The 72089-nt window shown below is 30.8% G+C and overlaps 3 protein-coding genes and 3 pseudogenes across 3 annotated transcripts; 4 read left to right on the top strand and 2 right to left on the bottom strand.

Moving 5' to 3' along the window:
* Positions 1-12486: 12486 nt before the first annotated feature.
* Positions 12487-13023, bottom strand: LOC149892832 (uncharacterized). Its single transcript, XM_090080211.1, has one exon. The coding sequence runs from the start codon at positions 12964-12966 to the stop codon at positions 12487-12489; it is 480 nt and encodes a 159-aa protein (XP_089936337.1). The 5' UTR covers positions 12967-13023.
* A 6943-nt stretch (positions 13024-19966) lies between these two features.
* On the top strand, positions 19967-22602 carry LOC145186636 (uncharacterized). The gene is made up of 6 exons (XM_090079993.1): positions 19967-20208; positions 20324-20658; positions 21267-21386; positions 21484-21728; positions 21810-21977; positions 22315-22602. The coding sequence occupies exons 1-6, from the start codon at positions 19967-19969 to the stop codon at positions 22600-22602; spliced, it is 1398 nt and encodes a 465-aa protein (XP_089936119.1).
* Positions 22603-30212: 7610 nt separating this feature from the next.
* On the top strand, positions 30213-32292 carry LOC145181987 (uncharacterized; annotated as a pseudogene).
* Positions 32293-34825: 2533 nt separating this feature from the next.
* LOC149892831 (uncharacterized) lies at positions 34826-37262 on the top strand. The gene is made up of 4 exons (XM_090079904.1): positions 34826-34982; positions 35184-35609; positions 35833-36701; positions 36858-37262. The coding sequence occupies exons 1-4, from the start codon at positions 34826-34828 to the stop codon at positions 37260-37262; spliced, it is 1857 nt and encodes a 618-aa protein (XP_089936030.1).
* Positions 37263-43251: 5989 nt separating this feature from the next.
* On the bottom strand, positions 43252-44451 carry LOC149892830 (uncharacterized; annotated as a pseudogene).
* Positions 44452-67943: 23492 nt separating this feature from the next.
* Positions 67944-68880, top strand: LOC149892829 (uncharacterized; annotated as a pseudogene).
* Positions 68881-72089: the final 3209 nt, after the last annotated feature.

Here is a 72089-nt window from a genome sequence, read left to right as displayed (position 1 = left end):
TAGGTGTGATGGCTTTTTCTTTTAATTTCCAAATTTCCTTTGAAAGTTCTGTATCATTCTTATACCTGACCGTATTAAAAGATTTTACATGGTTAGCATATCTTAGCTTAAATGGTGTCTCGCTAATGCCAAAATAAACCTTTTCTTTGAGTTCAAGATTTTCGGAACTCACGATAGCTTTATAAACGATGTTGCTTAATAAACATTGATTGTTTAAAGGGCAAGTAGTTTTGTTAGTACAGTTGCAAGTGGATTCCAACCATCCACCAAGTGTTATCAAAAGACTACCTCGCACTGTTGAACTAAGATTATCTTCAACTTCATCAAACGAACTTATTTTTAAAAATGCTACTCCACCTTACGAAGAGGCTTTAAATAAAGCAGGCTATAAATGTAAACTTAGTTATCAACATCATGTTGCCACCACTAAAAATACAAAACGCAAGCGAAACATTATATGGTTTAACCCTCCATTCAGTCAAAACGTGGAAACAAAAATAGGAAACCGTTTACTTGCATTGGTTGACCTTCACTTCCCGGTAAATCATAGATTGCACAAAATTTTTAATAGAAATTCGATCAAGGTAAGTTATAGCTGTATGCGAAACGTAAAATCCATCATTAATTCGCATAACCACAAAATTTTACAAGACCAAAAAAGCATACCAAAAAACACTTGCAACTGTACTAACAAAACTACTTGCCCATTAAACAATCAATGTTTATTAAGCAACATCGTTTATAAAGCTATCGTGAGTTCCGAAAATCTTGAACTCAAAGAAAAAGTTTATTTTGGCATTAGCGAGACACCATTTAAGCTAAGATATGCTAACCATGTAAAATCTTTTAATACGGTCAGGTATAAGAATGATACAGAACTTTCAAAGGAAATTTGGAAATTAAAAGAAAAAGCCATCACACCTATAATAAAGTGGAGAATTGTAAAGCGATGCAAACCTTCCAACCCTGAAACCAAGACCTGTAACCTTTGCCTTCACGAGAAGTTTGAAATTTTATCGCATAAAGAAAACAACCTACTCAACAAAAGAAGCGAAATATTATCTAACTGTCGACATGCTAACAAGTTCCTTTTATCCTCTTTTGATACTGAAGACTAAATGATTGCGTCTTTTTGCTCATTATGTCAGAATTCGTTCTACCGTAAATTTGATTCGTTTTTAAACGGTTTTTTACGTTTTTAATTTTTAATTTGTAATTAATAGCTGATGATTGCCGTAAGGCACGAAACTTTAAGTACTATTAAAATGTTGTTTTTCTCCATTTAAATAACAGATATATATATATTGCTCTATTATTATAATATTGAGCACTCTTTTACGCACAAGAGCTTTGTATTATTTTGATATAATACATAACCAATCAATATATATATATATATATATATATATATATATATATATATATATATATATATATATATATATATATATATATACACTACCGTGCAAAAGTCTCCGCTCATGTGTAATATTTGCAAGGAACAGTAAATGCAATACATTTTAGGATGATTTTAAATATATAAAAAGAATAAAATGTTAATATAAAAAGTTGATGAGGCTAAATCATAATTTTGCATACTTTTTCCTTTTCTTTTTGTTTCAAATAATTTTCTTTACCTTTGTTTTGTTGAGTTCTGCTGCTAAAAACATGGCAGAAATTTTTCTATATGAATAACCTTTTTCACGTAAAATACATATAAAGTTCTTCAGTATTCTTTATTAAATTTAAAACTGCACAAAAGTTTTAACCAAAATATTTTTTGTAAGCTTAGGTTTGACAGTAGCATGATACTTTCCGGCATGGTAAGGATGTTTTCAGTAATTTTAATTGGTTGCTTTTAATAGACTTATGTTTATATTTATACTTGAAAATGGCATTAGTGTGCGCATTTAATGTCTTGAATTTAATAAAAAATTTGAGAAATGGTGAAAGTAAAGAAAGAATATTGTGAAGAACTTCGTGGCAAAATATGTATTTTACGTGAAGAAGGTTATTCATATAGAAAAATTGCTTCCAGGTTAAAAATATCCGAATCAGGTGTGAGATATGCTCTACAACGATTGCATGATATTGGTTCCAACAGTGACAGATCACGTTCTGGAAGACCAAGAGTTACATCACGGCAAGAAGATACGTTTATTGTTGTGTCCAGCAAAAGAAATAGAAAAATTCCAGCCACAATTTTAACAGCAGAACTCAACAAAACAAGGGTAGAGCCAGTATCAACTGATACTGTAAAAAGAAGACTAAGATCAGTCAACTTAATTGGACGCATTGCTGCACGTAAACCTTTGTTGAGGGCAGTAAATAAGAAGAAAAGATTGGAATGGGCAAAAATGCATAAAAATTGGGGATTAGAAGATTGGAAGAAAGTTCTATGGACAGACGAGAGTAGGTTTGAACTTTTTGGTACCCGACGTCGCGTGCATGTTAGGCGTTTACCTAATGAAAGAGTGCTTCCTCAATGTATACAAAGTACTGTAAAACATGGAGGTGGTAATATTATGCTTTGGGGTTGTTTTGGCAATGGGTTAACTGGAGATTTAGTTAAAATCACATCTACCATGGATAAACACATGTACCATAATATTTTGGTTAAGCACGCGATTCCATCTGGTATTTGTATAATTGGGAAAGGATTCATCATGCAGCAGGACAACGATCCAAAACATGCATCTGGATTATGCAAAAATTATTTGAAACTAAAAAAAATGGGAAAAGTTTGCAAAATTATGACTTGGCCTCCTCAATCACCAGATCTATCACCCATCGAAAAGTTGTGGGATGAACTGGATCGGAAGATCAGAGAAGCAGGTGAAACATCTTTTATTAATCAGCAAATGTTATGGGAACGTTTGCAAAAAACATGGAATCAGATAACAGCGGAAACCATGAATAAATTATTAGCCCGAATGCCAAGATTATGCGCTGCTGTTATACGCTCCAAGGGGTCTCATATTGATGAAAATAAAAATTAACATTTACAACTTAGTATATTAACATTTTCTTGATTTTATATATTTAAAATCATCCTAAAATGTATTGTATTTACTGTCTAATTCATTGTTTAATAAACAATTAAAAATAAACGCAATTTTCTTGCAAACTTTTGTTACTTTATTGAAATATTACAAATGAGCGGAGACTTTTGCACGGTAGTGTATATATATATATATATATATATATATATATATATATATATATATATATATATATATATATATATATTAGGGTGGTAGTCAAAAATTAAATGTTCAGATTTTGTCTGGGACAACCTCTAGTCCTGTTCCTATTGATCTCATGAACTCATGTGCAAAATTTCATAAAAATATTCTTTCATTAAAGGGTGCCACATGCCAACTGATAAAACCACATGTACGCGATAGAAAAGATAGCCGTGTAAATTAATGTGTTGTTGAATATTATTGAAATCTTAAAATAAATTTTTTTATCTGTAAATCCATTTTGAACACAACCAGATGTCTTTTCAATGAGGTGTACTCTTTATGTTTTTTTTGAGAATCTGACCAGTTGTTAAATTTATCAACTAATTAATGTTCTGTATATGAAAAATATTTATAAATTTCCAAATACAGATAAAAAAAAACAGAAATTTTACTCCATAGCATTTTTAGAAATTTGTTACATTCAAATAGTTAAATTTTTATAGTGCTTAAATATTAATTACTTAGCTGCAGCCCACTTACTTATTTTTTCTATCCCAGAATTCCTTGTAATTTGCCACCCAATCGCCATTTTGTATGTTTATCACTATCAGACTACCAAATTAATTATTTTAACTAAAATTTTTCATTTTTAACATTTTTGCAGTGGAATGTCTCAATTGTGAAAAGTCAGTCGTGACAGATATGAAGACGGTATATCAGATCCTGAAACAGCTTTAGTTTTTAACAGCAACAGAGAAATTATGAAAGAAGCTATTGATTTCATTCAAAACTGCTTGCTGACAGAGAACCAGCCTCGTGATGATTATAGGGAACTTTTAGAACTGTCTTTGATCTACCTGGGTCATATTCCTCCTCGCGGGGTTCATTTTATGGCTCCTGGGGCTATGCATCGGGCCAGATGGATGGCCATGGCTATTTATTCAATCAAAACTTTTCTCTTCAGATCCCAGTTTCGCATGGCAAAGCGTGAAATAAATTTATCACGTTTCTTGAATATTTTTGTCTGCTTTGTCTATCTCAACTCATGGTTTACTGCTTCGCTGTCCATTCAAGCTCCACTGAATGATCTCATGTGCCTTAAACGACTTACACAATTCAGGACAATAAATTTAAATGTTGCAAATGTAGCGATAAAGGCATTGTCTCGTCATATGTGGTACCTCAGTGAGGAACTGATTGCCTTTAGTTTTTTTGATGATCGTGTTGATGCAGCTACAAAATACGAGATGGTAAATGCAATGAAAACAAAAACTGGAAATGGAATTCCTGCAAAACGTGTTCAACTACGTGAAAACAACATTTCATCATCAGAGCTTGCTGATTTCATTAACTCGAACACCATGAGGTTTTTTGTTATACTGGGCATCTCAACTTCTTGGCTCGAATTGGATTCATCTTTGTGGAACGAGGACCAAGTTTTTATTGCAGCTAAGCATTTTGTAGCCGGTTTGAGCGTTGTGAATGACAGAGCAGAGAGAGGAGTTGCTCTTATCCAAGACTTTAACCAAACTCTAACAAAAGATGAAGGACAAAAGCAAGCACTTCTCCATGTTATGTCTGAGCATCGAAAACAGTTTCCAGATGCCAAGAAATCCACTGTTGTTAAACAGGACTAAATAGTCATTTTTCCATTCAAAACAAAATGAAAAGCTAAAATGATATTGAAATTATAGTTATTTTTTCATGGTTTTCAATGTTCATTACTTTGTTATTTAAAAACTTTTGAATTAAAATAGTTTATGTAGAAAAAATTTTTTAAAGTGCTTGCAGCCATTAGCGTCAACCTTAGTGAAACTTTCAACCCCGTGTGGCACCCCTTAATGATGAAATATCCTTCTCAAATTTTGCACATAAGTTTGTTATGCTAAAAGGAACAAAAATAGAGGTTGTCCCATCAATTTACTTTGAAAAAGTTTTTTGAGCACCACCCTAATATATATATATATATATATATATATATATATATATATATATATATATATATATATATATATATATATATATATATATATATATATATATATATACATATATAGATATATATTAATATATATATATATATTAATATATATATATATATATATACACACACACATACATACATATAAATACATATATACATATATAAATAACGGTTAAACGGTTTTAACTGAGTTACGTGTTTTTGCTTGCGATAAGGAGGCGACTAGTTAGGGAGAAAGGGAGAAAGAAAAACATTTTTGCTTTGTTCCAACTAATAGTGCAGTGGTTAAGGTAACCTTCTCGTCATGGTCTTTGTCATGATGTCTCGTCATGATTTTGTCACCATGGTGTTTCGAAGAGACTATGGCGCCTAGTCCCATGACCTACTATTTGGGTCCACTACTACGCTAAATTGAGCCTATGCTCAAATTTGTAAAGCACTAATATTTTTTAAGTAAACCATGTTCGGGTTATTTCAAGAGGGAAGACTAGCTGGCTATTTGGTACTACTATTGTTGTCTACAAACATAAAGGTAATAGAAAGTGAATGTTCTTACCATTCCAAGGCTCTAGATTCGGATCAGGATCAGTAGTAGTGTTTAAATATTATAGTTATAATAGTAAAAAGTAAGTTTTCGTTTAAGCCATTTGCCAATTTGTAAAAGAGAAATTTTAATTGCTTCAATTTTATACTATGGACGGTCTCTTGGAATAATTTATCATATTTAGTAACTTTTTACTTACAGGAAACAAATCAATATTTTAATTTCAGTGGTTATTTGTAAGCCGATTTGAATTCACACATGCCAAATATTTTGCCTAATGTCAATATCTGTTTTATCGATAGATATTATTCAATTGAAAAAACCATGGTGTGGTTCCAAACTTTATCAATATTCGCCTGTGACTCAAGTGGACAAATAAATTCCTCTTAATCTGCAACTTTACCATACCTTAATTCTGCAGTTTCTTTAACTGTAGCCAGTTTTCAACCATTTAGCCCCATACTGTTATTCGTTTTCAAGTTGATGTTCTTAATTATTATGTAAATTATTAGCTTAGGTTTTTAGGTTCCTTTGAGGTTGATGGGATATACACGGAATTTAAATCCTTATCCCGAGATGTTATATTATTCTACACAAAGGGCATTATGATAGTTACAATATTGATAGTATTAGTCCCTCATAATATTCATAACAATAATAATATTCATAATAATAATATTCATAATAATAATAATATTCATAATAATAATATTCATAATAATAATATTCATAATAATAATACAAATAATAATAATGATAGTATGCTTAATCATGATCACTAAGATAAGGCAGGAGTTGGATGAGAGAAAGCGTATTGAAAACAAAATTGTAATAAGCAACATTTAATCATCCCAGGGCTCTGAGGTTGAAATTAAGGAGGAAGATGATCAGCTACTAAGAGAAACCTTATCTGTACTACAAGTGAATGAAGAAACAACACCAAAATCATTTAGATTAAAGAAGACAACAAAAATGATCTTAGTTGAACTGAAAATTAAAGAATTAGACAGTTCAGCACAAGCCAATGCACGCAAATTGAGAGACAATGAAAAATTCAAAGGTGTCTATATTAACCCTGATAAAAATAGTGTTCAGCGAGCAATCGAGAAGAGACAGCGAGAAAGAAGAGTTGAGCTAAATGCAATTATAAAATACCAGGATAGCATGGGTAGACGTTGTGGTGTTAACAAAGGGAAAAAGTCTTTCTATGTCGCAAGAAATGGAGCTTTGAAAAAATAGCAGTAGAGCTTTCAGAATTTGAATCTAACTACTTTTTACAAAAAGGTCTACAAGTGTTGCAACCTGTACAACACCAGAACCATCAAGATAAAATACAGAGTTGTTAGCAATTAATGAACAACTTAGTGTTTAGAACTAAGCATGCCCAACCGACTATCTGTAACGAAAACACCATCTCTATAGCCATCAACAAAAAATCTAGCAAAAATAGTAATTATACATCCTTAAGTGAAATCACCTGTTTCTATACAAATGCTTCATCACTTGGTAATAAAAGGGACATTCTTGCTGCAACTGTCACAACATTAAATTCTCTAATGATAGTGGCAATAACAGAAACTTGGTTCAATAACTACTCCAACTTCCAATTACCAAATTACAATCTTTTTAAAAACAACAGACCTGACTCATATGGTGGTGTTGCTATTTGTAAATGACAAGACATACAAGTATCCTACTTTAATGCAATTGAGCTTCATACAAAAATGCCAGGCCAGGTATGGTGTATAATATCTCACAAAAGTAAAAAATTCCTTTTTAGATGTATTTATCGAGAGCCATCTGCAAGTATAGAACTTAACAGAATAATTAATTGTAACCTAATTTATGCTGCTAATATAGCAAAAAAGAAAGGTATGGCGTTACAAATAATTGGTGATTTCAGTCACCCTTAAATACTGTGGACAGCAGCTGGTGGCAGCACTAAGAAAAATGCAACAATGTCGAGCACTGACTTTTTGGAATCTGTCAACATTGCAGCTCTTGCACAGCATTTCACAAAACCTACTTTTGGTAATAATACTCTTGACCTGGTGCTAACTGAATGCCCCTCCAGAATTATAGAACTCATTATTGGTCTCTCTCTTGGCATGTCAGTTTCTTGTTTGAACAATCAATCTTGCCAACCAGGGTTTTATTACAAACCAAACCAAATTACGGTAGAGGCGACTATAAAAGTCTAAACAAATATTTTGCAGATGTAGAATCGAGGAAACAACTTGATAAGTTCAAAAACAATCCCATTATGATAAAGCAACTCATTGAGTCTCAATACAAAGAAGGATTAGCTAAATATATACCCAATCAAGCATCATCAACTCAAAAACAGATCGAAACCAAAATGGTTTACTACAAGTATTAAAAATCTAAGAAAATAGAAATTTAACCTTTGGTCAAAACTGCTAGCCAGCTCACCCATTACTCATCTATCTATCAGCCCACTCTACAAAGCAACTTGCAAGCAGTTAAAAAAAGACATACTCGCTGCACGAAAAAGCTATGAATCAAAGCTTGCCTCACTTTCAAAATCTAATTCAAAAGTTGTATACAATTATATTTTCAGTCAAAAAAAGCAAAGTTTACTGTTCCCACTTTGACAAAAGGCGGCATGGAGTTAACAACATCGTTTCAAAAAGGAGCTTTTTCTAAAACTGACCACAACAACAAGTTAACATTCCTAAACAGGACTGATCAGGTATGCAAGATTGATCAATTTAATCTTAATGAATCTGCGGTTTTTGGTGAGTTGAGTAATTTGAAAAATTACAAAGCAATTGGCCCAGATGCATAAGTCCTTATGTTCTCAATGAGTGTGTCACTAGATCAGCTTGGCTTATTTCTCTTCTGATAGTTTAATCATTTGAAACAGGTATAATACCTAATAATTGGAAAGAAGCAACTGTGATACCAATATGTAAAGAAAAAGGTAAACAAAGTGACCCGTCTGAATATACCAATATCTTTAATAACCATAATATGTAAAATTATGGAAAGATTGTTGAAAAAACATATGATGAGTCACCTGGTTCAGCACAAGTTAATTACTAAGCATCAACATGGCTTCGTTAGACAAAAATCATGTATTACAAATTTATTAGAGACAGTAGTCATTACATCAGAGGCAAAGAACTGTGGTCTTTACGCAATCATAGTCTATCTGGATTTTGCGAAAGCCTTCGATAAAGTCTGTCATGAAGCGTTAGTTGTCAAATTAGAGGAATATGGTTTCAAAGGTAAACTACTGAGATGGCTAAAATCATTTCTTATGGACAGAAAACAAAGAGTTTTTATTGAGAAAAACAACTCTAAGTGGATAAAGATTCAGAGTGGTGTGCCACAAGGATCTGTTCTAGGTCCTTTACTTTTTATAATGTACATAAATGACATTCCAGATGTTGTCATATGCTCACTTATGCTTTTTGCTAATGACAGCAAACTAATAAATATAATAAAAAATCAATTTGACATTGTACAGCTGCAGACAGATCTTAATGCTGTGGCTAAATGGGCAGATAATTGGAAAATGGAGTTTAATGCTAGCAAATGCAAAGTATTAACAATAAAAAAATCGACCAAAACAATAATCTATGACCATAAATTTAGTATACAAAATCAAGATAACAGCCGAGCATATTTATTGTGTACCAACCAAGAGAGAGATCTTGGAATTTTAATAACTAGCGATCTAAAATGGTCAGCCCAATCAAAATATGCAGCAGTTAAAGCCAGTGGAGCACTAGCTTCACTCAAGCGGATGTTTAGATACTGGAACCCTTCAATGTTTAAAACACTTTATACCACATTTTTGAGACCTCACCTTGAGTATGGAAAGCTTACATGGGCTCCAATAAACAAAGTCGATGAAAAAGTTATCGAACGTGTACAAAGAAGAGCCACTAAATTATGCCATTCATTAAGGGGAAAGAAATATGAAGATAGACTAGCCATACTCAATATCGAATCAATCAAAGCACGTAGTATACGAGCAGATACAATTCAACATTTTAAGGAAAGCACTGGTCTTAACACTACATCATAGATCCACCCTCCAAACATGTCCCAATCTGGTGATTGTCCTGGGCCAGCAGGTGCATTTAGAAGAAATAAGGAACAAATAATCAAACAACTTACAAATAACTGTTGTCAAAGAGAATACTTTTTCTTAAATAGAGTGGTTAACTACTACCACTACCACTACCACTACCACTACCACTACCACTACCACTACTACTACTACTACTACTACTACTACTACTACTACTAATAATAATAATAATAATAATAATAATAATAATAATGACCAAAATAATAATAATAGTAATAATAATAATAATAATAATAATAATGATAACAATAATAATAATAATAACAAAAAAAATAATAATAATAATATTAACAATAATAATAATAACAATAACAATAATAATAATAATAATAATAATAATAATAATAATAATAATAATAATAATAATAATAATAATAATAATAATAATAATAATAACAATAATAAAAATAATAATAATAATAATAACGATGATGATAAAAATAATCATAATAAAAACCTATGATAGTAATAATAATAACAAATAGTAGTAATTACATCAATGTTACTAACCCTTAAACTCCACCTTCTGGGTGATGCAGCCATTTCAAAATTATTTTTATTTTCATGAGGTTTAACTCAACTTAATGAGCCTGAGCTTCTTTGACTTGTCCTAACTTTACAATATGTTTATAATGGCATATAACGCTGATCACTCTACTGCTGGGTAACAGCCTGCCCCCTATCCAAAGTATAATACTTTTATTGAAATAGCAATTGGCTGATGCAGCCAAAACTATGAAAGTTATATACTGAGTTATGTACATTACATTAGTTATTTGATGAAATACACTGTAATGAATTATGATTTAGGCTCAGAAATTTTTTTATTATGCATAAAAACAAATTATATGGATTGTATATATGTGTTTCTCAGAGATTTGTGGAGTGACGAACTTGGAATTTCTGCCTACAAAGGTACAATGTCTCGTGAAAGATTTGAGTTAATCACAAAGTTCATGAGATTTGATAACAAGGAAACACGCACTGAAAGACGCCAATTTGATAAACTAGCAGCTTTTAGAGAGATGGGAGCAATTTCTCAAACGTTGTCGGCAATGCTTCATAGTTTTCGATATGGTTTTGTGTCGATGAACAAATAGTTCCAACACGTGGGAGAGTGCCTTTTAAAGTTTACATGCCAAAAAAACCTGACAAATATGGCATCAAAGTGTGGGCGTTAACTTGTTCAAAGTCTTGCTACTTTTGTAATCTGAGATTTATTTAGGAATGATTGCTAGGGAAAAAGAAGTAGGGCAAGGGAAACGAGTGGTGCTACAGCTAACTGAACCAATTCATGGTAGAGGGAGAAATATCACAACTGACCAATTCTTCTAATCTATTCCGCTAGCCAAAGAACTTCTAGCACGGAACCTCACCCTGCTCGGAACCCTGAATCGTATCAAACCAGATGTCGCTCCCCAACTACTTCTTCCTCGAGTTCAATTTGATTCTATAACTGTGTATTCTAAAAAAATGCAGCTAGTGAGTTACATTCCAAAAACTAACAAGGTTGTCATTATGTCCTCTACTCTCCATACATCTACGGAAGTGTCAGAAGAAACGCATCGAAAGCCATTTTCGATCCTCCAATACAATAATACTAATTTTGGTGAAGATACTGTTGACCAACTAATTCATGCATACACTACACGGTGAAAGATAAGACTAAAGTTTAGTAACAGTTTTTTTCCTTACGATATTTAAAATTTTAAAAAATTTGCATCTTGTAATTTTTTCTAGACACTGCGTTGGTTAATGACTTTGATTGGCCATCTCCTCGATCTTGCTGCCATTAATGCCAGTATTTTGTTCTTCTTTAACAAGCCACAGTGGGAAGGTGATCATAGTGGATCAAAAAGACGACAATTCTTGCTGAAAATGAGCCTGGAAATGATGAAAATAGCAACTGAACATCGAATTATTTAGCATCCGAGAGGGGCATTTCAACCTGGCCCTAGACGCGCCATTGCTTCTATGTCGACAGAATAGAATAATCCACCCCAATGCCTTACTCAAAATTAGAAAATGATGTTATTTGTGTCAGCTTTGTCAGCGACGTGTCTTTACAAGATGTTCCAAGTGCACCAAACACACTTGCAGAGAACACTCGTCAATTATTTATGATATTTGTAAATAGTGATGTAGAATCATCGCCGACATGAAATATTGCTTTTTTGTTTTTATATTTTACTTAAGAAACCATAAATAACAGATAATTTTGTTGTTCTTTTAAACAAAAAAAAGTTATAATGGATTCCTATTAAACTTGAAATGTCGAAGCCTTTTATTTACTCTCTGGCTGCAGCAGCCAAGGATGCTTAAGGTTGTAAAACAAGCGCGGAAATTAAGGGTTATTTATAAAAATACTATCAATATATTATCAACTGCCGCTATTTCGTAAATTTACAAGTGAATTTCCGATTGATTGGGTATTGCGGTAAGATGTTATGGGTGGATACGGCCATTGTTCTCTGAGATTAATGTCCGTTTCTATCAGATGCCAGTGTTTTTTTTTATTATTTTGCTAATGTGTCTACTAATTGCACTATGGGTTATTATTTGTGGTGTTATTCTGTTCGTTTTTTTAACTCTTTTGGGATTTTCAATTAGTTTGTGTAAAGTCCAGCGGAGCGCTTTCCTTACGTTTTTATTGATTATTTTCAATGGATATCCTCTCATTATCCATGTGCGAGCTAATATTTCTAGTTCTTTTCGCAAAGTCTTTATTGTCCGAGGTTATCCTGTTGTATCTTAGTGTTTGGTTGTATATAAGGCTAGATTTCAAGTGTGAGCGGTGATTTGAGTCATAATGGAGGAAGTTCATCGTGTCTGTCAGTTTAAGGTTAATTGTTGTGTTGTAATCTCCTTTGTTGTTTTTATAGATGGTAATGTCCATGAAATTAATGGCTGAGACGTATCGATTGAAAGTGAATTTGATGTTGGCATGGATGCTATTCATGAATTGGCGGACTTCGTTCAGTTTTTCCAGGGAACCACGGAATGCAAAGAATATGTCATGTATAAATCTTTTGTAGATGGATATTGAGTTAGGGAACTTATCTCTCATTATGGCATTTAGCTTACCCATAAATAGGTTAGCGTAAGGAGGTGCCATTCGTGTTCCCATGGAGGTTCCTGAAATTTGATGAAAGAATTCGTTTAAGTATTGGAAAGTACTGTGGGTCAAGATGGTTTCTAGGATGATGTTGATGAATGCACTAGGGGGGAGGGGGGGGGGGGCAGTGTTTAGGTCTTTTCTCAATTGGTGTTTGTTCCATAAAGATTCTGACTGCGTCGATTCCGTCCTTGTGTGGGATGTTTGTGTACAGTGAAGTTACTACTGCCGTTACTAGAATGCAGTTATCTGATGGAAATGTCTGCGATTGAAGTAGTCTGAGGAAAAGGGTCGTATCTTTGAAGTAGGATGGAAGGGACTCTGCTAATGGTTGGATAAAGTGTGATATGTATTTCGAGATTTTTTCCGTTGGTCCGTCGCATCCTGACACTATCGGTCTAAGTGGTATGTTGATTTTATGAATATTTGGTAGTCCATAGAACAACGGTGAACGGTAAGTTGTTGTCGGTCGTAGGTAAACGGCATTTTTTTTATCAATAACGTGGTGAATAAACTTGTAGTCCACTGAGTTGTTAATGTTCCTAATTACACTTTTTGTTGGGTCATATAGTAATTTTTTGTAGGTTGTGTTGTTTGACAGTAGTTCACGTATTTTCCGTTCATAATCGACTGTGTCTAAATGCATATTCCTCCTCCCTTTTTTGATGATGATATCAGGATTAGATCCTAATGATTTTAGTGCTGTTAACGTTTTGGGAGGTAAGTTATTTTTCTCCTTAGAAGTGTGAATGTTAAGGAGGGCTAAGATATCTTCATCCACTTTTCTCATGTAGTTTAACACACTCATGCTCTCCGTGTTTTGGGGTGTCCAATTAGATTTCATGTGGAACGGATGCCTGTGTTTCTTTGAGGAATTATTGTAGAAGTAAAGTTGTCGAAGAGGCATTTGTTTGAAGTTGTTGATGCTGGAGATAAATGTGTTGTTGGGTATGAATGTTGGAGTTGGTATGATGCTCAATCCTCTAGTTAATAGTTGTTTTTCTTCATCCGACAGATTATATATAGAATTATTGGCTATGAGTTTGTTTAAAAAGAGGTTTGGTTGTGATTGTGGTTCTAAATTAGCAAATGGATCAGTTTTTATTACTTCAATGATCAGGAAAAAAATTGATTAAAGATTAGCTATGTTAGATTCTACTCTAGTATTTCTGAGTGGGCACATAAACTATCTCTAAGCCGGCTATTTCATTTTGGTTTAATTCGCCCATCATTAGCCAAGTATCACTATTTGTTTTAAAGTAAACATTTCGGATTAGAAAGGTTTCTACTCGGTGAGTTTTTTTAACAGTTTAATCTCCACGTTTATAATATGGTATGTTTATTCGTTTTTATTCGGTGTGTTTTTTGTTTAGTCTCTACGTTTTTAATATAGTACGGTTATTAGTTTTTACAAGGTCCATTCTATCCTAGTATTGCTATTTGTTTCAGAGTTGATGTTTCTAATTTGATATGGTTTCCGCTCGGTGGTTTAATTTTTATTTTTCATGGTTTTTACTCAAATGTTAATTCGTTTTTCTCCAATCCAGTGTCTGGCCTAGTGTCATCATCCGTTTTTATAAAAATTCGGTTTCTAGCCTGCTATCAATATCTGTTTTTATAATTCTAGCCTCATGTCATTCATCGTTTTTCTACACTCCAGTTTCTAGCCTAGTGTTATTATTCTTTTTTTATAACTTTTGCAGTTATCTAGCCTAGTGTCATCATTTGTTTATCTAAAAAAATCCGACTTGGTTAATGGGTGGGTTGGTGTGATTCTAGCTCAGTTTAGTATTTTTCTTGTCTATATTAATATGCTACATATTTTTTTATATAATTTATGTGTGTCGACTGTTTTCTATCAATCATAGCGCGCATCCGCGACGCCGAAGAAAACAAACGCAAGAACTATTAGAAGTTTTAAAAAATCATTTAATGCTAATGAGGAAGAGGTTAGTGTTAAAAATGATACCATCTCCGTTTCTTTTGTGTCTTGTGTACTACCATCTAAGGTTATGGGTACATTGTGGACCAGAGATCATTTTAGGTTTGATGGAGTGTCACCTGGGATTTTTTCACTGATAAGCTATTGTTATCATTATAGAAAAAAAATTTAATCATAGTTAAAATGAGTTTCACCATGGCCTACTGTAATTACACGGCCTGATTTGTTGCATTTTCCGGAAAAAATTAGGAGGCCAGTTTTTTTACGGCTTATTTTAAATTTTAAACTATGTATGAAAGGTTTTATTAACAACAACAACAATAACAATATATTTACCAGTGAATATTATACAAAGGTGTTGAATAAAGTATTGAATTATAATATTTTAACAACTACTATATAAATATTTGTTTGCATGCATTGGTTTATGCTTTTATAGTTATTTAATATGTAATGTATCCTGAACTGATTAATATGTAAATGTATTCTGACTGATTGCCTGTTTCAGGGGCGTGCAGAGCGTGAGTCACCCGAGCAAATTGCTCGGGGCCCTGGACCCTATGGGGGCCCCCAACAGCGGCAATAACATTCCGGGTTTTTTTTTCCTTCTCTTTTTCCCCATCAAGAGCTTTAACTTACATAAAAAATAAAAATAGCTCATTTAGTTTAATGAAAATTGCCTCAAAAATGAGCTTCAGATCTAATAATTTTTTTAAAAATAAATTTACCGTTGCGTAATTCATAGAAGATCCCTGCGGAAGAACTTTTGTTTAAATCTTATCTTGCTTATCTTGAATTTAGCGGGAAAAGTTATCATGTGTTCAAATCTTATTTTAAAAATGGCGTATTTGGATTAATTTTTTTACAGGCGATTTGCTTGATTGTACAATTTAATTTATAGATTAATAAAAATAAATTTATTTTTTTTATTTTATATTATCTAACTATTATATTATATTTAACTTAACTAATATAAATTTAATTAGTTTTTGTGATTAATTATATATATAAATTTTGTATTAATTGTTTAATCGTGTATATATATATATATATATATATATATATATATATATATATATATATATATATATATATATATATATATATATATATATATACATATATATATATATATACATATATATATATATACAGTGAGAGAAATAAGTATCCGAACAAATGATTTTTTTATGGAAAATAAACTGTCAGGTTTTTTTCGAAAAACATATGTTTTTGATAAATACTTTTATAATTATTCTAAAAGCAAATTTAATTACGATTTTATGTTGCAAAAAATTAATCAAAGGTAATTAACTTGCGTTGCTAAAATTTAACGATTCCCGAAGGAGTGTTAAAACTTCAATGAAAAATAATTATCCGAACATGTTGTTTTGTAAACGAAGTTTTGAAATTGATTATTAAAAAAAGTTTTTAAACCAATGGTTTTAGAAATATTGTTGTTTTACAACGAGTAATTGTTAATAATTTACTGATATTTTTTTAAATTCATTTGATTTACCATTGATATCATCAAGTATGGGAGTTAAAACCAAGGAATGGTCCCAAGGTAAAACGTTTAGGTCGATAAATAAAGCGACTGGAATGGCATTAGGAACCATCAGCGATCTGGTTAAAAAGTATAATATGTTTGGATATGTGCAAAATCAGCCCAGATGCGGAGCAAAGCGTAAAGCAACATCAAGAATAGATCGACAAATTGTAAAGATGGTGCAAAAAAACCGTTTTTTATCAGCACCAAAAGTGTCAAGCCTCCTTGAGAAAGATTTTGGGTTAAAAGTGAGCTCATGTACTATTCGAAATCGATTGAAAGAAAGTGGATTCAAAGCAAGAATTCCACGCAAGAAACCATTCCTTTCAAAAATCCATCGAAAACGAAGACTTGCATTTGCTAAAAAATATGTAAATATGCCGGTATCATTCTGGAGGAAAGTTTTGTGGACGGACGAGTCAAAATTTAATCTTGTGAAGTCCGGTGGAGCTCAAAAAGTTTGGAGAAAAAAATGGGAAGCATTCACACTCAGTTGTATTCGAGGCACAGTAAAATTTAGTGGAGGCAATGTTATGGTATGGGGATCGATGGCTTGGAACGGAACAGGAAAACTGGAGTTTATTGATGGAATTATGGACTCTGAGGTTTATGTTAAAATTCTCAATAAAAATCTTCTGGCTTCAACTAAAAAACTGCGATTAGGAAAGCATTTTATCTTCCAACAAGACAATGACCCTAAACATACGTCAAAGAAAGCAAAAGAGTTTTTCATCCAAAAGCAAATTGAGTTACTTGAATGGCCTGCGCAAAGTCCAGATCTCAATCCAATTGAACATCTCTGGGCAATTCTGGATAAAAAATGTGGCATACGATGTCTAAAAAGAAAAGAAGATTTAAAAATCATGCTCCAAGAAGCTTGGGCTGATATCGACTCAGATACGACAAAGAAATTAGTTGAATCGATGCCATGTCGTCTTGGAGAAGTCATAAAAGCTAAAGGCGGTCCAACTCGATATTAAAAAGTCAAAAAAATAATTACTCGGAGAAACGTTAATCTTTAAGCCTTAATCTTTAAAATTTTGTTCGGATACTTATTTAATGCTAAAAAATTGCATAGTTTAAATGTATCTTAATTTTTTATCAATTAAATATTATTATTGATATTTTTTTTTTGCATATTGAATTCGTAATAAAATTTTCTTTCAGAATAATCATTTCTTTTATTTCTATAAAGTTTTTTTTTTCGAAAAAAACCTGACAAAGTTTATTTTCCATAAAAGAATCTTTTGTTCGGATACTTATTTCTCTCACTGTATATATATATATATATATATATATATATATATATATATATATATATATATATATATATATATATATATATATATATATATATATATATATATATATGTAAATATATCTATTAGACGAAAGTATTTAAAAAAATAAAAATGAAACGCACGTATCCATCTGGTGCATTAAAGTTAAAAATCAGTAACGTAAAAAAAGCGGCTCTACAAAAAGGAAGGCAAACATTATTTGATGTTGGAATTACAACTACTTCTAAAACATCAGATGCCCTTTCCACTAGCTCAACGAAGCAAAAATATGACGGTAGTATCCAATCTTCTGTTTCTGGTAATAGTGCTGGCAGTATAGAGAAATTAGCCACTTTTGAAGACTGTCAAATTAGTGGTAGTGATAATCAAGGCCTGTCGACTCGCGTAAAAACATGTAATTTTTTTGCCGAGGATTGTGGGATGCCCGGGTAGAATAACAATTCATAAACAAATAACAAACATAACTTTTTGATTAAAGATGCTTTTTGTTTTGAATGTTCTTAGTGATCGATTACTTTCAAATTTTTGTACGTAAAATTTATGAAATTGATTTTTGGTTCAACACTTATTAGAAAATTCCCTATTAAAACTATAAAAACCATTGTTTATAATAATAACAATAGTATTAAATATTTCTTGAAACTTAATTTGAGGATCATCAAATTGGCTTACTATTGAATAATCGGTCTGAATAAACTTTTTTGACAACATATATTTTATCATTCAGTAAATTTAAATCAAAATATGTATTTAAAAAAAAAAGATATCAGATTCAAACTGACATAATCAAACACATACATAAATAAAACAAAATAAATCACAATTATATATAATGAAAAGGAGTTAACTGATTGTTAAAATTAAAAAATACTGAAGAACTTTAAAAACGTTAGAACTTTAAAACCGTAGAACTTTAAAACCAAAGATTTTTAAAACCATTAGAATTTTAAAATCGAAGAACTTTAAAACCAAAGAACTTAACTATATAACTTCATATAATTTTTATAATTTTTCATACAATATTATAAAATAGAAATTATTTGTGTAGCAAACGTTTCATCTTTTCATCACTTCTTTTATTTCGTTGACATAGATCACGATTGTACAGTTTAATAAAATAAAAAATTCTTGTAATGTCAAAGATATGAACAATTTTTTTTTTGTAAATAAAAAGCATGTTCAATATGATATTTAAACAAAAAGTCAAAAGTACAGATTTCTATTATTTTAGAAGATAATCTAAAAGCTAAGCCTTCAGTATCAAGCCACTTTTCAATAAATTCCATGAATACTGATTCCATAGGACAAATCAATGATACTAATAATAAATTTGGTGAAAAATTTTGACTATGTTTGTTTATTGACTTCCAAACCATGTTTACTAGCTATCGTAATATCTGACAAAGCACTACCTCACACTGTTGGCACAGACAAACTCTTTTTATTAACAAGTTAGCAAAATCTGTATGTGCTTGTACAATATTTGTTTTTCATAAGAATTGTAACAGGAAATCTGTTCAAAGGATTTTTTTTTTTTTTTTGTCAGCAAAAAATAAACATTCTTCTTTAGTTGTTTTTTTTTTTTTTTTACATTTTCAAATAAAGAATTAACATATAATACCACACTAAAATCTGTTTCTGTCAGACAATTGCTATTAGATTTGCTAGTTTCTACTGACAATAACAATAAAGAGTTCTGGTAAGCTGTTTGAAATTGTCTAACTGTCAGTCTGTTATTCCAGCATCCCTTGCTTCGAATAGTTCCCAAAAAACTTTCTAAACAATCTTGATTAAAGCGAGAAGTGCTAACACAATGAAACCCTTTTGAGAGAAGCTCCTGACATAGTTTCAATATACTGTTTATTGTAACATCTAACCCCCAATGAATAGCTATCTGGGATTGGGATTTTACATCACAAAACTTCCATTTCTTAATCCAAGTTTGTAGTTCCCTTAACAGTAAAATGTTATTTCCCTTTGCTGTTATAGCACCACAAGCAGGTTTATCTGCATGAAGCTTACTTGAATTCATCAGGTCAAAAAGAGTATCAATTTTATCAACTATTCCACTAGTATTTGCGCAGTTTATCGCTGCGCAATATGAAGGCATTTCTGAATAATGAAGATAATTATCTATTGTAGAAAAACTCAAGATAGTACAGAAAACAGTTTCAACTGAGTTTGTGTTGTTTAACTTCTATACTACCAGGACATCCCACAATGCATTGCGCGTACGATTACACTCTTAAGTATGTAAAAACGAAAGAGTCGACAGGCCTTGGTGATAATACTTCTACAAGGACCACTTGCAGTGATGGACCAGCATTGTTGCAGCCATTTGACATTGGTGAATTTGAAACAGAAAATTTCTCCCCTTCTCAGCTGGAAAAGTTTGTCATGACTGGTCACATTCCTTTCCCACTAGATATGCCAAAAGATAATGGAAATCACATATTTCCAATGTCAGTTTTGAAAAGCAGAATGCCGAATGGGGGAATCCTTCTCGCGGGATTGGCTTGTATTTAGCCCAGCAAAGACAGCATTGTTTTGTTTTCCATGCCGATTATTTTTACCTAGAAATCAACTTCCATACATGACTTCATCCCTTGCAATGATTGGAGGATGGGGATATGAAAAGAAGTGGAAGAATCTCATCAGTCGAATTCCTGAACATGAGCATTTGAAAACCCATAAACAATGCTACATTCAGTGGCGTGAATTGGAAGCTCGAATGAAAACTGATCAGTCAATTGAACATTTGATAAATCGCCAAATTCTCAATGAAGCTGACACCTGGAGAAAAATCTTGGAACGAATCTTGGATGTGATTCTGGGTGCGGATTCACAACTTTTGCGTAACTCTTGCGTAGCTGAGCTAAAGTTACGAAAAACTTACGCAAAATATTTTTTGCGTAACTATTTGGTATTCACAACTTTCTCGCAGCATTTGCGTAAAGTTAAGGTTGCGCTTGAGTTACGCAAAACTTACGCAAAAACTTAAGACAAAACTTACGCTAATGTTTAACATAATTTGACATAAAGAAAGTAGTTCTACTGCTATTTATTTTTATATTATCATTTTTATTATATTAATTTTACTTTATTATTATTTTTTTAAGCATTATTATTTCTCAAGAATTTCTTGAGTAGTTAGTATTATCTACTAATTACTCAAGAGTAATTAATTTAATCTACTAATTACTCAAGAAATGAACTAATAAAGAAATAATTTTAAAGACATAAATGTACACATTACCCAATGTCTAGACGGATCAGGATCAATATATAATATCTGATGAAGTTATCACAAAATAGCTGACAAAATCAAGTTCATTAAAGTAACACAAATAACTTTTCACTATTTAGAAGTAGGTTTTTTTTGATTTTATGTATATAAAATATATGTAATATAACTATATATATATTATATATTTATGTATTGATTTCTATTATGTTATTTTAGTATAACGATATGGTAAATATGTTGCTGCTTATATTTTGACAAAACTTATTATTCTAGTGTCAGAAAGCAATAAAGATTGCAAAAAAAGAGCTGAAAATTGGACGAATGAACAGTTGACTCTTTTGATTAAGCTGTACAACGAAAAAAAGCAATTGCTTGATGGAAAGTTTTCTCCTTGTAATAAAGATATTTATTTATTAAGATTTAGTATGTAATATTAATAATAAGACTTTTAACGCCTATAATTTTAAAATTACATAAACATTATTTCCAGCTATCTCAAAATTTACAAAAGATGATGTTTGGAGCAAAATTGCAGACCAAGTTTCCCTGATTGGTTCAGATCGCACGGTTCTCCAATGTAAAAAGAAGTTGTCTGATCAGAAATCAGAGAGCAAAGGCAAAGCAGCTCGTATCATATTTAGTATGAATAAAACTGGTGGAGGTGAGAAATGCTCGGAAGAGCTCAACTTTATCGATCAGCAAATGGTGTCTAAAATGCCAAAGGTTTCATACATGGTAATACTTTAGTCGTTTATTTTACCCAGCAGCCCTTCAAAGTTTTGCTTTGCACATTAAAATAATAATTTTCTAATGTAGGGAATATCCGGCGGTGTTGACACTCTTCAATGTTCTACAACATCATACGATTCACTTACTGCAACTAAAACTACAGAAGAACTGCTAATTTCTGACACTTTAACTAGTTCTTCTCCATCTACGACAAAGGAAGATAAAATATCTATTGAGACAATTTTAACAAAAGCGGTACATTACAAATGATTTTGTCCATAAACATAAAAACAAAACATTTTTAATGTGAAAAAAACTATTTTGTTTATTATCTTTTATACACTATTTTTAATCATTATTATTATTATCATCATTACTATAATGCAATAATAGTAGTTATTTAAAATCTAAGGTATTTTTTCTTTGGCAATCCAAAATTTTTCTTCCTTACACAAAATTAAACAACTATAAAAACTGAATTCAAAAATAAATAAAAAATGTATATAAATAATGAAAATTTTAAATATTTTTTTCTTTATTAATAATATTGAGTTTAAACGTGGATTAAGATTAAGTTTAAAAATAATTTTAGGATGTTGAATCGAAGTCAATAAAGACATCTAAAAAACGGAAACTATCGCCATCAAATGTGGATAATTACATGAGCAACATGTCTAAGCTTGGTGAACAAATTGTTGCAACCGGACAGCAAATAGCGTCTGCTTTTAATCCAACAAGGCAAACTGATCAACCTCTTTTGGAAAGTATTGCTGTAACCTTAGGACGCATTGCTGAATCAACAGAAAAGCTTGCGAACTCATTTGAAAAGATTGTGAGTCCCTTAAAAGAGATTGCTTCAGCTATCTCAAATAATCAATAAATGTAATTACATTTCTTAATGTAAATTTATTATTAAATGTAAACTTATTATTTTCGACTGATAGATGATTTTTATTGACTTTATTTCTTATTATTGATCATATCAACATAGTTTTTACATAAAACAAGATTATTTTTTTAAATACTTCATGAGACACAGTGATGTCTATTGGAAAACAAATAGCTTTTTAAATTATTTCTTCTAACTATACCAAGTCGAGTTTGGTTGGTTTGTCTTCGACCAACACTAGAACAGTTGCCATTATCTTCAGTGTTACCATCATTTGCATCCTCAACAACTTCTATGGTATCTGGATCTTTTAAACCGAGTGAGTTACACATGTTTTCGAGTATTACACAAGTAAATATTATTGAGCAGCACTTGGATGGGGTATATTGAAGTGTTCCACCACTTTTATGTAGACACCTCCATCGGTTTTTAAGACGTCCAAAACAACGTTCTATTTCACTTCGAACACTTGAGTGGGTTTTGTTGAACAATATTTCTTTAGGGTCTAATGCAGGACTAAATGGAGTAATCATGACAGGTGATAACCCATAGCCTGAATCACCAAAAAGAAACCCTGAAGCTGGATCAACCTCCAATTTCTGTTTCAAAGTTGAATTTGAATAAACAAAAGCGTCGTGACATGATCCTGGAAATTTGATAACAGCATCTCTGAACTGTCCATCCGGGTCAACAACAAATTGGCAATTTTTAGCAGAATAGCCCTTTCTATAAAATAAAGTTTTTTATGAGTACAGAACTAAAACTAAACTTTTTTAAATCTCATAGAAAATAAATCTAAATTAATAAAATTAATGTTTGCATCTGGTAGCATAACTTCAAATTTAACACCTCCTTTATGATATTTGAAAGGGCCTATTTCAAAAAAAAACATCAAAGCGTATGCTCTTTAAGAAAAAAGTCTCTAGCTATAAAAAAAAGAGCCTCTTGCTTGCGGCAGCTAAGCAATAGCTATAGACCCATAGCTGCATGGAGATCATCAATCATTATTTATCTATTATTCAATCTATTTGTATCATTCCTACATATAGATTACAGTAGTTAATATTTACAAACTTTTTTTACCTGCAAATGAAAGCTGGCTCATCAGGCCCAGTGTCTCCTTTGATGGGTACCATTGTACCATCAATTAGGCCCAAAAGACCTTTAACTCCACAAGCATTAAAGTATCTTCTTTTTACCTCAGCCATTTCCTCTTGGCTACTGTACCATTTTACAAGGTAGCTATAGTGTTGAATAAAAAATTTACAAAATTGATGAATTGCTCTACTGGTGCTTGTTTGGCTTATCCCAGAAGTGTCTCCTAAATTTAAATAATAATAAATTTTTAGAAATATAGTTTTTTTCAATTCAGATTTAGAAACCTCTTTTTTATATTTACTAAAATATTTTTATACGTTTATGGTTATATGCAAAACATACAACCTCACTTAGTGATAAAATTTAGTTGAAATAAAACTGCTAGGTTAATTTTAAAGATCATGTTTGGTTTTTTGAGACTTAAAAAATCCACAATGACACATATACACTTCCTTTTGGATTAATTTGCAAAAGTCGATATGAATAAAGTGAAGCATTAGCTTATTTAATTTTTTTTAGCATTGTTACTGCAGTTTTACATATCAAAGACAAACTTATACATATTAAAAGTTCTTACCAATAGTATTTTGAAAGCTTCCTGTAGCTAGAAATTTTAGAGCAACAAGAACTTTTGTTTCTGATGAAATAGAATTGTTTTTATCTGTTATTGGAGACAAATCATCATTTAGAGTGTTAATAATTTCTAAGATTTTATGCCGTGGTAATCGAAATTTATGACAACATTCAACATCTGAAAAATTATTAAGGACAATTCGCTGAGCTGTTCTCCAATGTTGATTTTCTAATTCCATTTCTTGAATTAATTGAATATCCATTTCAACCAAATTAAATTTGAGTTTCAATAAGAATGATGGTAACTAGGTATTCATATTACTAAGAGATATATTATATTTATTTATAATATACATAAGATTTTTCTAATACTGTGAATGTTTGAGATAAACTTGAGTGGTTCTAATCATCTTTTATCATATATATATATATATATATATATATATATATATATATATATATATATATATATATATATATATATATATATATATATATACTAATGTTACTGTGCATTTCATATAGCTTCATATAGCTTAGTAGTATGCCGATTATGAAAAAAATCTGAAATCATTTATAATAATTAAAACGCCTTTTTTAAATATTATTAGATGATTTAAAGTTACGCTAAACTTAAGTCAGAAAATTGCAGACGTTACTTTTCTTGCGTAAAGTTTGCTGAGCACTTTTTAAGAAAATGTTGCGAATACCGTTTTTTAGACTTTTTGCGTAAGTAATAACTTACCTAAAAACTTAAGTTTTTGTTTACGCAAGGTTTGTGAATACCACTTAGCGTAACTTTGAACTTAAGCAAAACTTACGCAAACTTTACGCAAATTTTGGACTTACGAAAGTGTTGTGAATCCGCACCCTGTTTCTTGGTGAACGTGGATTGGCTATTCGTGGAAAATCTGACCTAATTGGAGATTCTCATAATGGAAATTTCTTAGGATTGCTGGAACTGATTTCGCATTATGACCCAATTCTTAAGGAACATGTGATAAAAGTTAAACAATCACAGGACAAGGGTCAACGTCTTCAGGCGCATTACTTGTCAAATCGTTCTCAAAATGAATTCATTGGCCTTTGTGCAGCTGAGGTTCGCAGGCAAATTATAGAAGAGTACAAGTCTGCAAAGTATTTATCAATTATGTTTGATGCCACTCCTGATGTGAGCCATATTGAACAAAGTTCGTTTGTCATTCGATATGTACATGAAAAAGAACCTGGAAAATTTTTAATTGAAGAGCGGTTTTTGATCTTTGCAGATTGTGCCAAGAAGACTGGATCTGATATTGCGGAATTAATTCTGGAAACTTTGGAAACATTAAAAATTTGTTTTGAAGACTGCCGAATGAAACATTAAAAATTTGTTTTGATGACAATGGAGTCAACATGTCAGGAAAATATAAGGGTGTTTAAGCAATCCTACAAAAGAAGAACCCATTGTCTGTATTCTCACCCTGTGGTTGTCATTCATTGAATTTGTTTGGACAGAATGCTGCCTCAAGCTGTACAGATGCTGAGACTTTCTTTGGAACTGTTCAAACCGTTTATACGATCTTTTCTGCTAGTCCGCAACGCTGGGAAATATTGCAAAGAGACTTCACGGTGTGTCTTTGCATGGACAATCAGGAACACGATGGACTGAGAGACTTGACAGCATTCGCCCTTTCTATAATCACTTGAGCCAAATCATTGAATCTTCGAAAGAAGTTAAGAGCGTGAATCTCACGCCTAAAGCAAAAACTGAGATTAGAGGTGCCCTAAAATATATGAGCTCCTTCAAATGTGTTCTCATGTCTGGAATTTGGCTGAAAGTTCTCACATTGATTGACCGCTGCAACCAGGTCATTCAGGCAAGAAAGGCAACTATTGATATTGAGGTGGAAAATATTGAAGCATTGATTGGTCAATTCAAATCTGTTCGGGAGGAATGGCCTACAATTTTAGAAGCCAAGTTAGTTGCAGATGTTGCAAAAATCAGTTCTGAATTTCCAATCCACAGAAAAGTGAAACTCAAAAGTTTTTTTGGGGAGCAAATTAAAGGTGATGAACAAATTACGGAATTAACAGACGCAGAATCAGGAGAGGAAGGCAACATTTCGGAGAACGGTTTTTTATCACATTTTTGATTCTGTAATTGGTGGACTTACTGCACGTTTCACAGCAATTCAAGAAATCCTTTCTATATTCTCTTTTTTGTGGAAGTATCAAAAACTGAAGCAGATATCAAGAGTGCTTGCTCACATTTTTCGCAAAAATATTCTTGTGATGTGACCGAAAATGAACTAACTGAAGAATTGCTTCACATAAAACAAATTCATACTGCAAATTTTGGAAAGAAACCTTTTGCCCCATTTGACTTATTAAACAAAATTTCTGAAATGAAGCTTGGAAAACTCTTTAGAAATATAGTAATTGCATTGCGTATTTTTGCTTCAATTCCAGTGACAGTGGCTTCAAGTGAGCGTTCATTCAGTAAATTGAAGCTCATCAAGAATTTTTTGCGCTCAACTATGGGACAAGAACGAACAAGTGACCTCGCCAATTTGAGTATCGAGTGTCTATTAGCAAAAAATATTGATTTCCATGATGTGATTGAAAAGTTTGCTAAACAAAAGACAAGAAAAATAATATTGTAAGAAACAACAGCTGGACTATTTAATTATACTTATATTCCAGTAATATAAAAAAAAATTTAAGCAGGCCTTTTTTTTTTTTGGGAGTAAAGAGGGTGGGCCCCAAAACTGAAGGATGCTCGGGGCCCCCAAATCCTGTGCACGGCCCTGGCCTGTTTCATTATATTCCATTAGAGAGTGGAATAATGAAATAGACACACAGACAGTCTATTATTATTACTGTATATAGTCGAACTGCTTTTTTATGCGATGTTGTTTAAGTGGAGATAATTCCAATAATAAATGTAAGTGAATTTAAAAATAACTGTTACACTTTTTTGATTCGTTTTAGTAATAAAATGTTTAATAAATGTGTTGTTACAAACTGTAAAACTGGTTACTCTAATGGTCCAAAAAAGTCAACATTTCATTTTCCTGAAGAATCTGATTTGCAAAAACGATGGATATACTTTGTTAATAGAAAAGATTGGGTTCCATCAAAATATTCAGCTATTTGTGTTAATCATTTTGATGACAAACTTATAAATTATGGAGAAAGATGCACCTTAAAATGGAATCTTCTTCCAGTTCCAACTATTCAAACTGATGAAATAAGTGGATCATCAACTCTAAGGGTTCCAAAGATGCCCCGAAAAAAACCAACTTTGAGATATTTTAATAACAGATGAGTTTGAAGATTTTCAAAGTGTTGATAAAATAACACAGGCCTGCAATGGTTTTCCTCTTTAAAATCTGAGTAACGTTTTTTATAGTTTCTGATGTGCTGATTACGAGAAAAATAATAAAAAAAATGCATCACGTCAGGATTTTTTTATATGGAATATTTAAGATTTTGCTTTAAAATGTTTGAGCGCCTACCTTTTGAAATGTCTAAAACGTTATTAATTTACTTCAGCTCAATTTTTATTTCATATAATTAGTGTAAGGGAACATAAAAATTAACGCCAATTAGTAATTTGTTAATGACTACTTAATAAGTATTAGTAATTCGTATTAAACATGTCAAAAACGGGTCATTTTGGCTTAATTTAGTAATGAGCTCATTATTACATAATGATTTGGTAATATTAACTAATTGTTGTGAATATTATTAGAAAAGGGTGTAATTAAGATAAACCAAAGGATTTTTGTATAAGTACCCGCACTGATTTAGAAATTTAACAGTTGAAGTGCGCATCTTGCAACATTAACTTTAAAATGGCATCGCCAAGTTGTTTAAACTCTCCTAATTGTTTCTGTTATATTTGCGGGAAATTTATGGTGATAAAACAACGAAACAGTATTACAGACTTTGTGAGAAATATTTATAAAAGTTATTTTGGACTCGTTTTAAGTAACCAAGACAAAACTTGGGCACCTCATAAAATTTGTACGACTTGTTTATTAGAACTTTGCAAGTGGTCAAAAGGACAGAAAAATAGCTTCAAAATCGTTTCGCCTGTGCTATGGAGAGAGCCTAACGACCATGTTAAAGATTGCTACTTTTCTTGTTGTGACATAACTGGATACAATTCAAAAAATAAAAGGGACGTAAACTATCCAAACGTGTCATCAGTTACGCCTGCAATATTTGGCGATTCAAAAATGGTGCAGCCCCCGGTTCCAGCTCTACAAATTGAAAATTCTGACTGTGATATAGAGGAAGAGGATGTACACCAATCTGATCCTGAATTTCATGGAGATTCTGACGCTTGTCAGCTCTTTTCACAGTCACATTTAAACGACTAGACAAGAGATTTGAATCTTCCCAAAGATGCAGCGGAACTCCTCGGATCACGATTAAAAGAAAGAAATATGCTGGCACCTGGTACTTCATTTTCATGGTACCGTCACAGAGAAAAAGATTTTCTTCCATTCTTCGCTGAAGATGAAGATTTAGTGTTCTGTAAAGATATTCCAGGCTTGACGAAAATGTACGACATTGAATACGATCCTAACGAGTGGAGATTGTTTATTGACTCCTCAAAAAGAAGTTTGAAAGCAGTTCTTCTGCATAATGGGAATACATATGCCTCGTTACCTGTTGCACATTCTGTCCATTTAAAGGAATGTTATGAAAATTTGGAAAAGCTTTTGACTAATATAGCTTATGAGCAACACGGTTGGATGTTGTGTGGAGATTTGAAAATCATAAGCATGCTACTAGGCCAACAAGGTGGTTATACAAAATACCCGTGCTTTCTTTGCGAGTGGGATAACCGGGATAAACAACATCATTAAACCAAAAAGAAATGGACTCCAAGAACTGAACTAACCCCAGGATTCAAAAACGTACTTAAACAGAGTTTGGTTCCCAGAGAAAAAGTTTTACTGCCACCATTGCACATCAAATTGGGTATAATGAAGCAATTTGTGAAGGCTTTAAATAAAGAGGGGAAGGCTTCAAATATCTGCATTCAGTTTTTCCATCTTTATCAGAAGCTGAGATAAAAGAAGGAATTTTCGTCGGCCCTGATATTAGGAAATTAATGTCGGATGAAAAGTTTGATGAAAAACTTAATGATATCGAGTTGCAAGCATGGCAGTCATTTAAGGAAGTGGTGACAAAATTTTTAGAAATAGTGGCCAAAATGATTTCCAATTTGGGTGTAATGGGTTGTAATATGAGCATTAAACTTCATTTCTTAAATTCTCATATTGATTACTTCCCAGAAAATCTAGGAGCCGTTAGCGAAGAACAAGGCGAAAGATTTCACCAAGATTTGAAAGAGCTTGAAGTCCGGTATCAAGGAAGATGGAATACCAACATGATGGCGGACTATTGTTGGTTATTGAAGCGCGACGATCCAAACCGGAAATTTAAGCGAAAATCGCACAACCGAAGCTTCCAGGAGAAAAGGACCAGGTTCCACAAATGAAATTTAAATGTTATTTAGACTAGGGTTAAGTTGTTATTATATTTTAGTAGTTTTTTAAGTTAAAAATAATGTTCTGTTTTAAATTTTTTAATTTCATTTAAACTAAAATTTAATCATTTAAACTAAAATTTGAATTTAGTTAAAAATGTTAATGTGGTGTATTTAGTATACTCGACTACAAATTGGACTTTTTCAATAAGCGTAAACATCAAACAGCACTTCTCCATTAACAAAACCTGTCTGGATGTTCTCAGCGTATTTTCACTTCATTAATATCACCAAGCAAATTCATTATATAAAAATACCAAGTATATTATGTCTGGAGACAGTTTCTTACGTGATTCGATTTGTGTGTTGGATTAAAAAAGTGCCAGATCTAAGTCACTATCTGAAGTCACCACCCGAATACAAGATATTATCAAGCTCTACATATATGATGGTTATGATGAAAATATTATGAGTTTTCCTAATGTCTTATGTAGTAGTTGTAAACGAAATATATACCTTTTCAAGAATGGCCGTACTTCTAGGGGATCATGGGGACTTCAAGTTGCTAAGGTATTCTGTATACTAATAGCAATTAAATGTATACTTTTTGAATGCTATGTAAAAGAGTTAATTGTTTTTTGTGTGGATGCACTATATGGGTAGTCTTTTATTCCTGGTCATCTAATTGTTAGCAATAAATAAAACAATCGATTATTTATAATATATATTTAGATATATAAGATAGTTAAAAAAAATTAAAAACAAATCTTTTTACATAGTTTATTGTAAATTTGTAGTAGAATTTTGTTAATTTATAGTCTGAAATGCTTTAGATTGATTGCGCCAACAAAAGATCTTCTGACCCATGTTTGGGTGTCACTGTTCCAACATTTAATGAACCGAAAGTAGCTGAAAATGTATGCAGTACTTGTTTTCTTGTTACTGGACGAGCCATCTCTCATCAGTGTACACAAGCTGCTGCTGTAGACAACTTAATTGGTCACTGTTTAAACTTGGGAGAATATACTGAACAAATAGCCAGCGCTATTATTAAAAAAAAAAAGGAGAATAAAGGTATAGAAAAACGGACGTTTTTTAAACTAAAAACATGAGGAATGCCTATCTCTATTAGAGTTGAAGCTCCCAATATAAAGAGAAACAGAAGCAGTAAACAACTTTCTCTTCAAACAGTCATGGAACTGCAAGCCTCACTTGAACTTTCTGATAATGCTACTAAAAGACTTTGTTCTACAATTAGAACTGGATTAAATAGAAGAGACTCTGTGGAAGAAAATATAGTTCAAAAACTAGAACTATATTTTCTTCCACAGAGTCAATCTTAAACAACAACTACGTGAACTTTATAGTGTAGAGCAAGTTGAATTTATTTCAAACAAGAATAAGGGATTAGGAATATATTAAAAATCCTTCTGATTTTATCCTACATATTATTAAAGAAAGAGGTATAAATCCATGTGCAGGTTTTGTAAGAATTTCTTTAGATGGTGGGGGAGGCTTCCTTAAAGTTGTTGTGAACGTTTTTGAAGAACAAGAATCTGAAAATAATTTTATGATTAGTGGCGTTCAAAAAGTTCTTATTATAGCAATTGATGAAGATATTCCTGAAAAATATGAAAACCTTAGATTAGTACATGAGAAACTTAGTATTGAGGATGTAAACTATTATACTGCTTTTGATCTTAAATGTGCTAATGTATTATTTGGTTTTTCACCACACGCAGGTAAAAAAGCTTGCTTATGGTGTAGTGGTGAATGTACGCTTGATAAAGGAACTCTTAGAACTATCGACAATATCGATTTCTGTTATGAAGCATATATTAAAAATGTATCAGATCATCTATGAAGGAATTTGATAACATTGTGAACAAACGCCTAATATATCTTAGCACTGATAAAAATATTGAGCAAAAAAATTAAGTTGCTCCACCTGAGCTAGATCTTCTCATTGGAGCAGTAGATATAATAGCAGGATTTCTTTTAACTGAATGGGATGGTTTTGATTTGTGGTTGAAAAAACACAATATAATTAAAAGAGGATATCATGGAGTTGGATGGGATGGTAATAATGCAAATAAAAATTTAAAACTGATTAATGAACTTTAACTTGAACTGCAACTTAGAGTACCATATCTACTTCCTGTAATCTGAAGCTTAAGAACTTTTAAACTGTAAAAGAAGCTTGTTTTGGAAGATATCTTGATTCTGACTCAGAACACAAAATATCATTGTTTAAAGATGCTTTTCTATGCCTACAAGAGACAGCTTATTCTCTAGGAAAGACACTAACAGTGTCATGGAAAATCAATATTATATGCTGCCATGTTTTTCCTTTTGTAAAGCATGCAGGATGCGGCTTGTCAAATTATGCAGAACAGTGTGTTGAGGCGATTCATGCAAAGTTTAAGCCTACATGGCAAAGATATAAACGTAATATAGATCATAAAGATTATGGAGATAGATTGAAAACAGCTGTTGTTGATTTTAGAATCAAAAAATTATAATAATGTATAGTTATAGGAATTATACTTTGTAAAAATTTTCATTTTCATTTTATTGTAAAGCTGTCTTAGAAAAGTTGTGGGATTGGAGCAAAGAGAAAAGTATAACCCACAATTTAAGGCACCTCCTGCTCACCTGTGTTAAATAGGTTTTCAAAAAAAACTTTTTTACTGACCTAATCTAAGAGCGCCACCTATCTAGGGTGATAGTAGACATAGTCCCACACCCAGGAATGTCAATTTTGAAATCAAGTAATGACGTCCGCGGAAATAAATTGGATTTGAAGTCAAAAAACATACTAAAAAAGGACTAGCAGGTGTAACATACAAAAATGCCTATAAATTTTTTTTGGTAGTTTAGATATTACCCAAAATGGGCATGTATACTACCCATATGAGTGCCAAAATGTGTATAAAATTTCAGGCCAAAATATTGCTTACTTTTGAAATTATGGCAATTCCAGTTTTCAAAAACCTCACTTTTTGCCAATGTCGCCATGTAAAGTTACCATCCATTGAGCCACTATCTAAGTTATCCAACAGGCAACACTACACTTTAGCCCTACAGGTTGTGGGCAACAACTTTTGTAACAAAAAGCTTTTTCTAAGACTTAGTGGTAGAGAACTATGTCAAGAAAACTTATCAAGTTAAGGGATTTTCCTTCATTAATATAACTCTTAAATCATAATAAAAAAATGAGAATAGCACCACAGTTGTCCATTTTTTCAAAAAAGTGCATAAAATAAAAGTTGTAGGGCTTAAAAAATTAGAGGGGGTCATTTTTATACAGTTTCCATTAATTTTGTGTTCCACTTGGAGAAATTTTGACAACCTGTGATGTATTTCTAGTTTGGTAAACAAATCTTACTGTCTTACAAATATATGATTGATTTTTCTAGTCAGCTTGAAAAAAAAGTTAAATTCGGAACTGCTTAGGAATTTTGGACAGTTAAGTTCAGTAATCTTATTAAGTAAAATTTCAATCAACCATTGAAATGACTAATGTTATAAAATTTATCTCAATTGTTTTAAATTGCCAACGGCATTTTCAAGATTTACCTAGCTACGATTTTTAACAGAACTTCATGAAAGTAAAAAAGTATTTAAAATGGCTTTAACATCTATTTTAATTCTATAAAAAAAATTTTAGGCATTATTGAAAACTTTGCAAAACCATGAAAATTGAAAAATTGACTTCTGTTCTTAACAAGTTGATCTCTGTTTACACTTGTTTTCGTTGAAAATTTTCACATTATTCTCAAAGAACTTAATAAGTAATAAGGTAAGAAACATTTTAAATTTAACATTAAAATGAACAGTGATACTTTCATATTTTTTAGTCAATTTTGTAATGTTGTTTTATATTGAAGGTAACTCCAAGTTGTTGTTCACTAAGACTTGCATTGTTTTGCCGTAAATTCAGTTGTCAAAGTATTTCGCTTAAATCACCGGCAATTTTCAAGATAAAGGTATGAAATTTTGACAGTAGTTTACGGAATAATAAAGAAACATATTTTATAAATTTTTTTGTAGGACTTAGTTTTGGTCCAGTTTTATTACTTCCAATCTTATTGCTCTGTTAAGCACTTAAGTTTAACCCAAATTTGTACACTTCACAATTACTTTAAGTACATTAGTTATCCATATAAATCAAAGATTAGTATATTTAATTGTTTGCATTGTATGCTATAAGTAAGTGAAAAAAAACTTTTTCATCAAATAAAAATCCCTTAGGGGCTAACAGAATGTTTAAAAGTTGCACTAAAATATTTATAATTATGCAAAGATTGATAGATTAGGTCAGGGGTGGGGAACCTGCGGCCCCCAGACACTCTTTGTGCGGCCCCGAAACGTAAAAATAAGAACTTAAATTTTTTTAAAAATATTTTAGAGAATAAAGTGAAGTTTAAAAAACTACTTTATTTTTACATTTTAGTAGGGTTCGGAAAATGTGTCTGCGCAGATCTGCGCAGACGAAAATATTTCAGTATCCTAAAATCTCTCTTTGACAACAAGAAGGATCCATTGGAAATTTGGAAAACTGCAGTTGAGTATCCAAAACTCCGTCGAATTGCCAGGCGTCTTTTGAGCTGCTTTGGTACAACCTACTGCTGTGAATCTACGTTTTCCCGCATAACATTTATCAAGTCTTGTTTGAGGTCACAGTTGACCGATGAGCATCTGGAAGACCAACTGAAGCTTAAAACTACGAAGATAGAGCCAAATATTCAAGTTCTGGTTCAAAAGAAACAGAATCAGAAAAGCCATTGAGAACTTTTGTGATACATGATACATTAAGAAATATTGTGATACATGCCTTAAGAAATATTGTGATACAAGATGCTTTAAGAAATATAACATTAGTACGAGTACTATACACCAAATTTGCATATTTATTAGTGCGGCCCCCAAACAATTTTTTCAAGGGTTATGCGGCCCCCAAGCTCAGAAAGGTTCCCCACCCCTGGATTAGGTATTTCCTTGAAACTTTCTTTTATGTAAAATTAAAAGAAATATTTCTCTCAGCCAATCAAAATGCCGAACCACGCCAGAACTCATGAGGAAAATCAGAAAACTGTTTGCCTGATTTGTCTTAAAAAGTGCTCAAGACAACTGACAGCATTTATGTGGGAACAAATCAGCAAAATCTATGGAGTCAGTTTTGATAAAACTGATTCTCACATTCCTCAAGGTAATGTAGGGTTGATTTTAATTGTATGTATATAGGGAAATCAGTTTTATTGTGGTATTGCAATGAAATTAAAAAGCTTGCTTGCTTTTAATTGATTTATTTAAACTGCCTGTTCTCATAAAAACCACAGCTTTACTAGCAAAACCATTGAGGTACAGCAATATTTCTCTGACTTATGAAAATCACTTTTTATGCTTAAAGGTATTTGTGAAGCCTGTAGAAAAATGATGAGGCGTAAAGGTGAAGGGCAAGATATCACTCTTCCCCCTCTGTTTGACTTCACAACTATTTCTGTCAGAACAGAAACACGAGGTCATGTCTGTGATTGGCTCTTGTGTAAAATTGGACGATTACAAATGAATGAAAAGCATCCACTCGATGAGACAAAAGCTGAAGAAAAAAACACTCCTTTGAGATGCAATGATTGCCTTAGTCCAATTGGTAAAGGTTTAGCACACACCTGCAACCAGTTTACCTTTAGAGAGAACCTTAAGGGTTTGGCAGCCCGAGATGCAATGGCTGCCGAACAGATTGCTGCCACTGTAATCACAAACAAGGAAGCCTCACCCCATGGGACTGTTCGTCTTTCTAAGGCTTCTGGAGGTCATGCATTTCCCATTACGCCAGGTAATTAAAAATTTATTACTATATATAGTACAGAGCTCACAACAAGTAATTATTGTTCAAAATTCACTATAATTGATTGTTTTTTTACTTGCAAATATCATCAGAATTTTAGTTTTTGAAGGAACTAAATAGAGGCTTTAGTTTTCAGCAACAAAAACTGTATTTAGAAGTAAGTTATCTAAAATATTCTAATCCTTTAAAAAAAAAGAAATTCCATTTTAAGGCCCAAGTGGAGCTTCCTCAAAACCTGCTTCTTCGTTTTTGACTACTCAAGACCTTGTGAATGTTCAACTGAATACTGGATTGTCCAATGTTGACATCAAGAGATTGGTCAGTACAGTTAACCAAGCATCAGTTGGAAAACTAGTTGAGCCTAACTTTGCATCAAAGTTCCTAGCTGTTGGACAACAGCTCAGTGAGTTCTTCACACACACACAAATCAAGGGGTCAAGCACTAAAGGGGACTTTAGAGATTTTACAATTGCTCACTGTAAGAGCTTGTCAGATCTTCTCAACAGAGTTCTTACCTCTCGGAATATTTCTTCTGAGCCCCTGGTCAAGCTTGGCATTGATGGAGGCAAGGGGTTTATGAAATTTTGTCTTACGATTGTTGAGAAGAGCTCTGCAGTAAATAAGGAATCTAGAAGTTCACCTGCTAAAAGATCCTTGACGCAGCGAGTTGCCAAAGACACTGGAGTGAAACGTCAGATGCTACTAGCTGTTGTTGAAGAGTTTCCAGAAACATATGAAAGTGTTCACCAAGTATGGGCACTTGTTGGTTGCGATGCTGTGAATCTTTTCATCGCATGCGATCTGAAATTGGCCAACATTCTCTGTGGCCTACAGGCTCACTCCAGCTCACACCCCTGTGCCTGGTGTGACATTGATGCAAACAACCTTGAAAATGCAGGAACATTTCGAACTTTGGGCTCCCTTAGGAAAAATTTCGAATCTTTCAGGCGGTCTGGTGGAGTGCATGCCAAAGCTAAATTGACTGGCAATGTCATCCATTACCCGATCATCAATGGACCAAATGACAAACTCATCTTGGACATCATTCCTCCCCTCTTGCTAATCATCAAAGATCATCTGGTGCTATGGAAGGTGTAGATGCAATTACTATTTTCCATCGGTCAGTCGAAAAATTAAAAAAAAATTAAAAAAGTTACAATACACTTGTTGTTTTGCTGTTGGTTATACCTCATCATATTCTGCAGTACTTAGCTTCATGTCCATACAAAGATATAGAGATCAAAAAAGCAGAATGTATTGGGCACATCCAAAAAAAAAAAAGGAAGTCATGGTCGCGTACTGCGTCAACGTCTACGTGGAAAAAAACTGTGTGATGGAAAACCAGTAGCAGGAACAGGGAGGTTAACCGATAAAGCACTTAACCTTTTACAAAATTATTTTGGAATGGCTGTTAGACAAATTTTAGGTAATATGTATCAAATGAAAAAGGCTGTATGGGCAGTGCTTTTTCACAACTTTGATGTTAAAGACATGAATATACGTCATCAATTTTGCCCACAAACTACTGCCAGCTGGTATAAATGGCAACGTGACCATATAAGTGGACATAAAGCATATAAACCCAAACTAAGCTTGCCATTAGCAATAAAAATATTCTTGTCCCAGTATTCAAAGACTTAAGCAGTGAAGAACTACTTAAAAAGTGCCTACACGGTCTTACACAAAACAATAATCAGGCATTAAATGCTATAATCATGAAACGATGCCCCAAACATATTTTTGTAAACAGAAACATAATCGAAATGTCTGTAAATTCTGCAATTATCAATTTTAATGAAGGTACCCAAAGAATTATTGATGTTTTGAAAATTTTGGGAATACGTATTGGACATTTAACTCATATCGGATTGATTAAGCGCGATAAATGCAGAATTAAAAAATGTACAATCAAGTCTTCACTTACTTCAAAAACCCAACGACAGAATTTGATCCGCCAAAAAAAAGGGTTTAATGATAAGGAAGCTCAATTAGAACCATGCCGAGCTTATTCTGCTGGATTTTATTAGTTTTTCATACTTTATAGTTTTCTTTTTTTTTTTTATTAAATCTTCTTATGCGTTTTTCTGTTTTTGATTTTCGCGAAACATGGTATTATTGAAAACATGATATTTTGTGAAGTAGAAAAGCAAATCACTTCAAATTTCTGGATAAACATAAATGTTTATTATATTTTGTAGGGAATGTCATTTCAAAATTCAAAAAATATTCTCCAATCTCTTTATTCATTAGTTTTTAGGCCTAGAAAAAAATATTTTTTTAATATTCTATAGAAGAACTTCAATAGTTCCTAATGTAACCGAGTAATCTTAAAATCCCTATGTCAATACTTTAGTTTGCGTGTCTAGAACATGTGCAAAAAATGTGATAGGTTTCAAGATATTGCGTTCTGAATAGACACATCAAAAAGACGGTTTTTTGATTTAAGCAAGGCAAAATAAGCAAGACAAAACAAAGTTAAGTATAAAAAAGGATTCTCAAGCTATATATTTTGTAATAATATCAAATTGATTATTTTTTTTTAAAGTTTTAAAGAATTTAGAATATTTGGTGGTGCACCACCTTTATCTTTTTATGGCCCATGATTTCTAAAGCTGTTATAACAGGCACATTTGTGTGGGACTCATGGCGCTCTATACTTAAGGCCTATTCATCGCGCAACCGTAAACCGTGACTGGGGGCCTATTTAACATTCTAAAAATTGCGAAGATGAAAAGCTCTCATTGAAAAACTTGCCTGAGAAATTTTAACTTTTTCAAATTAATTTTGCTTATTCTTTTATAAATCCAATAACTTTGAATTATTAATGTTTTTGATATTATAAACTTTTGTAAATAGTTTTAAAACAATGTATCTTTACTTACTTGATAACTCCTTAGAGTGTTAGGAGTTATCTATTATATATATATATATATATATATATATATATATATATATATATATATATATATATATATATATATATATATATATATATACACGCATTAACTATGACTGATATGGGTAGTGATCTATTACATTTGACAAAAAACTATTAGTGATATAGTACATTTGACAAATACCTACTCCATTACCACGTCATTGCACAACACAGAAATCTTAGAGTGTTGTTAGAAATGTTAGAACTGATGAACTTAGCAATTAAAACAATTAATGTTAAATCTATTACGTTTTATGATTTTGAGAAACTACATTTTGAAACATTTCATTGTGAAATAAAATGTTTTATAATAAGTTTGTGTAATTATTGTATAAATATTGTTAATTCATGGTCAAAGTTTGAGGAAATACCACATTTTTTAAATGTCGTGGAAATAGATCATAAGAAAAACATTATTCAGCAACAAATATCAGTTATGTCTGCAAAGCTTATCGGAAAAAAAAAAAAAACTGAATCAGATACAATTATACGTAATTTTGAATATTTTTCAATATTTCGTGCTTTATACAATAAACTAAGAAACAATTTTCAATCGGCATCAGTTAGTAATTTGACACGTATAACATCAAAAGTTTGCAAAATTGATGACGCTATGTCTTAGATTCAGTTTTTAAAAACTTGGAAGAAAAACAAAAAATTTGTATAATTATTTATGATGAAGTATGTATAAAAAATGATGCTTTACCATAGCGAACATTGTTTATTAAACTTTTTTTTGATCCATTATTATTGGCTAAAAAAATGTTGGGAATTATGATACTATGTCTCAAAGGTGGTCCTAAATTTTTGTATAAGATGATTCCAATTTCAAAATTTTACTTGTCATCTGGCGATGTAAAAGTTGTTACCTGTGATGGTCATTGTGTAAACCAAGCATTTTAAAAATTATATCATACTATTCCAGAAAAAACTTGGAAAACGGAAGGAAGGATGTATTTACTGTTTGACTTTGTTCATCATTTGAAAAACATTAGGAATCTATGGCTTACAGAAAAAACTGGAGAACTTGTGATAATGGTATTTAAAGAACTGCTAAATGGGAACACCTTAAATGCTTATAACAATTAGAATAAGAAAAGTTAGTCAAGCTATCAGACTTCAATGTAATTGCAATAGCTTCCAAGCTCATTGAAAGGCAAAATGTATCTACTTGTTTTAAAGTTTTTTCAGATAAGATATATCATGCCTTGCTGACCTATTCTCAAATAATTTCAAATTCTTAGGATACTGCAGTATTTATAAATAAAGTTATAACCTGTTGGAAAATTTTGAATGCGAAAGGTCGTGGAGCTGATGTAAGAAACAATGATCCACTAGAAGCACCTATTTGTAATCCTGATGATTGCCGTTTTAATACTCTACTTCAGTTTGGTGATATGGCTCTTGAAATGTGTTGTAAAAATGGCAAAAGAATGAAGCAGTTATCTAATTATACTGCAAAATCAATTCACCATACTTGCTATGGTGTTGTCGAGCTACGTAAATATTTATAAGCAACAAGTCATGATTATGTTCTTTTTGGTATGTTTACAAATGACCACTTAGAAAAAGAATTTTGGAAATTGAGACAAGGTTCCGGGGTTGCCAACTTTATAAATATTCAAGAAATTACAGAAAAATTGCATATAAATCACGCATCACTGTTGTTATCTTTAAATATTGACATTGATTCTTTTGATTTTAGTTCAGGTCATGAGTGTGCTTCTTGTACATATGTTTTATATGAAGCAGGTAGTGAAATATTTGACAATTTAGAAATACAATTTAGAGTCATCAATATCTGATACTACCAAAATACCTTTGATTTACATTACTGGTTATGTATGTAAAAATGAATATAACTAAAACAATTTGTTCAATCATAGTTATAAGAAAGATATAGTTTGGAAGCGAACAAAAGCACATTGTTTTAATTCTTTCATACTGTTTTTTCTTGTTTCCGAACTTCCGAACCTGCATAAAAAGATTGTTGTTTTTAGCGATTGCCTGTTATTTCTTTAAGTTGTCTTTCTGTTTTTATTGTAATTGATTTTTTTGATATACCTGGTTAAAAATGTGCAATATTTGGTTCTTAAACTTCAAGAAGGCACAAAGGTTTCAGCATTTTCAAAGCTCCTATTCCAACTAATGATGCAAATAAGAAATTGAGTAATAAGCTTATTAACGTAATTATTAGAGACAGACTTATCGATGGTTCTTTGAAAAAACGCATTGATCCCTTCAGCGTTTATATTTGCGAGCTTCACTTTACCGAAGATCAATCTTGGGTTTACTCATATCGAAAAACTTTAAATGATGGAGCATTGCCAACTCACAATCTTCCCAAGAAAAGTAATCAACCACAGCGAAGTTCAATATCCATTACAAAACGTGAGGAGTTTTTAGTGACGCAAGAGTTAATTTCTCGAACTACAACGTCATGTTACAAACCTTTTGATGATTTTACAAAACGTATTTTAAAGCTCTCTCTGTGATTGTTGGAAAATTTCTTTGGATGATAAATTTGCAGCAACTACTTTTAATTCTCCAGAACATATTTTACCAAAGTATGAAATTTATGAATTTATATAAATTTTATGTAAATTTTAGATATAATTGAACAAAATCAGGGGACGTTGAAAGGTAAAACAAATAGAAAAGGGGTCCAAAATCAGTAGTTTAATTTACTTGTACTTGATGGATGCCCGCCAATTTATTTTAATAAAACACGCCAATCGTATTTTGTTTAGAAATACTTTTTGAAGAAAAACACAATGCCTTTATGCTAATTCATTTATAGATACTCTTACAAATGTAACCATTGTGTGTTATAACTAAAAAATTTAGTTATAACATGCTTTTCAAATTTAAAGTTTTGGTTGATTAATTCTAAACTTGTTCCTAAACTAACAAGCGATCATGTAAACTTAACACCATATTCTGTGATGAGGGTACTTCTTGCCTCCCAAGTATTGAGCGAAACGGTAGGAAATGCTTTAAAGCAGTTTGGACCACCACAAGCTGCTGGAACTGCAGAATTTTGCTTAACGATGGATATGTTTTTTGATTGTTTGAATCTAAAGAACAGTGTTGAGCATATCACAAAAAGAAAAGCATTTTTAAAACCTTATGAATCAGTACATGATTTAAGATTTGCTTGGTTAGATAACTTCCTCTAATACTTTAAATTGTGGAAAGAATCTATAGATTAACGAGAAGGAATTTTTGATGAGAGCTCAAAATCAAAAATGTTTATTTTTTCTCAAACTTATGAAGATTTGCAGATTACAGACCATTCATTCAAAGAAGTTGTTAAATTTTTACTTGAAAATGTTGTTTGATTTGTACTCTCTGAAAGATTCTGCCAAGATGACCTTGAAAACTATTTTGAAAGACAACGTGCAATTGGTCGCAGAAAAGATAATCCATCTACCAAAGATTTTGGCTACAATGACAATACAATCAAGTCACAGTTTTCAGTTCGTCCAATTACTGGTAACATTTAATCTACTAACAATAATATCATGGATATTGAAAATAATCCTTTACCAAAGAGAAAAAAAAAATAGTTCAAATTAATTCAAATTAAAAACCAACATTAAGTCCTGCTTTTTCGCATTTATTAATTGAAAAAAAAGGTTAATTTCATAACCACAAAGTTTTAAAAACATTATTTGTCAATTACAATGGTAAGAGTATCTATAAATGAATTAACATAAAGGCATTGTGTTTTTTTTCAAAAAATATTTTAAACAAAACACGATTGGCGTATTTTATTAAAATAAGTTGGCGGGCATCCATCAAGTACAAGTAAGTTAAACTACTGATTTTGGACCCCCTCTCCTATTTGTTTTTACCTTTAAACGTCCCCTGATTTTGTTCAACTTTTTCTAAAATTTATATAAAATTCTGGTTCTTTTGAGACCCATGTTGATATACTTTTTGAGAAAAAAAATAACCTTTATAAGGAACTTAGGTGTAATAAAGGTTCATGAGGTGTGTAAACTCTTTCAACGAAAACAATGACAAATATATATATATATATAGTTTTCTACGTTTTAGGACAAACTCTCTCTCCCTCTCTCTCTCACTCACTCTCTCTCTCTCTCTCTCTCTCTCTCTCTATATATATATATATATATATATATATATATACACACACACACACACATACACACACTTACTCTTGCAGATTATAGTGAGCAAAACATGATAAAATATGTTACCTTTCTTTAAGTATGTTATATTAGGAAAAGGAAGAATAATGAAAAAAAGCTGATCCCTGCCCTAACCAAACCTTTCAATGTGTTGTGAACTTACTTGCAGGTTCTCGCTAAATCAGTCTATGCATGTACCCTTATCTGTCTCTAAATCAGTGTAATGTATATATATAAATAATATATATAAATTATATATATATATATATATATATATATATATATATATATATATATATATATATATATATATATATATATATATATAATTAAGCAATTGATCATAACCCTGAATATACTATGAGATTTACAACAAAAAGCTAAAATAAAGTTTATTGAAGTACCATCTTAATAAATTAAGTAACTATTAAGTAAAATTTTAAACAGAATTTAAGTAGTTTTATGTCATTAATGTTTTAAAAAGATGTGGCTATGAAAATAGTCTTTTATGTTAATTTAATAGCCAATATTTATGTTAATTTCCTTCACTTGCTTTTATTATTTCGCATCGCAATGAACGAGTCTTGAAGGTTTTCTTTCTCATGTTATTTTTTTCAATAACATTTTTGGCATAAGAAAATGAACAAACTCTTATAAATAATGTAATTAAGTGCTCTAGCAAATTCTTGCTAGATTCAGTTGATTCTGGATCATTGCAAACTTGTTTATAAAACGATAAAACAATATAATTTGTCAACATATACTCGATTAGAACTTCAGGGTCTAGTTTTGAATAAACTTGTGTTGTTTTTCTTCGAAAAATATTCTCGCATATCAGAGAAAGATCTTGAATTATAATGTTTACTTTCCACAAACCCCGTCTATCTCTAATATTTACAAGTATCATCTTCCATAACCCTGCAGCACATTCTGAGTATCATCTTCCATAACCCTTTTAAATTTTTTAATTTAAACCCATAACTACTTTTAAATTTAGTATAAACTCTCTGAAAAATATATCCAACAAGATATTGTAAACTCTTTTCCTCTACATCAGTAATTTTCTGAGTTGTATTTACAGGTTCAATAGAATTTAGTTTTATATCAGAGAGATTGTTTAACATAACAGAAGACATTTCAGTGAGTAGTGTATTACTCAAAGTTGGATCGCTGAAGTGTGAAGCTAGTAGATTTTCGCTCAACAATCCATAATAATCTTGATAAAATAAATCATACATTTTGCCTTTCAATGGGCTTGGAAGCTATTGCAATTACATTGAAGTCTGATAGGTTTTAACTTCTGCCAAAGATTTTCAGCATCATCTATTAAATAACTAAATTTCTTGCATGAGAACTGTTTTCTAATTTCAAATGGCAAACACATGTCCATTTGCAAAAAACTTCCACATTCTTCAAATATGCTTTTCAGCTTTAGTGGTGACAATCTATCAGAAGAGTTCTCCGTATTATACATTTTGGAAGAACCTATTTCAAAATTCTCTAAAATATGCTTCGATGCAATGTGTCTCTTTAAACCTCTAATTGCCTTGTAAACTTTAGGATACTGACTGCATGCATGTTGTTCGATATTAACTCTATAAATATCGATATCAGAAACAATAGAATCTATATCTGTAACTATGTTAATGTCATTGTTCAAAAATCCTCCTTCAACCACGTCAAACAAACATTCTAAATCACTATTTGTCTCGAAATCGCTGTTAAAAGATGCCATTTTTTTAACTTATGCAGGTTCACCGGGTCGTTTTCAAGTTAAAATCGAAAAACAATAGAAACGGTTCGTGTTTCCAGACTATGTATTCTTATGATAATAGTTCAATCAAACATTACTTTATTATGAAAAGTTTGGTGAGTACCTCAAGTCTATAGATCGTGGTGGTCTTAAAATTCCACCAGACAATGTTTACTAATGGGTTATTTTTTGCTTTGTCTTTTTCTATTCGATAAAAGATAAAGTTTGTCGTAAGTCCTTAAGTGATATCTTTTTGCTGGTTTCTGAATTTTACTATTTTGAAGTTAATCAAAAACATTGCAACGCACTTGCAAATATATTTTTAAGGAACTTTTGTGCACAAATTAAACCAAGATCTAATAACGAACCTGCATTAAGCTTAAAAATTATCATAAATTTGTTTAGAAAAAAATTTGATCTGTTGCTGTTAAAATATCTGCAAATAATTTCGTTGTTTTAAATTTTTTTTAAATTTAAAGCTTTAACTTTTCATTACATTTTAATATTACCATTTCTAAATAAACTAATTAAACTCATTAACAGTAATATTTTGACTCCAAAATATAATTTTGAAGCAGAGCTGCTGATAATCCGTAAAAATAATGGCCCCCTGTCACGGCTTACGGATTCGCAATGAATAGGCCTTTAGGATAGAACACCTTGATGGGACTCCATACCAATTCCATGAAGTGTTGCAAATGTGTCTATTTTCTGTTTACATAATAATGCTTCAACAAGTTTTGGTTTAGATTTTCCACTTTGGTATAAATCTTGCTAAATTTTGAAGCAGTTATTCTACCTGCTCTTTGTGTAAACCAATCATTTGACTTTGATTGGTGTTTTGTTTCCTGTTCTATATTTTTTAATTCAAAATCATTTAATGTTAATGTGTTTGTAAAATTACAAGTGTTTTCTGATTGAGAGAGATTGTTATTGATTTCAACTTATTGTGCTTTTTCTTTTACACCTTCCAGTCAAACAGTTGTATGCTTACCCTAGTTGACTATCTTACAGAAAACTTATAAGTCTTGTGGGATGGCAATATTCTTATACTATCCTTTAGGATATCCTAAAGGATTCGTAAGATCGTAAGTAAAAACAGAAAAATTGTTTTGTTAATGTTAATACTGTAAAATATACTTTTTTTCACAAATGAAAAAAAGCGTGTTTCTTAACTTCACCTTGATATTTATAAATTAAGAAACGCATTTTTTAACAATTTTGTTATAAAAATTTCATTTTCATTTGTTATAACAAAGAATATCCTGTTTAATCTATAAAAACTTTTACATTTTGTTTGTTTTATCTTTTCTGTTTGATAGTCGTTTTGTTTTAAAAAGCTTTTGGTCGTTTTTATTAGGCTTATATTTTTGTTTTGTTTTTATGAGGCTTATACTTTATTGTTTAATATAAGGCAATTCATTATCTATCAAGTATCTTAGAGAGGATGGCATCTGCACGCAGATCAATAAAGCGCTCTTATAGACATAACGATGAATATAACGTGACTGATAATGAAAGTGATAAAGAAAGCAAAATTTTGGATGAAGAAGTAGACCAACTTATCCCAGAATCTTCGGAAACCAGTGTCTGCGATGGCGATGACAATGCAGAAAAAGATGTCAGTGATGATTTAAGTAATATTTGTGCCTCTCAAAAGTTAGAAATAACAAGCATAACAAGAGCTCTTTTTAATGCCTCGATTGCACTTTATGCAATTCAGCCCGGCATTAGCAACAGTTCAATTGAAGGAGTTATTAAATGTTTCAGGTATACAAACCCTGTTTATTATCTAAATAGCATGTTTTACATTTTTGTAAATTGTAGTGCTGTTAGTCTACCAGCACTACAATTACCAGGTAGATCAGTTGGTGGTTGTTCTTCAATTTCCAATATATAAAAATAAAATATATACAAAAATGTATAGGTAACAATGTAAGGATTTGTAAAAATATGTTAACATAATTATTATATTCTTACAATTCTCTTCTGCTTTGTACACTCAAGAATTTAGAGGAAAAATAATATTCCTTTATTTACATGTTATGATAACATGTAAATAAATAGATGTTATTTTTGACTGAGTTCTTCAGTCTACAAATCAGAAGAGAATTACTATGGCTATCAGAATCAAAACCACAGCATGTGTTGATGGTTTCAATACAAACGATAGAAACAATGACCTTATTCCTACCCTTAAAATTTAGATGTAAAGTAATTAATCAATAATACATGTCAGTTAATTCCATAAATAATTCAAATTGCTAAATGTTTACATTTAATATAAATTCTTTGGTGTGCGAATTTTTAAAAGTGTACTATAAGAGAAGGTGTAGCTATAAAATAGTGAGGAATACTTAATTATTTATCTAGCAGGAAATATATAGCATGTCTGCCATAATCTGAACATGCTGACAATTTCTTATAGGTATTATAAAAAATGCTACAAAGTGCACATTTATGAATTATTGAAATATATGATGGTATTTATAATTTCAAAATTAAAGAAGATTCTTTTATAAAATATATTTGAAATTAACTTCTATGGTTTTTTCAATTGATAAAAGTATTTCACATTCTTCGAAGAATCATTTTTTTTTTTGCTTGATCAACTTGTAGTATGCATTTAAATATTAGATCGACATATAGTATATATTTTATATTCATTTTTTAGATTGCATTCGTTATTGGGAATATTCCTACATCATGGAAGTCTATTACAAGTTTTGTTAAAAAAAATGTGTATGATTATTCTTCAATGTTTGATCTACCAATACCTACAGAACCTAACAGTACAAAAAAATTGGTGGTGTTTAATCTACATATGCAGTTAGATCTAATTTTAAGTGTTTATAAGCTTATGATTATTCAATACCGACAAGAACTAGTTAGTGCTGCATATGTAATAAGTTTGGCTCCAACATTAACATCTGATATTGTAAATTTACATTTACTTATATCTGCAGATGGTGCAAACCCTTATTTTAAAAAGAAATCGTCATATTGGCGATTGCAGGCAACTATACTAGACTTGCTGAACAATATTAGGTCTCGTATATAAATTCTTTGTTTTTAGTCATTTGCAGATGCACTGGTAAACCTAATTGGAATTCTTTGATGCCCTCTATTTTTGAAAAGTTCAGATTTAGACAAGAAAATATTCTTCCATCAGGGTTGACTGTGATTATCCATCCCTATACTGCTGTATTTGATTTAAAAATGTTCAAGCACGTTTTTTTGAATGTTGTGCAATTCAATGGAGAATTTGGATGTATGTTTTGTAAACATCCTGGAAGACGCGTCGAATCTGGTAGAGGCAAAGCACAAGTGTACCCATATGAGCCTGCAGTTATTATTATATCAATTGAATTTAGTTGTATCCCATTATTAGCAAGTAAATCAAACTCTATTACACAGATTAAGAAACCTATTTTTGGAATTAGAGGTCAGTGTTCACTGACAGATTATATTTCAGTCCCATATAATATTTTAACTGATGGCATGCATTTGTTGTGTAAAAATATAACTTCAACTTTACTCAGCTGATTTTTTTGACCCTAAATACCGTACTAAACCATTTTTTTTAGGTAGCAGAGTTAATACCCACATTTTTAAAACATGTTTGCAAACTATATCATTACACCACATGATTTTTGAAGGTCTCCATCTTTAACTGATTTCAAAATGTGGAAAGCACATGACTTCAAAAATATACTTGCTTATCATTCTGTTCCCTTACTTTTATTTCATTTGCCTCAAGGTCATTGCATTCATTTTATGTTTCTAATTATGTCATGTTATTTTGCTATTAATGTAAATTCACGGAATTTGATCGATAGGTTGGAAACCTGTGTTCAGTATTTTTATTGACGAGTTTTTTTTTATCTTTCTAATTTTGCGACAATAAATATACAGTTATTGTCGCATAATCCTAGACAAATTTCAAAGTTTGGTGCTCTTTATTATTCTTCCATGTTTAGTTTTGAGTCAAAAAATCATTTAATGAAAACTTATATGAAAGGTACTAAAGGTCACTTATTACAAATTTGTTCAAAGATTGCATTAGTAAAATCAATATCATCCTACATAAATAATGCAAATCTTTCTCCATCTCTTTTAACTAAGTTAATGAATGTAATAAACTTGACTTCTTTGTCATACAATGAAACTCAGATTTAGGATGCACATAGAGTTATAATCAATAATCAATGCTATCATTCATCACAGTATACCAAAAGATGCTCTTCAGTTAGCTATATTGTGCAGAATTGTGAACATAATTATTTTAAGTATGGCAAAATTTTGACATTTTTAGTTTCTGTCTTAAAACCTGTAAATACTGCAATTTATCTTTTCAATTTTGTTGATCTATCACCTGCAGAAATAATAATTTGCTCTTATATTTCTGAGTCTTTTATGGAAACAGAGTAGGTTCATTCAATTCCTATTGCATCATTTATCACTAGATGCCTGTTATTCCCTGTGCCTAATAAGGTTGTCATCCTAATGAATGTTAGTTTAAATGTTTACTAATGACAATTTAGACTGGTTGTTTTTTGTATGGTTATAACATACATATATGTTCATGTAACTGTCTGTGATTAGGTCGTTTGTTAAAGAACTTTTTTTTATTGCAATTTTTAGCAAAAGAGCAATTCTTATGAATATATACCTGGGTCAAGAAGGGTCAACCGACTTCCTCCTTTTTTGGTTCTTAGGGCTGAAAGAGTTCATAGAGCCCTGTTTACTTTAGCTCTACAGTTATGAGATCAATACCTCTTTATAAGAGAATGTGGCTGAAGAGAGTTTGCTTGTTTTTCTACTTTTTCTTATTATTTGATACACAAAAGCAATCATATCTTTGTTCTTTTTCTTCATTTAAGGGCGATGTTATAACTTTAAAAATCAATAACATTAACTATGAAGTCAAGCTTTGTGCGAGGGGCTCTGAAAAGGATTTAAAAACCAAAATGAAAGATCTGGAGAAGTAAACTAGTGATGGTGTTTCTACTGACACCATATTTAAAGATGACAGTGCTAAGATATTTTTTCATGACATATTTTAGTCTTACGGATATTGTCTATTTGAGTTCTTTCCAAAAGTTGTGGTTTATAATTTCAGTTAGAGCTACTTTTTATAGATAAATTTACATTATAAACTACCATTTTTAGTATTGGTATTTGTTTTTTATAATATTCCTTTTAAATGAACAATAATTTCATAAAAGAAGACATTTAATTTTAGTTTCACACCCTAAGATTAGTGCTATGTATAGGTGTGCTCATTAGTACCGGAAAAGAGACCAATTGCCTTTTACGGTCGATCCAACAGCTACATCGGGAAACTGTCAATTTGCTCAATAATGAGGGTTCAGCCAATCAAGCGACTGAGAGTGATGTAAGTAGATTAACAATTGTGCCAATCATTTTTCTCACATATTAAATTTTGCCGTCTTCTTTTCGCAATTTTGGCAAAATGGTTTTGTAATTATTTTTAAACATTGATAGACTACATTTGTTGATGCAAATGGGCGAAGCAGACGTTTAGACACTTTAAACAAGTCGAATACAAATTCATTTACAACTGATTACGTCAAATGCAAATTTGGGCCAGACTAATTACACAAACTATAAAGAAGAGGAGAAAATTGACATTCTGATATATATCTTTAATTCTTATTATAGAACCGCAGTTCCTGATACAGCAAAGTGAGATCTTAAGGAGCAACTTACAAGAGTTTTCGTCAATTACTCGTGGGTGTGTGTAAGACGCAGTCTGAATCAGAGTGGCCTAGATATGAAGAAAAATCGAAAGTCGTCAGTCATCCCATTGTAATTGTATGCAATCTATTTGTACTAAAAAAAAACATCTGCTATACTATTTATTTAGTTTTTAATATGTGCAAAATTTATTTTATACAGCAAAAAAGTTTTATTTTAATAAGAAAATACTAATTCCAACTTAAGTTTACGTATTACCTATACGAATCTAAAATTAGCCTTCGGCATCCTATAAAAATCGTATTTTGATCCTTCATGATCTTTTAAATTATTCTTTTAGATCTTACCTTATCCTGTAAGGATTCCCGAAATTCCTACAAGATCCTTCAAAAAGATGTTTGTAGGTCTTGCAGAGACTTGTGCAACTCAACCCATAGGATTCTTGTAGGATCTGTAAGATCAGTCGTCTAGGGTAGTTACCCAGAGCGGCGAATCTTGCAAATCTTACAAAGATTTGTAAGATCTCTCATATCTTATATTTCTTAGTAAGAACATACTAGGATCTTCATAAGTTTTGAAAGAATAACATCTTTGAATAAGTTGTTGTAATTCTTATAAGATCTTGATAAGATCTTATTAAGAAATAAAAGAAAATAAACTTTTTTTATTTTATTAAGAACTTAGAAAACTCTCCGTGATTTGTGCGTCGGTAAAATGGTATTATGCTGTGCAATATAATTTTTTTAAACATCGTGGTGAACGAAAAAGGGTTTTTATGGTTCGCTTTTATCAAAAACAATTTTAAAAAAAGGAGAGAAAATGAAATTGAATTATTAAACATTTTAAAAAAATTTTAAAAAGAGAGGCAGAGAAACTGAAATCTTCACGAGTTACAAAATGGTGTGCATGTACATATATATATACACATATATATATATATATATATATATATATATATATATATATATATATATATATATATATATAATCAGTGTTTGGAAGAACGAGTTCCTGGAAATAGTTCTTTTTTTGAGGAACGAAGCTTGGAACTGGTTCCTTTTGAAATAATGGAACGAGGAGTGAGAACAGGAGAACGAAAAAATTGCATATATGTGATAGTTAACCTGATGATTTATATACAAGTATTTATGTAATTTCACTTACCAGATCCTCCACTTTTTTGGAAATCCACAACCAGTTCCATTTGGTTCATAAATTCTGTCTGGATACGTTTCTTCACTTGGTTAACATTTTCCTTATCTTCAATAGCTCTAGACTGTCACTTTTGAGCTTCCACCTTGTATCCAATATTTAACACCATTTCAAAAAACCTAATCCAGGAATGCAGGCTAGAAAGACCATATTTCAGTTCTAAGTTACTAGCATTGTCCAATTTCAGCACCATTTCTAAGTTATTCATGTTTTTTTGAAAAAAAACCACACACAGAGCAACATTGAGTTGAATTAGTCACATCAGACAGAATAGTTTGAATTTTGCCATCAATCATGGTCAGCTCAATAATACTTTTGACAACCAATTCTTTTCCACTAAAAGTAGCATTTAAAATACCACATTTTTCTATTTAAAATTCTAAATATTTTGCTTCTTCTAGGACCAACAGCTTTACTTTCTTTTTGAAAAGAAAATCTTATTGGACGACAATAAGCAGTAGATGATGACTTGTCATTACGCCATAATAGTACTTCTTTGTTATTGCAGAACCCACTGAGTTCTAGTGGTGCTAAGCAGGTAATGAACAGTGATTCTTCTTTTTTTAAGTTACGATCTCCAGCTTCCTTACTACTCACTTGCTTGTACACGATTTGCCCAGTAGCCCCATCAAACCCGGCTTTGGAACGCAAAGTCAACCGGGTCAAACCATCCAGCATTGTGCTGATCACAGGAGATTGCACCTCGCAGTCTTTTTACTTTATGTTTTAGTAATTCTTTTAGTGGTACTTGTGCTGAATAATCATCAACAAAGATGTTCTCTGGATAGCAGTTAGCTTCAGACAATCTTATGTTGTTGTATGAAGGATATATATGGCAATCACGTTCTTCAGCTTCATTTCTGATAAGTTGGTAGGTTGATTTTGACATGCCACCATTTATAATTAATGCCAGACATTCATTAGGTGTATACTTTTTAATTGACTAGAAGGTTCTGATATCTCAGCAACTTGCTTGGCAGCCTCATAATTGAACTCATTTCTTAATTTAAGCCTTGCTGAGTGGAGCAACTCATCAGTAATAAAATTATTTATAACATCATTGAGTCTACTTCTTTTGGTTTTATCAGATGCATCTTCAAAGGAACAACTTGGTCTTCCACCAATATTATGTGATTGACTAGAATTATCAGACTCAGATATATTATTACTGTATGTAGATTTAAAGTCCTGAGCCAACCAATTTTTATTTTTACTCTTAAACTTTAGATTTCCCCGGTTTGCATGCTTCCATTTCTTTTGATATACTTTTAAAAACGCAGTACATCCATTAGAACCCAAATTCATAGAGACTAGAATAGCTTCTACAGACAAAGAAAATGATTTATCACTAGGCTTTAGTTGGTCATGCCATATACGTTTATGGACATCACTTATCTTCATATCAATTACAAAAAAATGTTTTTAACATTATTAGTGCAACCACTATAAACTAATAATACATGAATATAGCCATTATTTTCTTTTCAGCTACATTTAATTAGGCCAGTATAATAAGCACAGCACCTATTGTTAACTAAAACCAAAAAAATAGGTTTGTCGCGAATAGCATTTTACGAAAATGTCTTTTTTAAATGTTTACCAAACTTAAAGGGGCAGCTAAGAGCAGAATTAAACACCACCAACAGGCTGTACATATATTGTATTAACTTATTTTAACATTAATAAGTTGTTCCAGCAGGTTCTAAACTATATGCGCCACTTTTAATATAATATTTTATTATTATAAATAAGAATCTTACCTTTTTATTTCAAAATATAATATAATATCAAAATATAATATCAGCTTAATATATATTTGTTATACAAACGTTTCATGCTAGGAATATGGAGGTTGTGAAACTTTCTAACAAACAGAACTTTGTGCGTTTAAAAAAGAAAAACTCAGAAACAAGATATTCTTCGAATAAAACGTATGGAACACAAATCTCGTCAACCTGTTAAAGAGCGTAGGAAAACTTTAAGAACAATAAAAAAAGGGTATCTTGATATTGAAAACCAAAAGGAACAACTGGGATATGAAGGTGGGGGTTTTTGATGCGTTTGTTCAACTTGTAATTGTCTAAAACTATAAAAATAATTTTAAAACTAGATTTACTTCATTTTTAGTTTTTACAATTTTTCAGAAGTTCAAAACATTGTAATTTTAGTTAAACACCTGCTTTTGACTTGAAAATTTCAGTTTGTTCATTATAGTTATGAGATTCATTTATGCTATGGATTTATAATACTGATAATGGGAAATATTATTTTTATGCAATGTAACACGCAATAATGTTGATATTTAGTGCAATATTTATAAAAAATAATATCATCACACAGGAGCATGTATTTTTAAAAACCACGGCACAAATGAGAGATAAGGTAGTTTAGAACAAGTATGTAAATTTTTGGCACTATCTGATGTAAACATTTTTAGTTGTCCTGTGATGAAATTTTCATTTTTTTACACTAAAGTGTACAAAAAAGTATGGATAATCGAAGCAAATTACTTTCAACTTTTTTTTTTCAATTCTTCAATATTTATTTTATTATATAAAAAAAATTATCTTGGTAGAGCTTATTTTAATCAAAAAAATTTTTTTATAGGTAAACCACCTTAATGGGCCAAAGTTTCTTTACAAAATGTTACCAGTCAGAGAACTTGATGCTGAGCTTCTTTTTGAACAGACAACCCTGATTCTTGATGCAATTAAAAGTGATGGGGGCAAAGTTATTGCTATTGTCTGTGATGGTAACAGAGTCAATCAGAAGTTTTTTAATTTTTTTGAAAAAAAAGAAGTATGGTGTACTAAAGACAACATTTTTCTTTTATTTGATTATGTTCATTTATTAAAAAGTATGCGTAATAACTGGATCACAGAAAAAACTCAAGAACTTGAATTTTATATTGATGGAGAAAAAAAAAATAGCACGGTGGGTTGATATTAATTTGTATAAGCTTGAAACGAAAAACATTGTTAAAATGTCTAAATTAACGGAAGTTTCTGTTTATCAAAAGCCGATGTAAAGGCAAAATGTTATCGCTTGTCTGCATATGTTTTGCGATGAAACATTGTCAGCATTAAAAAGTCATTCAGACCTGCATGAAAATGAAGGGACGATTATTTTCATCTCTAAAGCCATTGAATTTCGGAAAATTTGTAATGTTCACAGTCCATATGCAGACATTAGTTTGAAAGATTCTAATCGAGCTGCTATTGCTTCTGCTAATGATGACAATTTAAGCAAACTTTCTGCAATGGGTGATTTTGCAATACAAATAAAAAAAAACAGAAAAAGAGTCAAATTACTAACAAGAGACACTGCTAGTTCTTTAGCTCATACCTGTTATGGTTTGGTTCAGTTGTCAAAATATCTTTTAGATACAACTCATCAGTATGTATTATTAGGCTACTTTAAAACAGATCCATTAGAAAAGCTCTTTGGAAAATTAAGACAAGGCTCAGGAGGAACTTATTTTATTTCTGTTCAACAAGTACTTGAAAAAGTAACTATATACCGTACAAAGTTGCTATTAAAGTTTGAGAAAAGTTCAGATGTGTTAGCTAATCTAGGTTCAGATCACTCTTGTCCGAAATGTAAATTTTTACCAATTGAGGGTATTTGCAACGTTATTGACAATTTACCTGCTCTGTGTGATTCATTGCCTGTTGATATTAAAATGTCATTATTTTATATTGCTGGGTACATTATTCGTGAAGATGAAAATCCAAATGACACATTTTATTTCTATGAAGCGTGTGGAAATTTTGTAAAGGACATAAATCGAGGAGGTTTAACAATACCTGGTGACAAAGTTTGTCAATTGGCAACTTACTGTTACATTCTTTTTTATGAAGTATATGACACTTGTCGGTTATCACTGTGTAACCTCCTTATGATGCTATCAGAATTTTATTCATTAGTTATGCAAAGACATCATGGATTAACAATGACAAGTATTTTATCTAATAATTATTGTCGACTTTATTCACCTCGTTGACTCAAGGAGCCAAATCAGAAGTTGATAAAACTCAGCACAAAGTAAAATGTTTGCAATGTTTTCAACAAAAACTGTAAAATAGTGTTTAGTAAAATATCTTAAAAGCTTGTATTTACTTTTTCTGAACTTTTTTACATATATTTATTTTTTTTACAACAATTGTTTGTGTTAAATAGTAATCTTGTAAAAAAAACTTCAAGTTTATAATCAAGAAATAAAAGTTTCAGTATTACATTCTTTGGAGGGTATAAAAAAAACCTGGGTGTGAACTTTCTTTTTTAAGTTTGTAATGTGGAAGAAATAACAATCAGATATGCTAAACTTTGACTCAAAATTCCTGTTGACCAGCGTAATAGGCAATTTAGAACTGTCAAGTAGGTCAATTTACTTTAAATAGTTAGGAAAACTTTAAAAACTTAAGAAGCAGGACATATCGAAAACCGAAAGTCAATAAGTGACAATACCTGTAATCTTCAAAAATGGTTAACTTATTTGTAGACTTTTTGAGTCGTGTGCTCAATACTTTCTACATAACAGTTCTGCGATTGACTAGTAAACATTTTTAGAAATTAAGCTGCGATTTCACAGCTTAAAACTTTAGTCGTGAACAGTTAGGTACAGAGTGACAAGGCACAAAATGTTCACTATATCAGAGCTTAATCACACGGATAGGCACAGTCCTGAAGAAACCTTAGCGATTCTGGGTTTTTTAATACTTCAATGTCTTTTTTAGAATTTTCAACCAAAACTCAATGATTTAACAATAGTATTTTATTTGAAATAGTTGAAGTCCACTTTGGCGGTTTTCAACAGTTTTTAAAAACGCTCAAGCTTTGACAAGGAATATTTACGGAATATATATAATTTTCAACAGTTTTCCAAAACGCCCAAATTTTGACAAGGAATATTTTAGGAAATGTGTAAAGTTGCGAGCTGAAAGTTAAACCCAATTTAATTAGGAAAAAAAATAATCTGATACAGGGTCGATTTTAAAAATATTAAACCACTTGCTGTTTCGTAATTAAAGAAAACAAAATTATTAGGCACAATTTTTTTTGAAGCAGGGAATAGAGAATAGGAGGTTTACCACGGCGATCTTTACTTTAGGCCTAGGCACCGTGCAAACAATATCTGATTAAATTCGTTTTAAAACTCTTATACGCAGCTATATAATTTCGATATTTTGGATTATTTTCACGTATTAAACGCACACTTTAAAATTATAAGATGAGATTACAATGGCATTAACTTGCTACATAAATTTTATTGTTCGAATCTTCGAATTTGGCCACACCGCAAAAATTACATGCAACTTGATGTGGTTTCTATTCTTTCAAGATTTTGGATTATATATAACGCTAAAACAATTGAACAGTACTAAAACAATTGAAGTAGTACTTCAAAAAACTGTATTTAAATAATATACAATATAAACTAATGATTTTTAAAAAAAAGCTACGAACAATTAGCAAACAACTGAGAGATTTTTTTCTTTTACATTTGTATTAAACTTGTATGTGGAAACCACCGTAAGAAACAAATTCACGTGAAGTTTCGAGTTTGTCATAGTATAAAAGCTACAATGAATTTGAAATAATTTCACTCATAGTTACTTCGCAAAAAAAAGCTGCAATAAAAATTTCTATTAAAACTTTTCATTTAATGTAACTTTCATAAAACAACATAATAGTGCTTGTAAAGTAAATTGAACTCATCTTTTACTATCTCTATCTTTTAGAATGAATGGTATTCATAAAACACCTGTCAAAAGACTATTCTCCTCAACTAACACAGGTATTTAGTAAAATAATTAAGTAAAAAAACACAATTCTTATATTTGAATTAAATTTATAATTTTTCTAATACTAAAATACAATACAGTTTAATTTTATGCAACAACAAGTTAACAGATCTGTTGGAATCTCCAGACGAACAGAGCCTCACTTTTCCTTTGTTCCCTTCATTTCATTCTTCTTTCATACAAACACCAAAACAGAATTCTCTTTGTAAGTCCTCAACCACAGCTGCTGAGGTAAATAAAATGTACTCATACAATTGTTATTTTAAACCAATTTTTCAAACTGGTTCTTCTTTCTTTTACACTTTTAAAGATTAAATCACTTTGGTTTTTATAGAAGTGCTTTTGCTCCCAAAAGATGGATGATGCCACGAAAAAACTTGAGGATGCCACCAAAAAGTTGGAGGAGGCAAACAACAAAATAACAAACTTTGAGAAAAAACTTGACGTGTAAACATTCTAAAAATTATTTGCTTTTTACATTTTTTCAATTTTTCAAACAAAAAAATTTTGGCTTGAAAAATTACTAGATTTAAAAATCAAAAAACCTAGATTTCATTTTTTAAAAAACAAAAACTTAAAAAAAGTAATTTGCATTAACTTTAAGAGAGAGAGACAGGGAGAGAAACTTAATTTATTACAGCTTAACTTAACAGATTTTTTTGTTTGTTTAGATTAATTTCACAGTTGACGAAAACTAGTGAAAATGTAGCTGCAAGCAGTTTCCTTAATGAGTATATAAAAGATTACCCAGAAAAAATGAAAGATGAGATTTTGGGGCAAGCTGCAAAAGCAGCTTCAAGACATGTACTTGCACTGGCATTGCTAAATATATTTTTTACAAATGAAGAAATGTCACAGACTTGTTTTAACAAAAAAAGTGCTGCATTTAAACCTTTAGACGACAATAAAATTAATCAACTCAAAGAGGTTGTTTTCATCATCAAACCGCCAATTGAAAATGAAAATAAAACAACACTTTGGAAAGAAATTTTTCAAAAAATTCATAACTAAGTGCAGGTTTGTTCGGTTTAAGAACGCAACAGCCTGCACATAGTTTGGTGTATTTTTAATTTTATTTAAATATTCTACATTTAAAGAAATCTTTCTTTCCGAAGTTCTGTAAACCTTTTTGAATTAATTCTAGTATTTCGTCTTAGTTTTTAAATGCAGCAGACTGTTAATAAACACTTAATTAAATAAAGACAAGTCTTTGAATTAACTTCATTTAAAAAAGTATATTTTGCAATGCCTAATGATTTATTTATTTACTTTAATAAAATGTTACATAAACTTAGTTTCTTTCTCTTTTTTAAATCTACCCAATACTTCGGGAATATGCAGGAAACTTATTTAGTAGATTTAAATAAACGTTCAATAAATGTCGGCAAGTCATTAGGATACAACTTATTTAGCTTAAACATTTCAATTTTAATGTAAAAGTAACTAGACGATTACTTTTTAAATATTAAAAAAAATTCATCTTTACCCTTCCGTTCTTTTACTTGGTGATAAGAACTAAGAAACATAAAACTTGTTACCAAATATTCAAATTCCAGGGTGGCCAGCCACTTTGTTCATTCAAATTCCCTGACTTTTCCCTGACTTATTATATTTTTCCCTGAGTTACTTGAACTTTTTTTCCAGTTTAATATCAATAAAGGAAATAACTTATAAGCTACAAGTCAGAGTTTTTTTGTAGAGAAATCATTTATGTTATACCATCATATTTTATGCTTCAGCCTTAAAATTTGTAATAAACTTATAAAAAAGCAATAACTATTAATCTAATAATAAAATATCACTAGTCTATATAGCCTTCAACTCAACTTTTTGAAAAATTTGAGTTGTTGATTGTTTTATATACCTTTTTCTACTGTATTAAAACTTAAAGTACTATATTGGGTCTGCTACCAATATATATGTATTAGATTTGCATATTACCAATTAGGGTTCAAAAATTTTATAGAAATCTTTAAAAGAATTATCTTAAACTTTCAAAAGAATTGACACACACATATATATAAATGTTAAAAAGTAAAGATTTTAAATATAAAAAAAAAGTTTTTTTTGTTTTTAAAAAATGATTTATTTCAGATTAAAAATCATTTTTAATTTTAAGGAAGTAAAAATAATTCAAATCTATGTAATCAAAAAAATGTAAATCTGTTCATTCCATTTTGCGTGAAAGCATTTTTATTTCAGCTTCAATCTCGCGTATATCTTCCTGATGATGTTGATTTAGCTTTGTTTTTTTAGCATTTAATTCCTTGATTTTCTGCACAGCTACTCTTTTATCAATACTTTCTTTTTCTTCTTGCATCTGTTCTTCTCTCTTTCGTTTCAATAAATCTTTGTAATGTGAATGAGACATATTTACACTTTTAACCATTGATTTGGTTATTTCAGCATTGCAAACTCCACCAACATTGTGAATTCCATCATATACTTGTCTTTGGGCAACTACAGAGCTGGCATGTAAATTTTCTACTAGAACATCTGAATTGATAGAAAACCCACTTTCAACTTGTGCATTTCCATGTGAAAAAGTGAAGACAATTTTGGATACTTCAAATAAGGAACTAAAACTCTGGCTTATAAAAGGAATTAAAAAAACATCCAACCTATCTTTATAAACATTATAATTTGTAAACTGTAATCTGTGGATGCCTTTGGCAAGATCACATAAATCTTGATACTGAATATTGACCTTATCAGCTAATGTAGCATTAATCCATTTAGATTCGTGAAGGATTGTGAGTAAATTAGTCATTCTGCTTTTTCCTATCTCAGAATTAGAACAAATAGTAATGGGGTTTAAAGCGGATATAGCTCTTGTAAGTTTAGATTTTAAAGGACTTTTCTCCCTCAGTTTATCAACCACTCCGATGTAAAACTGGATACAATCACTTCGAAATTGTAACTTTTGATTTTCACTTACTTTTATTTTACAAAGAAGCGAAGAAGTTGCAATACCAAATTTTACTTCTTTTTCGTGACACTTGTGCATGGTTACGTCTATTTTCATTAGCTTAATAATAGATTTTGCCCCATCCAATACATCTTTTTTAATAAAGTTCTGCATGACAGATCTCATTAGTTTTTCTAGTTCTTGGTAAAGGAAAGGTGCTAACGGAGAATCTGACTGAAAAAGTCTTAAGAAAGGCACTGCAATTGAAGCCAAATACTGAAAAAATGAAATTTTAGCAGGCATCAAAAGATCATTGACAGCGTCAGTAACAATATTTACAGTATAATTGTTTGGTAGTTCAGACTGTTTAACATACAACTTCACATTATCGTAAATATCTAAAGCTCTCTGACATACAGATACATTTTCAACCCATCTTGTTGAACAAAATTTCTTAGGAAACATCACTTCCACAAATTGATTGATAATCTGCCCTACGTGCAGGACTATCATGAAAAAGTTTATAAAAACTCCTGAGTACTCCATTAACATTCCAATTGACTTTTTTATGACCTGCTTGAAATGCACCATGTACAACATGTAGGCCACATGACCCCATTTCAAGAATAGATGTTTCAAATTTTTTACCGAATTCATCACTGAGTATATCAAAAAACTTCCAATTTACATTTGGTCCATCCATAGATATTTGTAAAACTTTAGCTTGGAGATTTTCATTTAGGACATTTGTAAAACCTTTGTACAAATTATAAGCAGTTGCATGGCCAAGAAACACAGACGAAAAGTATCTTGTAGTCACTTGGTTACGCATCACATCCCAATATCGAATGCAAATATTCATTTGGCCTTATTGAACAACTTCATTTAAAGATTCATCAAAACATACAACAATGTGGTTAGAGTTAAAGACAGCTTTTAAAACTAGATCATGAAAATACAGAGCAAGTCCGTGTGTAATGTTATAGGCCACTTTAGTTTTCCCAATAGTCATTTTTTTAGCAATATAACTGTCAGTAAACATACGCTGAAATAGAAGTCCAATTTTGGAACATGATCTGTATGAAAAATGTTGCTGAGTTACATATAGCGCTCAAAGTATTTCAGAACGTGTTACATCATTTTGAGCCGTAAATAGAGAGAAAGGTGGTACTACTGTGCTGTGGTACTACTGTGCTGGAAGAAGTTGTTGAAACGATTGATACTAGTTGAGAAGATTTTAGAAATGAATAAGTAACTAATGAATTTGATGAAGCAGATGCTTTTGATGCTGTATTTTTCTGTGACATATTACTGTTAAAATAATCTAGTACTTTTGGTTGACTTTTTAAAGATATGTTTTTTAAGTGCTTGCCACTTTTTTCATGGCTTCTAACTGCCATTATACCCATATTACTTAGAGAAAATGTTTTTCCACATACACTACACAAAGCCTTTGTTTTATCATCGGTTCTCTTTAGCCAACCCCATGATGGATGGAATTCATGATTGATCCAGTCATTGTCAAAATAAGTTAGTTTAGACATTATTGTTACTATTTTTTAACTATTTACCTGGAAAAAATCTACACTACATAAACAAACAGTTTTAAAATATATTATATAGATATATTTAACTCATAGAGAAGCACACAGTTAAATAAATTGAATATAAAAATAATTTATTTTAAAAATAAGTTTCAAACTTTAGATAATAATATAATAGCAATCATATTTACTATTTTTATCAGAATTTAAGAGGGTTGTAACTACAATAACAAAAAAAATATCAAAATAAATTAAATTTTTCTTTCCTTCTATTATTCACCTCCCCAAGGCCAAGGCGGCCATTTCAGTCAAGGGGGCTACTCATTTTTTTTTTAAATTTAATTTTCCCTGACTTTTGGCAAAAAAAGTAAAAAACCCTGACTTTTCCCTGATTTCACTGACTAAAATGCTTTTCCCTGACTTTTCCCTGATTGCCCTGATTTCCAGTTGGCTGGCCACCCTGAATTCAGAAAAAACAAAAAATGATCGTTAGGTTCCGAATGTTCTTCGCTATCCCAACGTTTTATAAGTAATGTAAGTAATTGCAACTTAAAACAGAAAATGTGATTTTGTTTTATTAACTTGATTATTTATAAAAGTATTATTAATATTGAAAAGGAGCAACAAAACTACGTATTCATTAAGCTTGCAATAATGTTACAGTTATATGGCAATGGTGTCATAACTAAATTACAGACCAAAAGTCAAGTCAGTAAAAAATTTATATCAATATATTATAGCTAGCATTTCGCACAGCATGGACTGATAACCTTTTGCACCGATAGGAGATTTTCAAAATAAAATCTTTCAGAGATTTTCTAATTTTTTTTTTTTATGATGGCTAAATGGTATAAATTTTTATATTGAACGTTTCTAAGTTTCTTAAAATTGAATGGTACGATGTTGAATTACAGGAGTTCGGCCACGAGAAAAGAAATGGTACACTATATTAGATGCTTATTTTATTAGCTTAAAAAAACAACTACCATATCAATAAAAGTGTGTCACATTTCTCTGATTTACGATATAAAAGTGCCTCACATTTGTCTGATTAGTTGTTCACTTTCTTCTGTGAGCAAATTACGAGGAAAATTTTTCTTAAATTATGAAGATTTAAACTATAGAATATTAGAAATTAACAAAAATTTCGTGCTTGATTAACATACTTCAACAGTCTTGAGTTTCTTTGGAACAAACTCGCATGGTTTACCATTTAAGCTTTTACGTTGCGTAATGACGTAACTTACACAGCTGCAACTTCTGTAAATAAAGTAAGTTGTAAATCTGGAGTAAATCTATCAAAATACAAATCAGAATTGAAAAAAAACTATAACAAGATAAAAAAGAAAAATTAGAAAAAAAAAAAAAAAAAAACCCGGATCCGGATAAGACAAATTTCCGAACAACATAATGTAAGTAAAATAGCTGTGTAAACAGTTAACCGGATCCAGCCTCAGCAGTTGTTATATCATCATTAAAATGCGTTATTTGCATTTTAAAAGGTATAAGTTTATACGGATCCACTTCTAGATGCGCTTAAATTTTTGGTCGCGCTTAGCTACTGTGTAAGTATAAAATGGTTGCGCTTATCGTAAAATGTGAATCCTTACTTACTTTCTTTCTTTTCTTTTCTTTATTTCTCTATTGCTTTCTTTCATTTCTTTACTTCTTTATTGCTTTCTTTCTTTATTTCTTTTCCTTCTCTTTTTCCTAATATGAAGTCAGAGCACACGATACAGTAATTTTTGCAATTTGTAACGGTTTTTATAGATTTTGATTTGTATTTCATGGCTGATGATTGCCGCTAGGCATGAAACTTTAAGTACTATACATAGTTGATGTTTCTTCGTTATATATATATATATATTACAGGCAATAAAACTGCAAAGTGAAGTAGATAATGAAAATAAAGAAAAGAATTAGTGGATGAGTGCAGCTCTAGCTATATGGAATTAAATAAAAAACTTGAAACAAGGCATCAAAAAATTGGCATTTAAAAAAAAAGCTAAAATTAGTTCAACGAAAGTGTAGCAGAATGAAAAAAACAGTAATTTCCATAAAGTCTGTGGTTAAAAGTTTTAATAAAAACAAAATGATTTCCCAAAACTGTCAAGTAATGCTTTTAAAGACATTTTCTGGAGAACCAAGAGCACTTATGCAAAAAAAAAGTTAATGGTAAGCATTCCAAAAAGGGGAAAAGATATTCTTCTGAAGTTAAGGCATTTGTATTGACGTTGCAATTTTATTGTAAAAAAGCATATGAGTTTGTGCAAAAAACATTTCATTTTGCCTTGCCTTGCCTTGCCAATCACACATTCGAAAATGGCAAGCAAAATTTGATGCGAATCCTGGTTTTACAAATACTGGATTCGAAGCTATAAAGATAAAAGTTAAAGAAGTAAAATGTAAAGATAAAACAGTAGTTTGCATTCTTATTGAGATGAAATAAGCATTAAAAAACATATATCATGGGACTGTGAAAAATACAGTGGTAACATTGATCTTGGCTATGATATAGACGATGACTCAACACCAGTAGTAAAGGATGCATTGGCTTTTATGGTTGTAAGTATTAACAGCTCATATAAAAGTTCCATGTCGATACTTTTTTATTAATGGTCTCACTGCAAGCCAAAGAGCTAATCTAATTAGAGTCTGTATTCAGCGTTTGTCTGATGTTGGTGTCAAAGTTGTATCAATTACTTGTAATGGTCCATCTTGCCATTTTAGTATGCTGGCAGAACTTGGGGCTTCATTGAAAGTTACTATTATGGCACCTTCATAATGTATGTCCAATGCTAAAACTGATGAAAAATACATTAGCACAAAAAGGTATTCTGTTTGATTCAGAAAAAAAAACAAATGGGCTGGAAATATATTAAAGATTTACACAACCTTCAAGATGCGGAGGGTCTGAGACTTGGTATAAAACTTAAATCTACCTACACATAGATCGGAAGCAGCAGAAAATAAAAGTTAACCTTGCAGCTCAAGTGTTCAGTTCTGGTGTGCTGATGCTATCGAATACTGTAGGACTGAACTTAGTTTATCACAATTTAAGGGTTGCGAAGCTACAGTAAAATTTATACGATTGATTGATCAACTTTTAGACCATCTTAATTCAAGAAATATATTTGCTAAGGGTTGTAAAGCAGCACTTCGCATCAGTATAAAACACATCTGGAATCCATTTTTTGATGAAGCTTACAGGTATATTTTATAAATATTCAAATTAAATTGTTTAGATACTTTTATATTTATTTTTCTCTCTCTCTCTTTATATTCTTACCTTATATCTTACCTTTATATTCTGTTACCTGTATGTTACCTTTTATCTGTACATTAAATTAAATATCAATATGAAATAAAAATGCCAGGTACATAACTGGTCTTCAAAATGAAATGGGTACAGAAATGCGCACAACAAAAAAAAAGGCTGCTTTTATTGGATTTCTTGTAGCAATAGAATGCACAAAGCAGGTATATATACATTTCTCATTTATATTCTTTTACATAAGCAAATGCACTTCAAAAAATTAAATCTTATAACAAGCATTAATAAATATACCTGTTATATTCATTTTTTAAACTACACATTCTTTAGATCTTTCATACTTTGGTTGAAGAAAAAGAAAAACCTTTTAAATATATTTTAACATACAAACTTAGATCATTTAGAGCTTTTTTTTGGGGCAATCCGTTTATCTGGTGGGTTTAATAACAATCCGACTTGTCAGCAATTTACAGCAGCATACAAAAGACTACTTCTCAGAAGTAGCATCACAGGTGGCACCGGCAACTGTGAAACTAGAGACCCAGTTAGTATACTTCATGTATTAGATAATGCAGACAGTCGAAGCACTATAAGTATAGCAACTATTATAAGAAAGTATAATCAATTAAATATTATAACACCACAAACAACTGATCACGATTACTTAAAAGCACCAAATGTAAATAAATTGTCAGAGTATAAAAAATCTTCTATATCATATATTGCTGGTTATGTTGCCGAAATGGTTGAAAGCAATTGGTATGCATACAATGCTGTAAAGCTATTGGTTCAACTGAGTATTGTCATGAATCTTCGATTCTTTCTTTTAAAGATAGAGGTGGTCTTTTCAAACCTTCAGTAAGTGTAATCAAAGTGTGTGAAATGACTGAACAAAATATTGTTAGAATGTTATCAACACTTTCTGGAAATTTGCCAAATATAAAATGCAGTATAGTTGATGCTATTGCAATTTCTGTTTTGGAAGCAATAAATTTATCTTTGGTGTTTCCAGATTTAGATAGCCATATGTTTGATACCCCAATTTATGAAAATCATATCTTTACTCTTGTTATGTTACTTGCTAAGTGCTCTCAAAAATAAGATTGCATCAGCTCGGAAAATAAGAATCTGCAAAAGTTTCAGAAATGAATGTCAGAAAGACTCTCAGTAAACTAGTTTTGTTTAAAACTCAATGAAAGTAACAATCAATTTGAACTTATAAATCACAGTTTTGACGATTTTCTTTTTATGATGCTTTGTTATACTTTTTTTATTGTTATTTGAGAGTTTTTTTTTTAGATAACAATATACAGTGCTGTGAATAAGATTTAGCCCACTTATTAAAACTCGTGTTTTTTTAACATAATTTGAATAATAGCTTCCGATTATTTTTTTATATAAAATAATGTCTAACTTCAAACAATACTAAACACTATTTTAACAAACAAAAGCAATATTTATCAATCTTTTACGTAGATTTTTGTATTTAGATATCTAACGTGTTTATTTTTATTGTATGCTGATCTGAACCCAATTAGTACAGTGGTCGGCCATCACATTAGGACCACACGTTTTTTTTACAATTTATTTCAAATATGTTGCTTAAACCCGCATATGAGAAAATAAATATGAAATTTTTTTTTGTTACATGTCAAGTTATTTCTATTCTTAGTAATATTTAATAAAAATTTATCAATTGGCAACTCTGGCTGTCAGCAATCACCTGTCATAATCAAATTGGTGCATATTGGACAATTTAAGGTTATTTTTAGTTGTTAGTTTGATTGAAGTTTAAATATGATTTATTTTAATTTCAAGCATCTGTGATTTATTTAATTAATTATAGAAGGCTGAAGGAAGAGAGATTGATGTGTCATCGCCCAGCCAAGAAACCAAAACTGACTTCACTCATGAAAAAATAGAGACTGGAGTGGGCTCGAAACTATCGTCACTGGTCTGTTAAGGATTGGGAAAAAGTATTTTATTCGCATTCATACTCGTAAAATATTTTAAATATATTCATAAATATTATAATTTAAAATAAGCATTATTTTAGATTTGCTTCTCTGATGAATCAACTTTTCAAGTAATGATGGACAAAACAGCTTTTGTTCGTCGTAGAACAAACGAAAAGTTTCATCTTGACTGCATTGTGGAAACAGTCAAGCATCCAGCTTCAGTAATGATGTGGTCTGTCATTTGTGGGCAAGGAGCAGGGCGTCTCTACAAAGTAGTTGGCACAATGAGGCAGGACCAGTATAAAGAAGTTCTGCAGAACCAGCTGCTTCCTCAAATGGCAGATTGGTCTAAAAATGTCAAAAAAAATTCAAAAGAAGTCCAAAAATGTCAAAAATCTTATATTTATGCAAGATGGTGCAAATTGCCACACAGCAAAAAGTGTTATGGCTTTTTTAAAACAGAAAAAAGTAGATGTATTGCCATGGCCAGACAACTCACCTGATCTTAACCCCATAGAAAACATTTGGGAAATAGTAAAGCGAGATGTTGGTAAAAAAATTCTTACTAACAAGCAAGATTTTATGGAATATATTATCAGGATCTGGCACAATAGTTGACAGAAACTATAAAAACTATATTTTCGGTTCCGGTTTCTGTTCCTGTTCCGGTTTGGGTTTTATTTTCGGTTCCGGCTCCGGTTAGGAATATTTAGGATCTATTACCGGTTAGGTTCCGGTTCCGGCAAAATCTCTGTTCCGGTCAATCACTTATAGAATTTTTTGAGGACTTTGTTACTGAAACTTTGTCACTTCTTCAGAACGGATTAATAATCAATGGAAAACATTTTACTATGAAAATTCACTTATTTGTTTATGATGCCCCTGCAAGGGCCTTTGTTAAAGGTACCAAATGCCATTCAGGTTACACTTCTTGTGAGAAATTTGTTCAAACAGGTCATTATATTGGTAAAGTGATTTTCCCTCAACTAAATGCTTGTTTGAGAACTGATGTTTCATTTAATGAAATGTGCGATGAAGACCATCATAAAAGAGATGAGAGATGTTTCTAAATTGTCTGACAAGTTGTTGAGCTATGTTGCATATATTCCAGTTGAGTTTGCAAGAAAACCAAGAGCTTTAAGTGATATAATGCAATGGAAAGCAACGGAATTTAGATTGTCTCTGTTGTATTTAGGTCCATTTGCACTAATGGAGTTCTACCAACAAATTTACTCAATCATTTTTTGTTGCTGTATGTTGGCTCTAGAATTCTTACATGTTCTGAGCTTTCGAAGAATTACACAGATTTTGCCAACAATTTATTAGTTGATTTTGTCAGTAAGGCCGCTAACCTATTTGGTCAAGAGTATTTAGTATACAATGTGCATTCATTAGTTCATTTAGCACGAGATGTAAAACATATAGGGCCGTTAGATGAATTTAGTAGTTTTCCATAGGAAAATATGCTCGGCCAATTAAAAAAACTAATTCGAAAACCTCAATCACCCATCCAACAACTACTGCGTCAACATCATAAAAAACAATTTTTTCGTAAAGAACAAGAAGGTTCAAAAAATAAATTTCCAATCTTAACAAAAGAACACTTTGCAGGATTTCTTATTATGCCCGGAGAAATAAATGTAAGACAATATTCACAGCTTCAAACAGAGCATTGGCATTTTAAAACATCTGAAGGTAACAACTGTTTTGTTGCAAAAGATGGAAGTGTCAATCTTATACGTAATATCATTGAGAAAGGAAGTGATGTAAGTTTAATATGTCAAAATTGATGCCTTCACTTTTCCTTTGCCTTCTTCAAGACTAGGTATTTGCAAAGTTCTTAGAAACAAGTTTGCTCCATTGAAAAGTTGCCAGTTAACAGATATTATTAGTAAATGCAGTTGTTTACCAAACTCTAAAGATTCATGGATTATTATTCCTATTCTGCATTGATTATAATAATTTTTTCACTGAATATTATCTAAATATATTTTCCAGATTATTTCTAACTTTATTAATTAGTAAATGAAGTTTTTATTCAGTTTTTTCAGCTTTTTTTATTTCATTTATAATCTATTTGTTCAAAAAGATTGACAATAAGTTAATTGTTTAGGTAATTGTAAATCTTCTTAAATAATTTTTTGTTTGTTGTTTTAAATTGCTTATACTTATTATTTTATGCATGATATATAGGTAAAATTTCTGTAATTCTTTTAATAGTTATTTTGATTTTTTTAAAAATAATTTCTTATTCATATTTATATAATCAAATTAGGATTAAAAGCCAGAGAAGCCTCTAAAAATATCACTAATATTCTTTAACATATTGAAAATACATTTTTTGAAACAAACATATATATATGTATTGCCACATATTTATGGACTTTTCATAAATCAATATGAAATAAAAGAAATTTGTACAGCTATTCTAACATATTATTTATTCTAGAAATAATTTTTAAAAATAATAGATGGCTTTTGCTATTGTGCATTTCGAAGATGAAAATTCTGTGGCTATTGTGCCGTCAATTTGGATAGCTGGAGAAGGCAACTTATGTTACTGGCCACCTTATCGTGCATCAAAACTTGAGATATCAGTAAAAGAACAATAAAATGCAACAGTTGATTGGGAGTGTATCAATAACTTTTGAGTTTTGCATTTTTACGGTAATTAAAATAATTTTATTATCTTAACAAATGACATGGTCAAGAGATAAAGTTGAACATTTTCTGCTATTTTAAATACTAATTTGTATTGTATTTTATTTCTATAAAAGAGTTTTCTTTAAAAGACACTTATCATAAAGCAAGCCGAACTTGACACTTATGCATTGAAATCAGAAAGTGAAAATTCAGGATATTTAAAAAGTCTTTGAAAAAAAGTTGTGTCTGATATCAGTGAAGAAGATGAACCTAGTGATGCAAATATATCATTACTCCCAGCTACAATGTGTTTAGGAATTTTAGTTTCTAATAAAATAGAAAATGGTAAGATTTTATTTTCTTTTTAGTACAAACTACAGTGCAAGCACGTTGTGTCTGTTGCAAAAAAATTATTAAAGCCTATTCATTACTAATTGTTTGAAAATAAATTACTGTTTCTTACTTTTCTTAAATCAAATTTTTTTGAGTAATAACATTTAGAAAGTACTTACTATTATTTCAAAATATACTAAAATTCATGTTGCTAGCTCTCTTGAATAATATTGCTGCAACTCCTTCACCTGCTTTAACACTCCAGTTAAATAATTGTGCATTTCCAAACAAGTCAAACAAAGGTAACTCTTTATTAAAGTATCATTTTATATAAAGCTAAAATCTGTTAACTTTGCACAGAGACCTTTATTTTAACACTTCTTATAAAAGTGATGATAGGGGTGATGCTATTATTATATCCCCCCTTATCATTTTAACACCCTCATTACTACTAATTACAAATTGGTTTTAAATTATTTTTTTCTGTTTTAGATATAAATAAAAAAAGGAAATCTTCAAGTGCTAGCGCTGTCTTGTTCTAGTGATTTTTTGAAAACAACATTTAAAGTCCCTGTTTGTTTGCAAAATGGTAAGATTTGAGAAGCTTTTTTATAATTTACTCCGCATATCATCATTCAATAAGTACCTGTGGTAATTTTAGACGTAGATAAAAAATCAATATTGTTTGCTAATCCAACAGCCTGCAACAACAGTTTGGTTGATTTTGTTAAAAATGTATCACCTGAAGCAAGTATGTGTTTTAGTTTTGATCTACATCAGTTTTTTTTTAATGGTTATTGAGTTTGCTAATAAACATTTGATGAATTTTTATACACAAATTTGACTGGCGGGGACCTCTGAAGTTACGTGACATTAAAATCTTTGTGCTTAAAAATTTTTTATATTAGTGGTCAACCATTCCAGGTAGGACCAACTTGATTTTCAAAAATTCGTCAAATATGAATCACCCTATTGTTTATGTAATTGTTTAATTGTAAAAAGTTATCTAATTTCATAAATTTATGTCAAGTCATAAGTATATCTTAATTGATAAAAAAAAAATAATTTTTAAAACATGATTTTAAAATAAAAGTATTCAGAAATTGTAATTTTAATTCATAAATTTGCAAAAAAAAAACTTTCTAAACCCAAAGACGTGCATAACTATGCATAACCTAATAAGAAAACTATCACTAATTGTATATTTCTTTTGCTGTCGATACTAGTCTAATATTACGTAGAAACCGGTTTTTTTTAAGAAACCAGGTCAAATATATAAAATAAAAAAACTTAAAAAACAATACTTAAAGCTCTCCTAATAGTCTCTATTTCGCTGAATTATTGTTTTAATTGATCACATATATGTCCCTAGTCACTTAAATAAACAGAAAAAAAATTTATTAAGAGCGCTTAACTACTCATATTATGGCTTTTTGGGGCAAAAACTTAGCGGGGGTCTAAAATTTGAGCAAGTAAGTTAAATTTTGTTTTTTATTGATCATAGAGTACACCCACAGCACATGGAAAACAGTGCCTTTTGATTTTCAAAAAAAGGGGCGTTTGACCCACCCTGCTGGATATATAAAAGAAACTGACAACAAAGGGGATAAGACTGTAAACTCAACAAAAAAAGACTATAATTGTTTAAATAACTTTTTCTAAAAAATAAAATAGACGAAATTTTTGTCACATCTTTCATGTACACTTGAAGAATGTATAAACTTTTAAATTCATTTTTTTACAAATTATTATACACCCCAATATATGCTCACCCGATTATCAGCCTAAAAAAGGCTTACCAATGAATTATAAGCCCAGTACCCTTATCTGGCATGATGCGGTATGTATTATATATATATATATATATATATATATATATATATATTAGACATGTCCAAAAAACAACTTTTTTTAAAAATGTCTGAGCACAGCCGCTAAATGTGTTCTTTGTAATAAATTAATACTAAATTTAAAAAATTTTTGAATAAAAAAAATTTTTAGGGGTTGCTCAAGACCCTTAAACATCAGACAAGTCCCTAATATTTTGAAAAAAAAAGTTTTTTAAAACCATATCATGTTGAATCTCAAAAGAAGTGAAATTTTATAAAAATTTCAAAAATATTAACTATTTTATATAAAAATTACCAGTTCAAATTTTATGAATTAAAAACTATCGTTTTTTAACAAAAAATTAAAAAGTGCATATTTTTAAAGTTTTTTTTA

Source organism: Hydra viridissima, unplaced genomic scaffold, assembly GCF_058129835.1.
Source record: "Hydra viridissima isolate aposymbiotic clone 2 unplaced genomic scaffold, HvirCarnegie_v1 scaffold_1, whole genome shotgun sequence".
Taxonomy (NCBI): domain Eukaryota; kingdom Metazoa; phylum Cnidaria; class Hydrozoa; order Anthoathecata; family Hydridae; genus Hydra; species Hydra viridissima.
Note: the sequence above shows the minus strand (reverse complement) of the source record. Positions and strands in the feature narration are given on the sequence as shown.

Bases quoted from the DNA above. Each gene is read 5' to 3' on its own strand.
- LOC145186636 (XM_090079993.1), top strand. From the start codon at position 19,967: ATGCATTGCGCGTACGATTACACTCTTAAGTATGTAAAAACGAAAGAG. The intron at 21,387-21,483 runs GTAATAAAGATA...CATTATTTCCAG, and splicing joins TGATGGAAAGTTTTCTCCTT to CTATCTCAAAATTTACAAAA. The intron at 21,978-22,314 runs GTACATTACAAA...AAATAATTTTAG, and splicing joins AGACAATTTTAACAAAAGCG to GATGTTGAATCGAAGTCAAT.
- LOC149892832 (XM_090080211.1), bottom strand. From the start codon at position 12,966: ATGGGAACACGAATGGCACCTCCTTACGCTAACCTATTTATGGGTAAG.
- LOC149892831 (XM_090079904.1), top strand. From the start codon at position 34,826: ATGCCGAACCACGCCAGAACTCATGAGGAAAATCAGAAAACTGTTTGC. The intron at 35,610-35,832 runs GTAATTAAAAAT...TTCCATTTTAAG, and splicing joins TGCATTTCCCATTACGCCAG to GCCCAAGTGGAGCTTCCTCA. The intron at 36,702-36,857 runs GTGCTATGGAAG...ACAAAGATATAG, and splicing joins TAATCATCAAAGATCATCTG to AGATCAAAAAAGCAGAATGT.